Source organism: Rhinoraja longicauda, chromosome 30, assembly GCF_053455715.1.
Source record: "Rhinoraja longicauda isolate Sanriku21f chromosome 30, sRhiLon1.1, whole genome shotgun sequence".
Lineage (NCBI taxonomy): Eukaryota > Metazoa > Chordata > Chondrichthyes > Rajiformes > Arhynchobatidae > Rhinoraja > Rhinoraja longicauda.
The window spans coordinates 18,375,518-18,428,840 of record NC_135982.1 but is presented as its reverse complement, the minus strand read 5'-3'; the positions used below and the strand labels follow the sequence as shown (position 1 = coordinate 18,428,840).

The following is a 53,323-nucleotide window of genomic DNA, read 5'->3' as shown; positions in this document are numbered from 1 at the left end:
CCGACGACGACCCGCAGGTAGGGGCATCGATCGCCCGCATCACTAGCGCTCCCCGACAGCCTTCCCGACGGTATCCGGCTTCAGCAGCTCACCCAGCCGGCGGCGCGTCTTTTTCGCACGGCCCGCCTGCAGTTCCCCCACCCGCCACCGGAGGTCGCTGGTGGTCGGACCCGGGGGCCGCGCGCAGCCTGCCGGCAGTTCCTCCATACGCCACCGGAGGTCGCTGGTGGTCGCATCGGCCCGCACAGCTGCCCGTTTTCACGGACGCCAGCAGAGGGGGCTGGTGCTACTTCCATCGGCTGTGGAGCCCTTCGGCCCGTCAATGCCGGCAGCCCTGTTCGTTCCCGGGAAACGCAGGGGCCGGCCGTCAGTGATTGCTTCGGCGGCCGGCCAGATTCATCGTGTGTTTGCGTGGGACCGCCGCTCCGGGGCTCGTTTCCTTGTGGACACCGGGGCGGAGGTGAGCGTTGTTCCCCCTTCGCGTGCTGACCTCTATTAGAATCTGGTGATGGGGAGGATAAAACCTTTTACTGCTTGTTCACCACATAATCTACCACTGCTCATTTACAGATTTTTGCTCTTTTGTTGCTATTGTTTGTACCACATGGTGATATTAATTAGTCTGAATTAGTATTTTACTTTATACTCTTTATTATAATTGTGGTGGAAAGGACAAGCCCCAATACAAATACTTGGATAAAGCAATTAATTACATTGTATTAATATGTATATTCCAATTCCAATTCTCTCCTCATTTTAATCAATTTTATACTAATATTAAGAGGCTACTTCATACTCCATTTGATTTAACTTTTTAAAATAATATCCTGCGTTGAACAGTACTGAGATGTATTCTGGAGTTCATCTAAATATTTTCATATCTATTTTCAACTAGTTTTGTTAAATGCGACTATGGTAACTTCTGAGTAATTCACATTTGTTTGGTTGCTTCTTCAATGTCAATATTACATTCTATTAACAATTACACAGACAGGCCATCTCTATTTTCTTTCTTAATAAAATAGCACTTGATTGTTGGAATTTCTTCTCTTCTTAATATCCATAGGAGGAAACCAACAGGTCCTGAATATTTATTTCTAGTTTTGCAATTTTCTCTTCTGACATTTTCCATATTATAATAATCCTGTAAATTTGTATGCTTTCCTCATAGTTCTTGTACTTCATCTTTTTCTGTAGTGATGATAAATAAGTATATAATAAATCTGGCTTTTCCTTAATTCCAAATACTTTATATGCATTGAAACATTTGATATTCTTAGCCAAAGATAAACACCAAATGCTGGAGGAACTCAGCAGGACAGGCAGCATCTCTGGAGAGAAGGAATGGGTGACGTTTCGGGTCGAGACCCTTCGGTCTGAAGAAAGGTCTCATAAGGTCAAGTGATAAGAGTAGAATTAGGCCATTTGGGCCCATCAAGTCTACTCCACCATTCAATCATGGCTGATCTATGTCTCCCTCCTAACCCAATTCTCCTACCTTCTCCCCATAACCTCTGACACCTGTACTAATCAGGAATCTATCTCTGCCTTAAAAAAATCCACTGACTTGGCCTCCACAGCCTTCTGTGACTGAATTCCACAGATTTGCCACCCTCTGATTAAATAAATTTCTCTTCATGGCCTTCCTAAAAGAATGTCCTTTAATTTTGAGGCTATGACCTCTAGTCCTAGACTCTCCCACAAGTGGAAACATCCTCCCCACATCCACTATCTAAGCCGTTCACTATTCTGTATGTTTCAATGAGGCCCCCCCCTCATTCTTCTAAATTCCAGCGAGTGCAGGCCCAATGCCATCAAACGCTCATCACAGGTTAACCTGCCCAGTCCTGGGATCATTCTTGTAAACCTCTTCTGGACTCTCTCCAGAGGCAGTCTCGACCCAAAACGGAGCTTGAAGAAGGATCTCGCAACGAAGTGTCACCAATTCCTTCTCTCCAGAGATGCTGCCTGTCCCGCTGAGATCCTCCAGCATTTTATAGACAATAGACAATAGACAATAGGTGCAGGAGTAGGCCATTCAGCCCTTCGAGCCAGCACCGTCATTCAATGCGATCATGGCTGATCACTCTCAATCAGTACCCCGTTCCTGCCTTCTCCCCATACCCCCTCACTCCGCTATCCTTAAGAGCTCTATCCAGCTCTCTCTTGAAAGCATCCAACGAACTGGCCTCCACTGCCTTCTGAGGCAGAGAATTCCACACCTTCACCACTCTCTGACTGAAAAAGTTCTTCCTCATCTCCGTTCTAAATGGCCTACCTCTTATTCTTAAACTGTGGCCCCTCGTTCTGGACTCCCCCAACATCGGGAACATGTTTCCTGCCTCTAACGTGTCCAATCCCCTAATTATCCTATATGTTTCAATAAGATCCCCACTCATCCTTCTAAATTCCAGTGTATACAAGCCTAATTGCTCCAGCCTTTCAACATACGATAGTCCCGCCATTCCGGGACTGTATCTTCAGTTTAAACCAGCATCCTCAGTTCCTTCCTACACGATATTCTTAGCCATCGTTTTTTAAACAATCGTTCACATTTTATTTCTCCTTCATATCTCTTGCAAGAGTTTTCTAGTATTTCTATTTTGCAATACCAGTTGGTCTGTTCGAATTCACTTGCTTGCGTTGCATTCCTCCCGATTTCTTGGATTTCCAACAATTTTTACCTTTGGTATAAGCTCGTTTCTACATTTTCAGTTCTTTGATTAACTGTGCTTGTTTAGCTAAGTAATGCGTTTGCTTTATAGATTGTGGCAGCGATCTGCATTGATTTAAACACCATTTTGAATTCCCTCTATAATTCTGTATTTTAAATTAGCAGTTGGGTTGAGTATAATGTTATTGATTCTTGCCTTATTTTTTTCAAAGTCAGCCTTGCTTAACTTGTAAAGCCTGGCTGATGACTCGCCCTTAAACCTAATATTGAATTTATCATTAACTCTCATGTTTAAAGTTCTATCAAATTGTACATTAATAGGATATGAGTCAGAAATTACCTTTTATTCCATGATGTGACTGACTGATTTACTTCAACGGTGCTCATTTGCATGATTATAGAAATATGTAACAGACGCAGAATTAAACTTCGCTAACAGCAGGCGAAAGAAACAAATCTCTGACTATTTAGGGGTCTAATTCCACTCACATGACAAATCTCTGGAAGCCAGAAAATATAACTGAAGATAAAATATGCCTTCTGGTATCAATCTCAAAATATTTACACAAAGTCTGCAAATAGAATTTGAATTTTTGTAATTGAAAGGAAGAAAAGACTTGTTTTCAGAGCCAACCTCTTTCTGATTAATTATTTAAACTTGTCACAAAATTATTTTTTGGCAAGCTGGTAAAATATATTCAGCTGAAGGTCTGCAGAGACCTTGTCAATCATTATTTCTTTACTCAAAACTTCCTGCTCACAATGTCCATCCTTACAAATCCGTACATTGGCCTTCGTCAGTCAAGAGTATTGAGTATAGAAGTTGGGGTGTTATGTTATAGTTGTACAAGATGTTGGTTAGGCCACATTTAACGTATTGAGTTCAGTTTTGCTCACAAATGTTGTTAAGCTGGAAGGAGTGCACAGACGATTTACAAGGATGATACCAGGACTCGAGGGACTGGGCTATTGTGAGGTTGTGCAGCCGAGGACTTAATTTCCTTGAGCGCAGAAGGCTGTATGGTGATCTTATAGAGCTGTATAAAATCACAAGTGGAATATACGAATGCACAAATTCATTTAACCAGAGTAAGGCAATCCAGAACCACAGGATATAGGTTTAAGGTGAGAGGGGAAATTTTGAATTGGAATCTGAGAAGCAACACTTTCACACAGGGTGATGGATAATGGAACAAGCTGCCAGAGAAGGCAGCTGAGGTAGATGCAATAACAACATTAAAAAGACATTTGGCAGGTACATGGATAGGAAAGGTTTTGAACGATATGGGCCAAATGTAGGCGTGCGTGTAGGATATGAGGGCATCTTGGTCAGCATAGGCAAGTTGGGCCAGAGGGGCTATTTCCGTGCTCTTTGACTAAATATCTTTGCATCTATTTGCTGTGTGTTTCTTATGCTTAGGTGTGCCAACTGCTCCTCCAGCATCGTGATTGGTCTTTGGCAGCTAAGTCTATGCATGTCCACTTTCGTTGATTCTCTGTTACGCCAGTTATTGTTCTGTTAAGCTACATTGTGCTCCTCCTTCATTATTCCCTATATTATCTTGTCTGCAGATCCTATCAGCTTTCATTTATGCCGTAGGGGGCTTTTTTCTATTAAAAATTTGGTGTAGTTCCAAGTGACATTCAGTATCCTGAGCTCACCTGCTTCGTTCAAGATTTCTAATGTCGACGAGGGCTGCTTCCACTGAAGGGGAGAGGGTGTCACTGAGTGAGCCCTGGACCAAAGCCTCTCCTGTATTGGTGTAGCACCCTCAACACCCCCACTCACTCACCTTTCACTAATGCGCTCCCCCCCCCCCCCCGGACCTTTCACTAATGCGCTCCCCCCCCCCCCCCCTCCGGACCTTTCACTAATGCAACACCCACCCCCCCCCGGACCTTTCACTAATGCGCTCTCCCCCCCCCCCCCCCCCCCCCGGACCTTTCACTAATGCGCTCCCCCCCCCCACGGACCTTTCACTAATGCGCTCCCCCCCCCCCCCCCGGACCTTTCACTAATGCGCTCCCCCCCCCGGACCTTTCACTAATGCGCCCCCCCCCCTGGACCTTTCACTAATGCGCTCTCCCCCCCCCCCCCCCCCCCCCCCCGGACCTTTCACTAATGCGCTCCCCCCCCCCCCCCCCCCGGACCTTTCACTAATGCGCTCCCCCGTCCCCCCGCCCGGGTGAGGGGAGGAGGGGGGATGGACTGGGGGAGGGGGTGGAGCAATGGGACCCGCACAATTGTCCCACGTGAGAGGAGCGCCACCGCCGCTCTTATTTGTACGACAGGGCGTGTCCCGCTGCTGCTGAACTGTCTGGTTCGTGCTGAGACGTCGAGCTTTGGCTGCTGCTGTGCAATATAAGGTAAGCTTCATTTCCATTGATATTTTGTTTAAAGCAAATCGCTTTGTTTAAACATGAAGTTCATTTCATTTTACCTTATTTACATTGGTTTCTTTTTAGTTTTTACCTCGGGGAGGCTTTCTTTAGTTAGGGAGGTTTGCCGTTTTGTGCTCTAAAAAAAGATTTGTCTTTTTAACATTACTTGCATTTCATTTTTGCTCATTTCCGATTGTTTTATTTCTATTTCATACTTCGGGGAGGGTTTTTTAGTGAGTGAAGGTTGCCTTTTTCTGTTCTGCTCCCACTTCGCACTCGACGCCCCATTGGTCGGTGTACCACGTGAGGGAGTAAAATAAAACATCGCCTTCATTTATATTCCTTTCATTTTCAAAGAAAAACGCTTCATTTCAAAAAGCATTGATTTATTTTTTGTCAAAAAAAGAACGTTTTCATAACATTTTTCAATTAAAAAAAAAAAGATTTTAAGAAAAAACGCATTGTTTTTAAAACATAAAATTAATTTCATTTTTCCTCATTTAGATTTGTTTCATTTTAAAGAACACTCACCCTATCTATTCCCCTAACCCCCCCTTCTGAATTCACCCAATTCATCCCCCCAACTCCATTTAAAACTCTCCCAAACCTCCACCACATTGGTCTAACACCCTCCCCTTACTCAGCCACTCCACTCATGCACACCATTCCCACCTCCCCTCCCCTTCCCTCGCGCTCTCCATTCCCACCTCAACCCCCCCCTTAAAACTGCTGCAAACATCCCTGCATTAAGTGAAATTGTGTTTTTTGGATTTTTTTCAGAGCCCCACTCACGCACCATTCCCCTTCAATCCGCCTTAAAACTCCTCCAAACCTTTGTTGCAGTCATTTAAGTTGGTTTCAGTTTTTTTTAAGAGCCCCACTCCTTCCTCCCGCCATCAACCCCACTTATCCCCCCACGTGAGAGGAGCGCCGCCGCCGCTCTTATTTGGACGACAGGGCGTGTCCCGCTGAAAGCTCCTGCTGCTGCTGAACTGTCTGGTTCGTGCTGAGACGTCGAGCTTTGGCTGCTGCTGTGCAATATAAGATAAGCTTCATTTCCACAAATATTTTATTAAAGAAATTGCTCTGTTTAAACATAAAGTTCATTTCATTTTACCTTATTTACATTGGTTTCTTTTTAGTTTTTACCTCGGGGAGGCTTTCTTTAGTTAGGGAGGTTTGCCGTTTTGTGCTCTAAAAAACGATTTGTCTTTTTAACATTACTTGCATTTCATTTTTCCTCATTTCCGATTGTTTTATTTCTATTTCATACTTCGGGGAGGGTTTTTTAGTGAGTGAAGGTTGCCTTTTTCTGTTCAGCTCCCACTTCGCACTCGACGCCCCATTGGTCGGTGTACCACGTGAGGGAGTAAAATAAAACGTCGCCTTCATTTATATTCCTTTCATTTTCAAAGAAAAACGCTTCATTTCAAAAAGCATTGATTTCTTTTTTGTCAAAAAAGTACGTTTTCATAGGATTGTTTCACTTTAAAAAAACGATTTAAAGAAAAAAACACTGTTTTTTAAACATAAAATTAATTTCATTTTTCCTCATTTAGATTTGTTTCATTTGAGAACTCCACTCACTCTCTCGATTCCCCTAATCCCCCCTCCACCACCCCCCATTCATCCCCCCTGAACCCCCTTTAAAACTCCCAGAAAAACCTCTACTGCATTGGTCTAAAACCCTCCACACACTCAGCCACTCCATCCCCACTCACGCACTCCATTCCCACCTCAATCCTCCGTTAACACTCCCCCAAACCTCTCCTGCATTAACTGAAATTTTGTTTATGATTTTTTCAGAGCCCCATTCTTGCACTCCATTCCCCCATCAATCCCCCTTAAAACTCCCCCAAGCCTGTGCTGCATTAACTTAAATTGGTTTCAAGTTTTTGTAAGAGACCCACTCCATTCACACCCCCTCAACCCCACTTATCATCCCACAACCCACCTCAACCTGCCTTATCATCCCCTCACCCACTCCAACCTCCTCAGCCCCCTTATCCCCCCCTCCTCCACTCACCCAATTCATCCCCCCTGAGCCCCCTTTAAAACTCCCCCAAACCTTCACTGCATAGGTCTAACACCCTCTTACTCAGCCACTCCATTCCCACCTCAACCCCCCTCACACAGGCACTCCATTCCCACCTAAACCTTCCCCCCCCCCCTTAAAACTCCCCCAAACCTCTCCTACATTAACTGAAATTGTGTTTAGGATTTTTTTCAGAGCCCCACTCACCTACTCCATCCATACTCCCTCAACCCCACTAATCATCCCCCCTGCAACCCACCTCAACCCTCTTATCCTCCCCTCACCCACTCTATCCCCCTTATCCTCTCTCCATCTCCCATTCGCCCAATTCATCCCCCCTGAACCCCCTTTAAAACTCCCCAAACCTCGATTGCATTGGTCTAACACCCTCCCCTTACGCAGCCACCCCATCCCCCTCACTCAGGCACTCAATTCCCACCTCAAACCCCCCCCGCTTAAAACTCCCCCAAACCTTTCCTGCATTAACTGAAATTGCGTTTAGGATTTTTCTTCAGAGCCCCACTCACGCACTCCATTCCCCCTTCAATCCCCCTTAAAACCCCCAAACCTGTGCTGCATTAACTTAAATTGGTTTCAGGTTTTTTGTAAGAGCCCCACTCACCCACTCCATCCACACACCCCTCAACCCCACTTATCATCCCCTCCATAACCCACCTCAGCCCCCTTATCCTCTTCTCACCCACTCCAGCCCCCTTAACCCCCCCTCTCTTCCACACTCCATTCACCCATTTCATCGCTGCTGAACTCCCTTTGAAACCCCCAAACCGCTACTGCATTGGTCTAACACAGCCACTCCATCCCACCCCCACTCACGCACTCCATTCCCACCTGAAACCCCCTTAACTCCCCCAAACCTCTCCTGCATTAACTGAAATTGTGTTTAGGGTTTTTTTGAGAGCCCCACTCAGGCACTCCATACCCTCTTCAATCCCCCTTAAAACTCCCCCAAACCTGTGCTGCATTAACTTAAATTGGTTTCAGTTTGGTTTTTTTAAGAGCCTCACTCACCCACTCCATCCACACCCCCTCAACTCCTTATCATCTCCCCCACAACCCACCCCCTTATCCTCTTCTCACCCACTCCATCCCCTAGCCCCATTATCCCCCCCTCACTTCCACCCTCCATTCACCCAATTCATCCCCCCTGAACCCCTTTGAAACTCCCCCAAACCTCTACTGCATTGGTCTAACACTCAGCCACTCCATCCTCCCACGTTCCCGGGTGGGGGCAGGGGAGGGGCAAGTGGGGGTGGCTAGTGGGAATGGAGTGGGTTAGTAGGGGGAGGAGGGGGGGGATAAGGGGGGATTGAGTGGGGGGTTGAGGGTGCTACAATACAAGAGAGGCTTTGGGTCCAGGCCTCACTCAATCATACCCTCTCCCCTTCCCTGTCCCCCCTCTTCGAGGAATGGGCCCAACGGGTCCACTTGGTCTAGTCCATATTAAATATTGGAAGCACAGTGAAAAATGCCAACATTTGAAAAATCACCATCTCAAAAATTCTCATGAATCTCTGGACTCGGCATGTGAATATTTCCTTAAATTTTAAGCTAGATCATTGGTCACAAAATCAGATTTGGTCAAAAATGCTAAGAGTGAAAATTGAAAAAGAATTGTCAGCTCTGCTGCCTAAATTTCTATATCACACGGTCCCATTAAGCCTTATTTAGCTGATTTTAAATTTAAATTGTCAGAACAATCTTCAGCATGTGAAAGTTGCATAAAATCTTGGTTATCCAGTCTGAAGAAGGGTCTCGACCTGAAACGTCACCCATCCCTTCCCTCCCGAGATGCTGCCTGATCCGCTGAGTTACTCCAGCATTTTGTGTCTACCTTCGATTTTAAACCAGCATCTGCAGTTTTTTCCCCTAAAATCTTGGTTAATCTGATTTCAGAGTATTTAAGAAAATTGTGCAAACTATTGTTGGAGTTGAACTTATTAAAAATTATAATATTAATGCTTAATCACTGTGGTTCAGCAGCTGGAGGAATTGAACTAATTTGTCCCCGATTCTATTGATGTATTTATCTTGATCAAAAAATATTGAATGTATATTTTAGAGATGCAGCTGTATATATGTCAAAAATGTCTAGTTTTGTATTTATTACACTTTCCTGTAATTATATTTAATCCATTTTCATTACTTCAAATTGGATTTTATTCAACCCTTCAAATGGTTTACACAGCTTTTTTTAAAAATAATAATAATAATATTCATTTATTGTCATTGCAACGAGTACAACGAAATTAAAAAATAGCCAATCCTGACGGTGCGTACAAACATATATGCAATAAATGCAAAAACAAATAAATACATAAATACAATTAAATACAATTATATTAAGTACAAGATTTTTTAACGGTGTTGCCTAGTGCAAAGGTAGTGTTCAGTTCTCGTATGGCCCTGGGGTAAAAACTATTCTTAAGTCTGTTTGTTCGGGATTTGATCGACCTGAAACGTCGACCAGAGGGCAGATGAACAAACAGACGGTGGCCGGGGTGGGATGGATCTTTTATTATTTTGCCTGCTCTACTGAGGCAGCGTAGGCTGAACAGGTGCTCCAGGGAGGGCAGTGAGCAGCCGATGATCTTCTGGGCCGTCGTGATGACCCTCTGAAGGGCCTTCCTGTCCTTTTCTGAGCAGCTGGCATACCATGTGGTTATACAGTATGCCAGCACACTCTCGATGGAGCAGCGATAGAAGGACAACATGAGCTTCTCCTGCAGGTTGGTTTTCCTGAGGATCCTCAGGAAGTGGAGTCTCTGCTGTGCCTTCTTTACTGTGGTGATGGTGTTGGTAGACCAGGTAAGATCCTCTGCGATGTGCGTACCCAGGAACCTGAAAGCTGGTACCCTTTCCACACAGACCCCATTGATGTAGAGTGGGTCGTAATCTACACTGGTTTTTCTAAAGTCAATTATAAGTTCCTTTGTTTTGGAGGAGTTCAGGACCAGATTGTTCACTGAACACCATGCTGCCAGCCTTTGGATTTCATCCCTATAGGCTGTCTCATCTCCTTCTGAGATGAGTCCAACCACAGTCGTGTCATCCGCGAACTTGATGATGGTGTTGGTGGGATGGGTGGGGGCGCAGTCGTGAGTGTAGAGGGAGTAAAGGATGGGGCTCAACACACAGCCCTGTGGTGAGCCGGTGCTCAGTGTAATGGTGGAGGAGAGGTGAGGGCCTATTTTGACGGTCTGGGGGCGGTTGGTCAGGAAGTCCTTGATCCATTGGCAGATGGTTTGGGAAAATCCAAGGTCGGAAAGTTTGGTGACCAGTCTGCTCGGGATGACCGTGTAAACACACTGCAGATGATGTGAAAAAGCTTTTTCTTTATTTTTCTTTGTAATTCTCTCACATGGGTGCTTGTCACTGTCTAGTACCGATTTCTCATGTCTGCCTGTGGTAAGTATTCGCAAGCTATTTCCAAGAGGACAAATATCAAAACCAATCTTAATCCTGTCATCAATCATTTTCCATGTCTATACTTCCAGTAATGATTCCTAGCCAATACTTAGAGTTGTCTGCCTGACTCATTTATCACTCTTAATGAGGAAAGATGAGGCCAATTGTAGAATTCCTGCTCAACAAAGATGATTATTTTTGCAGGACTTCAGCAGTTTGATCACTGGATAAACCGCGGAAATCAACTTCCAGGCCTAAAACCATTCTACTGTCTCCAAAATGGGTAATGCACAATGCAGCATAACCTCTTGATTTCTCCTCCCATTACTGATGAAAGGATCTGCCTGTGAGAATGTCTAACTGAGATTCCAAATACACAACATCCGTAGCTTACTATTGTATGGAAATTTGCAATTGAAAGAAAATTTACATCCAGCAAGGTAAAAAAAAAACATAACTTTGCACTTGAGTTGCATAGAATGAATGTCCACCTGTTTGAGTCACGGTAGTTGGAGAAGCTGAATTCATTCGCCGCAAGCAAAGTTTGCATGAATAATTTTCTTCCCCATCAAATGCTGAATCTCTGCCAGATATGTAACAACAATTCAGGAATATGATTAAAACAAAATTTAACTGAACTCTGTAAACAAATATTAAAGTGGGTCTTCATCCTGAAGCATTAACATTGTTTCTCTTTCCATAGATACTGCTTAATCTGCTGATGGTTTCCAGTGTTTTCTGTTTTTGTTTCGTATGTTAGGGCAGATGGCCAAAGGCTTGGTCAAGTAAGTATGTTTTAAGGAATGTTATTAAGGCTGGATGCCATCAGAGGGTCATTCATGCCAGAATAGGCTAATCAGCACACATTTCATGCATGAATAGAGCCTGATACACGCCAGCGCACAAGTGGAAATGTTTTCAATTACCTTGTTTAGAATGCTATGGGTGGCAACTTGAAATACATTTGAATCGTCAGCTCATAAGATAATAAAGGCCAGGGATTGATGCAGATGTGGGCAATATTGGAGCAGGAAATGGTGAGTTAATATTTGAAACTCATCTTGCCACCAAGATCATGACTAGTTTCAGACAGTTACCAAGGAGTGGAATTAAGTTGATGGATGAGATGTGCTTTTAATTGGTTTGTATGGCACTTTTTTTTACAGCTATGTGATTGAAAATTGAGTTAACAGAGTAAATCAAAACAGTAATCACTTTTGGATGAAATCGCAGTAGTGGAGAAGTCAAGTCATACAGTATAGCATGAAAGCAAACCAATGCCTCAGCTTCCTCGGAAGACACTGGAAATTTGGCATATTACTAATGCCTCTTACCAATTTTCACAAGGGTGCCATAGAAAGCATCCTATAGGGATGCATCGCAGCTTGGTATGGGGATATGGGGGGAAAAGCAGGAACGGGGTACTGATTTTAGATGATCAGCCATGATCTTATTGAATGGCGGTGCTGGCTCGAATTTTCTATGTACGGCAATTGTTCTGCCCAAGAATTGTGAATATGGCTTAGTCCTTTGCATGACCAGCTTCCCCTCCCACCATAACCCCTCCCCCCCCCCCCCCCCCACCTCCCTCCTCTATTAATTCTATCTATTCCTGACTGCCTTGGGAAATCAGTCAACAATCAAGCATCACTCGCATATCAGGCAGAAGATACAAAAGCTTAAACACATCAGATTCAAAGGAAACTGCTTTCCTACTGTTACCAGATTAATGGATCTCATACACGAAGGGTGAATTCTTGATCTTCCAACCTACCTTGTTGTGGCTCTTGCATTAATTTTTATTTGCACTTTCTGTGCAATGGAGCACAATATTCTGCACTCTGTTTCTGTTTTGCATTATTATACTCATGAATGGTATAATTATCCTTATGTCTGATATGAATGAGTTGCCCGGTTTGTGCACAAAGCAATATTTTTTCATTGTATCTCAGTACACATCATAATAATAAAACAATACCTAATTATAGAGCTTCTGGGCAGCATAATCATATTTAATTATCATTGCACCAACTGTATATAATCTCCAGTTAAGGAATTGGTCTACACTGTCAAATCTGGTCTTTTCATTCAATGTATTCAATGATAGCATGTGAACATAATGCATCATAGTCGATAGACAGAATTAAATTGACCTTACTGCCTTGTCACATCCTTCAGCTCAACAAGTTGGGGAGAATTTATGAACAATAATCAACTGGAGATTAGTGCATCCATTGACTGAATTACATGACGGGTATGGATTTAACTATTTTTACATTACATAATTACGTTATGTATTGTAGAGTAGTGAGGCACTCCTTAGTTGTAAAGCAGCTTTACCAACTTTAAAGTATCTTAAACTTTGTTTATAATTCAAGTAAAAAATAAAAAAAATTGTATAAAAATACCAGCAGAAATGCTTAACCATGTTTTCTCAATTAAACCATAAATATACTGCTGTCCCCTGGTGATCACTTTGTAGGTGGGCTTCAAATGCCTAGCAGCTCATCGCAGTATTTCCTCTTGTGGATCACTTTAGCGAGACAATATCTAGACAACAACAAATCCTGTTAGACTCCCATATATTGACTATAGCACCGTCTTCAACATCATAATCCCATCCAAACGCCTAGATCTAGGAATCAGCACCCTCCTCTGCCATTGGATCCTCCACTTCAGATATAACTCAAGACTCCTGCCACCTGCAGACGTTTTCAGATGATTGCAATTGTGGGCTGCATCCGTGAGGGAAGGGAAGCTGAATACAGAGAGGTAGTCAACGACTTTGAGGGTGAGGGCTGAATCACCTGCAGCTCAACACCGACAAGACTAAGGATGTAGGTGGTGGACTTTAGGAGGAGAGAAGAATACCCCTGCCTCCATCAATGGTGTGGATGTGCAGTTTACCAAGGAGGACAAATACCTTGGAGTGTACTTGGGCAGTAAACTGGACAGGTCCAGAAATGCTGAGGCCCTGTGCAGGAAGGGACAGCCCGCTGTACTTTTTGAAAAGGCTCCGCTCCTTCAACAGCTGCAGTAAAGTACTGCAGATGTTCTACCAATCGATGGTACCTAGTGCCATCTTCAACGTCATGGGCTGGGGCAGCAGGGCGAAGGCCGCGACCGTCAACAAGATTAACTGACTTGTCAGGAAGGCTGGCCCCTTCCTGGGGGCGGAGTTGGATTCATGGGAGATGGTCTTGGATGGGAGGATGTTCCTCAAACGGCAGAGCATCTTGCACAATACAGCTCACCCCCTCCGTGACACACCAGTCAATCTGAGGAATACCTTCAACACAGACTGGTTCCACCAAGATGCAGTACAGAATGCCACAGGAGATCCCTCTTCCCTGTGGCTATCAAACTACAACTCATCCCCCTTCTGTCGAGGGGTAGACTGACTCGCCCCCTCCCCAAATCTGCACACCCCAAACCTTTCCACTCGTCACTTTAATTTCATGTATCTTGTGTTTTATGACAGTTGGCGGATCAATTTCCCTCCTGGGATAAATAAAGTTCTATCGTATCGTGCTTTCTGTCCCACTGACCACAATCAGTGAAGATAGATGGTAATATCTCTGCGATAATTCTCACCACCAATGTCCTGCAAGGACGTGTCCTTAATCCTCTACTATTCTCCTCATGCGCTCACAACTGTACAGTCAAATTCGGCTCTGACTCTACAAGTTTGAAGATGACATCACCATGGTGCACCGGATCATGAGCTAGTATGAGATGGAGCATAGGAAGGCAATAGAGAACTTGGTAATATGGTGTATCTCTCTCAATGTTATTGAGAACAAGGAGATAGTTATCGACTTCAGGAAGCATGGTAGAGTTCATATCCCAATCAGCATCAATGGTGCTGAAGTGGAAATGATTGAGAGATTGAAATTTCTTGGTGATAATATTACAAATGATCTGTTGTGGACCAGCCCCAATGATGCAACAGCCAAGAAGACATGCCAGTGCCTTTAAAAGTAAAGGTTTAAAAGTTTTAAGTTTATTTTGAACAGGGAGAAGGCTGGACCTAACAAGAATGTACTAAATTGGAGTAAGACAAATTGCAATGTTATTAGGCAGGAGCTCGGAAGGGTGCACTGAGAGTAATTGTTCTTGGGTAAGTCGACATGTCATAGTCGTTTAAAGGCCAGTTGATTAAACTACCGGATCTACACATTCCGTTCAGTGACCAAAGAATTTCTAAATGTGGTCAAAAAAAAGGAAGTGCATGCAAATTTTTAGTAGATGGATTGGCAGGCCTTTGAGGAATATAAAGAAAGGAGGAATAACTCCATGGGCAATTGGAAAGGCTAAAATGGGCCCGGAATTGGCTTTAGCAGGTTGGATTAAGGAAAACCCAAAGCTTTCTGTAGGGACATTTAAAAAAAAAATTATCTGGGGAGAAGGTAGGACTGCTGAAGGATAAAGGAGAAAATTTGTGCTTTGAGTCTGAATTTAGATGAGGTACTATTGGAGTACTTTTCATTTGTTTTCACCAAGGAGAAGGAGAAGGACATGGGGGATAGTGAGGTTAGTGTGGAGAATACTAATATTCAAGGGCAGTTTGAGATTAAGAAGGAGGAGGTGTGTGAGCTCATGTAATATACCCAAGCTGTCAGCCCCTTGGATCTTTCAGACAGAGTCATGGGTAAGGGAAACAAGAGATATAGACAATGATGTAGAGAGATATAGAACAAATGAATGAAAGTTGGGAAGGGGAATTAAAGTGTTTAGCAACCGGGAGATCGGGTAGGTCCAGGCTACCTTCGCACAGTCCGCCTGGACCTACCCGATCTCCCGGTTGCCAAACAGTTTAATTCCACTTCCCATCTTTCTTTCATTTGTTCTATATCTCTCTTCATCGACCTGAAAGGTCACCTATTCCTTTTCTCCAGAGATGCTGTCTGACCTGCTGAGTTACTCCAGCTTTTTGTATCTTCAGTTTAAACCAGCATCTGCAGTTCCTTCCTGCATACTTCATTAGTGGCCTGAGGCCTGTTGCTCCTTGCTTCCCTATCCCACGGATACAGTTTTGTCTGGATACTGCATAGAAAGGTTGTAGCAGCGGTTAAATGTCATCTCCAATACCCTAATGGAGGTTTTTAGATAAGCACATGGAAATGCAAGGAATAGAGGCATATGGACCAGGTACAGGCAGATGAGATCAGTTTAACTTGGAATCATGTTTGGCACAAGCATTGTGGGATGAAGAGCCCATTCCTGTACTGTAATGTTCTATGTATCTAGGTTCAGCGGAATTGATAAGTTTCAAACAGAAATATCAAATGCATTTTATATTAAATAATCTAATTTATTACTTAGAAGCAATTTATCATTAATACAGTCACTTATGCCCACTCTGCTCATTGGAGATTCCTGGGTTCAATGACTGGCGTGATAATCCCTCTTCCTTGGCACTGGTCGCAACACCAGGTGCAACTCCCTCGACTGTTGGTATACCAATGTGTACGTGCAAGCCAGCAGGCAAAGCAAGATCAGCAGATGTTTCATTAGCCTATTGTTCTTCTGCATGCAATATAAATCTTGCCATATCCTCTTCACTGCACTCTAAATCACTGAGTCATTGTCAATGCCATACTCGTTATCGTTATGGCATGAATGCTCATGAATCATCAGTTAACCTTTCCTTACAAGGTCGTAGTGGAAGGACAATATTCAGGCTGAAGGGCTGTGATCATTGGAGTTCCACAGGGTTCTGGTCTGGGACTTGTTTATGATATCTATAAATTGTTAGTAAGCTAGGCTGGGGCATAGGAGGCAGAGCAATGATTTTATAGGGATATTTAAAATCATGAGGGGCATAGCTAAAGTGAATGGTCGGTCTTTTCCTCGGGGTGAGGGAGTCTAAAACTAAAGGGCATAGATTTAAGGTGAGTAGAGAGATTTAAAAGGATTCTGAGGACCATCTTTTTCACGCAGAAGTTGGTGTTTGCATGGAACGAGCTGCCAAAGGAAGTGGTAGAGGCGGATAAAATGACAACTTTAAAAAGACAAAAGAACACAAAGTGCTGGAGTAACTCAGGAGATCAGGCAACATCCCTGGAGAACATGGATAGGTGACGTTTCGGGTTGAGACCCTTCTTGTGACTGTTTAACTGTTTTAACAAAAAAAGACACTTCGAAAGGTACAATGTATAAGAAAGGTTTGGAGGAATAAGGACCAAGGATCGGGCAAGTGGAACTAGCTTGGTTTTCAACTTAGTCGATATGAACAATTTGGGCTGCAGGGTATAACTGTGTAGAGCAATGATTTAGCCTTTATTAACCAAGTACCTCCTTTCTTAACCAAATACCTCCTTTCTTAACCAAGTACCTCCTTTCCTAACCAAGTACTTATCTAAATGTCTTTTAAACATTGTAATTTTAATTGCCACGACAATCAAAATCGGGTCTTCACGTAAATGTGAACTATGACTCTTCAAGATACTGGTGTTACAAATTCTTTATTAATATGCATACTGTAAGAGAACATGTGAATTGCCATAAAATCAGGCCACAAAACACTTGAGTAAAACACAAGGTGCCGGGGCAACAGTAAATCAAGCAGCATCCGGCAGCACTGTGGAGGGAATAGCTGGGTAATGTTTTGGGTCGGGTCCCTTCTTCAGTCCGAATGTAGTTAATAATATAATAATATATTCATTTATTCGTCCCACACCGGGGAAATTTACAGTGTTACAGCAGCAAAGTGGATAGCAAGAGAGCAAGGGGAAAGTTGTGGGGATAAGCTCCACCTTTCATTTGTCAAGCCTTGTCATCCCCCATCTCATTACTAGCTCTCTTTCCCTACTACAATCAGTTTGCAAAAGAGTCCTGATCCAAAACGCCGTCTGTTCATTGCATGTTGCCTGATCTGCTGAGTTACTCCTGCACTTTGTGTTTTACTCAAGATTCCAGCATTCCTTGCGTCTACAAAATCTTGAAGGTTTTTCAATCTGGTCAAGTTTTTGATTAATTCTTGAACAATATTCCATTGATGGCAAGACCATCATTTGTTACCAATTTCACTTAAAAAAAGATAATGTTGAGTGGTTTCCTTGAACCACTGCTATCTGTGTCATATTGGTATTCCCACATTGATTAAAAATAGCGAGTTCCTGGATTTTAATTTATTGGTGAAACAACAATGATTTTCGCACCCACTGAGCCTTATGTGTGACTCGATTGCTGTTTTGGGTAATGAGTGAAGAATATATAATGTATATATTCCGTGAAGAATATATAATGTATGGACAACCTAGGTTGACACTCCAGTATGATAAGAGGTGTGGTATGATTCTTTGGATGAGATGCCTGATATTCTGCTGAGGTTACCTTGTGGGTCGCCATGTCTGGTTTCTTCTTCTGAAGTCATTTGGGTGAGTCATGAGAGAGCTGCTGGTGAGTGTGAAATCATCCCCTGACTCCAGTGACCAAGCACCACTGGGGGGTGAAGAGTCGGTCATAGGCCCAAGCTGAGACAGCTATGTTGTTTTATTAATGTTGTTTTATAATTTAAACATAACAAATCTATGATACATGACAATAGTGAAAAATTGCCATGGCAATTAAAAAAACAAATAAATAACACTCATAAGGCTTTTGTTGTTAGAACAGGTAATTAATAACCATACAGGTCAAAATGAACAACAAAAATGAGAACAAAGTGGAGAAGTAATTTAGAAGCAAAATTCCTGCCATGGCTTGCCAGTAAAGCAATGATCTGGAGATAGACATTGGTATGTGTTGTACAATTATCACCTTAAAAGAACAGGTAGTATAAGAAAATAACTGCAGATGCTGGTACAAATCGAAGGTATTTATTCGCAAAATGCTGGAGTAACTCAGCAGGTCAGGCAGCATCTCAGGAGAGAAGGAATGGGTGATGTTTCGGGTCAAGACCCTTCTTCAGACTGATGTCAGGTGGGCGGGACAAAGGAAGGATATAGGTGGAGACAGGAAGATAGAGGGAGATCTGGGAGGGGAAGAGAGGGACAGAGGAACTATCTAAAGTTGGAGAAGTCGATGTTCATACCACTGGGCTGCAAGCTGCCCAGGCGAAATATTAGGTGCTGTTCCTCCAATTTCCGGTGGGCCTCACTAAGGCACTAGAGGAGGCCCATGACAGAAAGGTCAGACTGGGAATGGGAGGGGGAGTTGAAGTGCTCGGCCACCGGGAGATCAGTTTGGCCAACGCGGACCGAGCGCAAGTGTTGAGCGAAGCGATCGCCAAGCCTGCGTTTGGTTTTGCCGATGTAAATAAGTTGACATCTGGAGCAGCGGATGCAATAGACGAGGTTGGAGGAGGTGCAGGTGAACCTCTGTCTCACCTGGAAAGACTGTTTGGGTCCTTGGATGGAGTTGAGGGGGGAGGTAAAGGGACAGGTGTTGCATCTCGTGCGGTTGCAGGGGAAAGTGCCCAGGGATGGGGTGGTTTGGGTAGGAAGGGAGGAGTGGACCAGGGAGTTACGGAGGGAACGGTCTCTGCAGAACGCAGAAAGGGGAGGGGATGGGAAGATATGGCCAGTGGTGGGGTCCCGTTGTAGGTGACGGAAATGTTGGCGGATGATTTGTTGGATACGCTGGCTGGTGGGGTGGAACAGAATCATTTTGTTTTGCCCTGAGTCTAATGCATTATTCTTCTCTCTTTATTCTAATACATTATTTAGTCTAATGCGTTATTCTTGTCTCATTATTCTTACCCTATTAATGTATTGTAAGGTTTCTGTTTTTTGGATTAACTTGATTTCAGTTTCCTAGAGATATTTTGGAAGAGACAGTAAGTCTACAAGTAGGTCAACCTGACAAGTAAAACTACATGTCATCTCGTGGATGTAAAAAATTCCATGATGTTATTTTGCAAAGGAGTTGTCTCCTGTGGCATGGCCAATAATTATTCAATGAAGCAGATTATCACATTGCTAATATGGCATCTTGTGTACAGGAGACTGCCAGAATTTGAACATTATAATAGATACTACAATGATGATATATCTAATTGGCTCTAAAATGTTCCACGCTGTTTGGTTTATGACAGGTTCTATATAAATACAATATTTTACTCTTCACTAATATGAATTTAGTCATGTGGCTTGAGTGGTGATTAATACAGCTAACTGGGAACATAGTGCACATCTGGATGGTGACCTTCACAGCTGTCTAAACTAAGCAACAGAGGGCTTGGTACACAAGATTGGTCCCAAGACAGCAGGGCCAGACTTGCAGATGGTAGAAAATACTACAATGGACATCTGTGTGAAGAGTTTAAAAACATCTGGATGTTTCAACACTCCCAGAATGTTTTGACTGCATCAACCCCACTTTTTTCATTCGTAGGGGAGAGATATCTTACAGCTGCCAACAGTTCAGAGGAGAACTGATGAGGTGGTCTTCCTGGGTCAGACTTTCACATCTGCGACTTGCAAAATGGGCGTCATCATCTGGAGAATCCAACTTCCCATTCCACTTCTGGATTCAACACTTATTCCAAGGGTTTAAGCTGAGCTAAGGTCCATGACACAACTTGTGTCAGGCCATTTAACAGAGATATTTAAGCCTGGTGGAAAAGCTGTGAGAGAATGTTTTTATACGTTAATTTTATTTCAATTTAATGAGTTCTTAAATGTATTATTTATTTTTATTTATTTAAATTTATGAAATATTTAAATCTACTTTGTTTTCAAATGTCTGATGTGGCATGGCATTGTAAGCTGTCAATAGGCTGCCTGAATATTCAAGAGGAGAGGTCTCAGGAACCATCTCATGAGTGCCTGGTCACATTTACCTGCCAGTTTATGCTTTCCAGGGTGGCGTTGGCAGCGGCTTTGGAGATTTATTTATCCCACGGAGCTGCAAAACGTTCATGGGGTCACAGGAATTGCAAGACAGCAGGGAACACAATGTAGGGTTTGGTGTCAACACAATCCGACCTCGTTCTGTGTGATTTCTGAGAGGAGATATGAAGTGCAGGCACTGTCATTACAAGGCTACTATGGAGGTGGTAGTCTTCTTGCACCAACCGCATCGTTTGCTGTTTGATTTATTCATTTTTCAGGATCTGGTTCCTGGTTCCCAATTGCGGGTGGTGTATTAGGAGAGTGCTATTGAGGTGGGAGTCATAATTTATCTAGATTTAGCATTGTGACGGAAAAGGATGAAGATGAAATTAAAGATTTTAAGTTAGAGGGGAAAGACCCATTTTACTGGGATGCAGAAGAGACTTAATTAAAGTGGACTGGAAACAGCTACTTGAAAGTTTGTCCAACCACTCCTTATAGCTAATATCCTTTAATTCAGGCAGCATTCCGGTAAACCTCTTCTACACCATCTCCAAAGCCTCCACATCCTTTCCGTAATTGGTGACCAGAACTGTACACAATACCCCAAATGTGACCTAACCAAAGGTTCAGTTTAGTTTATTGTCACGTGTCCCGAGGTACAGTGAAAAGCTTTTGTTGCGTGCCAACTAGTCAGCGGAAAAAACATTTACAGTGTATAGATACATGATAAAGAAATAATATTTAGTGCAAGGTAAAACCAGTAAAGTCTGATCAAAGATAGTCTGAGGGTCACCGATGAGATAGATAGTAGTTCAGGACTGGTAACCAAGCTTCTGCCCTGCTCAGATATACACAGTATTTATGTGGCTGGAGCAGTTGAGTTACCGCTTAGTGGTGACATCCAGAATGTGGTTATGTCAAGTCTAGTTGGTTTGGAGAGCAGTTGAAGAAGCTTCATGTTAACTTCTGATTAATGAGGCCCGTGTAATGTAAGTGCATATTTTTCACTTCACTGGAACCATGAATTCTCTTGTCACACACAAAGACCATGCCAATTTGATCCCATCCTTACTCCCAACAGGTTAATAAAAAATTAGTGTCAGAGATATCTGTGCACTGTATTCCTTCACTGATAGTCTGTGGTTCATGCAGAAACTTGTCCAACTCTCAGTTGAGTGATTTGGCATCTGCTGCACAGGACCGCTCATCGGTCATGAGGAGAACTTCCTCCTGGGATGTGCCCTAGATCTGGGCTTAAGTCGCATGAAAAGGGATAGGTGCGAGTTGCAGGCAAATCAAGAGGGTAAGGAAGGGAGGAAAGGGTCAAGAGAGAAGTGGGTGTGAAGGGAGAGGAAGATGAGAGAGAGTGATCCAAAGAATGGATGAAAAAAAAGAGACATCTTGGGGGAGAGGAATAAGAGGCGGGAAATGAAACAATGAGCATACCGAGGAAGGAGGAGTTGGGCAGTCAAGGAAGAGGATGTGTGTGTAGCATGCAGCAGATTTTGGTTTCCAATTTCCATGGCGCTCCTTGCCTTTGGACCAAGAGTTTGTGTTGTCAAATCCATGTGCTTCCATCCATGTTAAAATAATTCATGCACAGGCATCTCAGAACTGGAGTGGAAAGTCATCCTCAGAACTGGAGTAGAAACAAGTCATCCTCAATCCCGAGGGACTACCTAAAGAAGAAGATGGAAGACAGTCATCAATGCACAAGATTCAAAAGGTGTATAAATAATCTGGTAACTTGATATTATTTGGGGTATTCAGAAATGAATGTTGTGTGGCAGATCAGAACTTACTGCTCATTTTTGAAGTGTGATTGGGATATCAGATATTCTGTGACAAAGTAAAATCAGGACTTAGTTCATCTGAAAAACAAATCTGACAATGTACAAGTGCCTCAGAATTGAGTTTCGATTTAATTTTAAAAGTCCACATTGGATTGAGTTCCCACATCCTTTTGAATGGGAGAATACTCGAACTGAACCGAATGGCAATTTGGTTTATAAAATTTTGCATTTATCCATCTAGTTGACTGAGCCAGTCAGTATTAATGTCAAGAATTAAACATTAAGATCGATGATCAAAAATCTCAGTCAAGGAAGTTGATTTTAGAAAGGTATATTTAAGGTGACAGAGGCAAAGCGATAGAAAGATAACTTAAACAAACAAAGCTCAAGATTACAGCTGTCAAGTAGTTAAGTGCCAAAGTGGTGATAGGATGTGCACAGAACTCAAATGGCGGGAGGAAGCCACAGAATAGGGGGGGTTATGCATGAGGATAATAAATTTAACACCAAGATGTTGGTGGACTGGGAGCTCTGTAGGTAAGTGAGCAAAGTGATGATGGCCAAATTGGAATTCACATGAGCCTGTGGATTACTTTGATGAGTTTAAATTTATGAAAATAGATTGGAAATTAGAATAAGGATGGAAAGATTATAGAAATTGAAACGGTGAAAAATCTAATGTAAAACAAAATGCAGGTCGGGCAAAATCTGAGAGAGAAGAGAAGGAGTTAGCATTTAGGGTCTCCTGGGTTATCTATGATTGGTGGTTTCCCCCAACCCATCAGACAGCCCATGCCTCTCTCTTTAGGCATGCTTGATCTCACATTTCTTGTAAAAGGCCATCAGCCTGAAATATTAACCGCACCTTTCTCCACTTGCTGAGTGTCCCCATGTTGTTTTTATTTTAGAAATGTTTACATTTGTTTTTTCTTCCAAGAATTTCTGAGAATGTGTGTGAAATTTATCATGCTGTCTTGAGTTGATTGTTCTGTCACTGTGATGAGAGCTTTAAAGCTGTTAGTGTTTTTCAAGATGGTAATATCCCTTTAAGACCTAATTGTGTTTACCTTTCTGTCATTTAAACCAACAAGCCATGAGACCATTGACGCTACTGTTTACAAATGAGTTCAGATGGAGAGGAAGCTGACTGAAAAACAACTAACCGGAGGAAACAGTGGGGGTTATGATTGCGACTCTGGGACCTTGAAGTCAAATTGGCTGAGTGTTAATGCACAAAATCATAAAACACACTCCTATTCAATTGTCCATCCACTTTATATCAACATAAACAGACCCAGATTTCACTGCCAAATTGGAGTGAACACAATGACGTTAATGTTTAGTGCACACATAATGGAACACCACAGGAGTTCCTTCTTCCCTGTGGCTATCCAACTGTACAACTCCTCCCCCTTCTGTCATAGGGTATACTGAGACTGACTCCCCATCACCCCCCCACCCCCCAATCTTTGCACATCCCCAATCCTTTCCACTCGTCACTTTAATTTCATGTATCTTGTGTTTTTATGACCGTTGGCAGATCAATTTCCCTCCTGGGATAAATAAAGTTATATCGTATCATCTCGTATGTGGTGCGGAAGGGATACTGTAAGCCTCTGGATATATTTTGTGAAGTTGTTGAATTGAATTTACTGCAGAAAATCCAACTTGGATCATAACTACTTGAGTTTCACTGTTAGTTCTGTCTATTGTCTAAAAGTTACCGGCGTCTCCAATTCTGACTGGCTGTTGTCATATTGCTTTGCGATTCTTGGTGCTGGTCTTGCCTGGAACCCAAAAACGAATAGCCTTGCAAATTGGCTGCTGTGTTTCTTACATAACTAGCTTCACTTCAAAAGTAAGTCAATGGCCGAGGTAGTTTAAGGTGCTTTGGGGAAACTAAAACTTGCACAAGGGAGAATGAAGTTTCTGTGTTGGAGAAAATTAAATTTGGAGTAGGAAACAAAACAATAAGTTGGTGTGCTATTCGTTTTTGGGTTCCAGGCAAGACCAGCATTTAAAACACATCCCTATTTACCCCTGCTTATTGAGTTAAAACCACTGGAGGCTGTGTAACAAGTCAAGGATCAGCACTTTTTGTTAATTCTGCACTTTGGAGGGGGACTCCAAGGCCAGCGATGGAGAACAGGTCAAACTCTCTTCAATATCCTTCCTTTGTTTACTTTCCAGATGGTCTGACAAATGAAATACATCTGTGCTACTTCAGTCTCAGAGGAAATGTTTAAAACCAAACAGCCAAGCATGTTGTTTTTCTTTTTTTAAATTGTTTCTCCTTAATTTGACTGGGATTCTGCCTGTGCTGCTTAACTTTAGATAGTTCCTCTGTCCCTCCCGTCCCCTCCTCCTTCCCAGATCTCCCTCTATCTTCCTGTCTCCACCTATCTCCTTCCTTTGTCCCGCCCCCCTGACATCAGTCTGAAGAAGGGTCTCGACCCGAAACGTCACCCATTCCTTCTCTCCCGAGATGCTGCCTGACCTGCTGAGTTACTCCAGCATTTTGTGAATAAATACCTTCGATTTGTACCAGCATCTGCAGTTATTTTCTTATACTGTTTAATGCTAAATTCCACAAGTCACAGTAGCAGAAAAACCTGATCCATTTAATACCCATTCTGCCCACAGCATTCAGACCAAAGATACTAGAGGAACAAGATAGACCACTCGACCCTAAAAATGACACCATTTTAGTAGGCAGAAACTTGCAGAAACATTTTAAAAGAAAAATAACAAAAATCTGTGAATTGATAGATGAGATATATTCTGCATTTTAATGGTATCATCACCCATACTGTTCCCCCAAAACACTGATTACACTGCGAGAGGCATAGCAAACGGTGGATTTTGCTTACTAAAATGGCTCCTTTGCGTCCTACACTTCATTATAGACGATTTCAACGGAGTGGTCCATCTTGTTCCTCTAGTATCTTTGATTCAGACCTACTTACATTTGGGACACCTCCCATATCTTCCACCATTCTGATAACGTCCGATTCCCTAGTCCCAACTGGGGACTTTTTTTTACTGTGAATGTCTTTATACATCTCCATTTCTCCATCGGGAAGGTCATAGAACTGTTCATTCTTTCTTGAACAAAGGCCCAGCCTGTTCCCCTTCACTAACACTTGACAGAACTATCCTTTCTCATTATTTTTCTGTTTGCCTCTCCTTCAAAATATTGAATTGCGTTGAATATTCAACCTCTGTCCTCACTCACTCTCCAGTTATGACTCCTTGGTATTAAATACATCTTGCACAAATGGATCAAATTGTTTTAAAATTCATCTGCCTTTTACAAATGCTTTACACATTCAAATATAACACCCTGTTGAAAATTCCTGTTTGCATACTCTATTCTCTATAAATTTATTATCCTTACTCTGATCATTTTTCTGAACTGCTTTGTCTTTAGCACTCTCCATTTTTTTGTCTTTAGCACTCTCAATTTTTCTTCGTTAAGCCATTCTTTGCAAGTTCTCAGCAACAGCCTCATCCATCTTCTCTTGTTATCTAATTCACTGGAGGTCTGGTTTCAGCATGATTCAGACTGGAGGGTGGGGAAAGGACAAGTGTTATCAACAGATTAAACACACTGGCAGAGGAGGGAGTGGTGTTACTGGCAGAAGCTGGAAAACAGATTGGAACCACATTCCGGGCAAATTATTTCAAATGTGATGCAGGAGAACATAATTGGAGAGCACTGTTTTCAGAGCTGTAGGGCAGAAGGCAGTTATATATTTATATGGTGGCGTGGTGATTAACTGGACCAACAGCCAAAGCTCTAAACCATTCTGTACAGGAAAGAGAGTTTAAAATCTCATCAGGTAGCTGGGAAATACAAGTTAAATAATTATTCGTAATTATTATAAAGAATAACAAATAAATTTAAATAAATAAATAAATTTAAATATATTTTAAATAAATCGTCTCAGGAAAGGTAACCATGCAACTACCAGACCGCTGTATAAACCACACCTGGTTCCTTTAAACAGGAAATCTAATCTCATTATCCTGAAGATAGACACAAAATGCTGGAGTAACTCTGGGACAGGCAGCAGCTCTGGAGAGAAGGAATGGGTGACGTTTCGGGTCGAAACCCTCTTCAGAATGGGAGTCATGGGAGGGGGAAATACAGAGATAAGGAAGTGTAAGGTGTGCAAACAAGACATCATTATCCTGTCTGGTCTGTTTGTGACTCCAGTCCCACCTATGTTGTTGGCTCTTAATGGCCTCTTCAGTTCGGGGGCGGCTTGGGATGGACAATAAATGGTGGCAATGTCGATAACGTCTTCTCCCTTTGGCCACAGAGTTTTGGAGGAGCCCAAGTTTAAGGAAGCAACCAAATAAACCAGAGTGCCCTCACAGGTGAAAGGAAATACTGAACGATACACTTCACCAGAACCGGGAGGATCTGGACAGCTTTTCACATTCCCATTGACGTGCCAACAGTTGGTAAATGTGTTCGTGATTTTCATTCAACCATTCTGCTCTGGCTGGCATCGATAACCAAGAGTCTCTTCACTTTATCGCAAAAAGCTTGGAACCAAAATAGGACTAGGTTTTATGAGGTGCAAACTCCATGAACCATACTAAAGTAGATTGTTAAAAAGCAAAATTGTTCTGTCATTCCTTGGTGCTAAATTCCATGGTGAGACCACTTATAAACTGGCACGCCCATTAAGATACTGTTTGGTAGTTGGTTTGATGTACATCCCGCAAAATAGGGCAGATTCAGATTGTTATGAAGTGATGTTTGGTTTGGAATTTCACAGCTGTTTCTTATTGGTGTGTAACATCTGTGAATTTTCTGACCCCAGAGTAAAGTTTGATAAGGTATATATTTTACTATATCACAGAAAGACCTGCGAAGGGAGAATGAGCAGATACAGGAAGAATGGCCGCCAGCCGGCCGGCCTCACTAGCTCGGAGAATGAGTGAGTGAGTCTGCTCAGTGCTCCCAGCTCTGCTAGTCTCCACCCAGCCTGGGTGTTGCAGCTTATTCGTATGTCCGGTTCACCAATAGTCAGGCATTCGTAACCCAGGGCAGCGGCCCATCTTATCCATGCCAACAGTGGCCCCTATTTATATAAAGCCCATTTGCCTGCTTTAGGCCCATGTTCCTCCACACTTTTCCTATCCAAATACCAGTACAAATGCCTCTTAAATATTGCAATTGTATTTCCCTCTCACCACCTTCTCCAGTTATCTATTCCAGGTAACCACCACCTCTGTGTAAAAAACATATATCACAGCTCTCTTTTAAATTTCTCCTCTCTCACCTTAAAAATGTACCCTCTAATTCTAGACTCTGCTGCCATGCAAAAAGAATCCTGACTATCTAGTCCATCTTTGCCCCTATTTTGTTCACCTCTATAAGATCACCCCTCAGCCTCCTACATTCTACTGAGAATAAGAACAGCCTATTTAAGCACTCCTTTTAACATTCCAGCAACATCCAAGTGTGGTTTAACCAATGTTCTATACAGCTGCAACCTGCCCTACCAACTATTATGCTCAATGTCTCAACTATGAAGGCAAGCAATCCAAATGCAGAAATCAGTGTCCATTTTAGGAGTCCAGTGCAATTGGCATGGTCTAGCCAATGGAGTTGACTAAGTGTAATTAGGGACACTACGCTGTGATTGATGAACTGGGAGAGGATGCCAACATTCGTTTGCTTATCCTTCTGGAGAATTTAGCAAAGGCAGCATTTATGATATCCATCCTGTTCCTTGACGTGCCTGCTACAGCAACACCTAATCTCAGAATACAGAAGAGCAGGGATCACAGCTGTCTAGTTACCCATGAGTTTTGTGTCAGGATTGAAGTCATGTTCTTCAAACTATTTCCCTCAGTGAAACAAAGACTATGCAGGTGCAGTGAAAGTAATGAAGAATTTCATCATTGACATCTGCCTTTACTGAAAGGCCACCTCAGAAATTATAGAAAGCATTCCCCAATTCTTGCCATGATCCTTTGTTATTGAAGAGTGTTGTTGGTAAAGTACCTTTTTTTTCTTGTGGATGTTGAATGCAATGCCCAACCTCTCGATTGCTTAAACAATTGAATTGACAATGCCGTGGAGTTCGACTCTGAGTGCGCGCATATTCAAGCACCATCTGCACATTGCAGGTCCACCGCTTAGATTGGGTGACCTTGGTTCTGGATTAGATTCTGTGGACATGTTCCACTCTGGTGGGAAGCTTGCTGGGGATTATGCGCTGCATTATGGAGAATAAGCCTGAACAAAGTGTTGGGGGGATTGATCTGCACTGAGATTGGATCTGCTGTTGAGCCATTAGTTTGGATCATGACTTGTATGAAGTAAATGTAAGGTGGAGACAAATTACTTCAGGTAGGAAGTGTGCTCCACTGCCCTTCCTAGTTGACAGACTAAAAGAGTTTAGTGAGGTCAAAAAAGGTCACATATCATGTTCACTGTTGCTTCTTGCTTTTCTCTTGGAGTTGGCGTGCAGTGAAGATCAATTTGTTTTGCCACTTGATGGATGGAAGTCATTGCAATTGGGCGTAGTTCTTCCGCCACAACAAGGAGGTGTTTGAGGAGGACCCTGGCAATGACTTTCCATGTGGAAGATGGCAGGATGATTCCTTTGTCATTACTGCTGTTGGGTCTGTCCACATTTTTGAGGTAGGTCATGGTTGTTGTATCTCTGAGGTCCCCTTGTATATCTTTCTCTTCCCATTTTGTGGACCCGTAACTCTAAGCTTGTCCAGGTGTGATGTACTGATGAAGAGGAGTTTGCCGTGAAGTGCCATTAAGTGGTTTGGTTATGGCGGGCTTGAAGTGACAACGGTCCAGATGGGGATGAATATAGGGAAATGTAACCGGCTGCTCTGGATACAGGACATGCAATTTCTTTGAAACAATAAGCAGCAAGTACCAGGTGTAGTGGGGAATGGGGCCAAGTGTGCGGTCAGTGTTCAGTTGAAAGGTGTGTGATAAGAGCACAGTGGAGAAATGAGGCCTGAGGTCAGATTGTGGTTGAGAGCTTTGACTTTCATCTTTACATCAAGAATTCACAACATCCCACAGCCTGAGAAAAGGGCAAGGATTCTCAGCACCCAATCTTGGACCAAAACGAGGAAAGTGGCATTGCTCACAAACAGTCCACTTGATCCAGCCACACAACCTCTCATTGTTCTCTTACAAGCCAAGGTAATTAGTGTAATGACATTGGATTTTCCAAAATAATTTTACCTCGGTGGCTCATTTAAGCCTGGACTTATTCCAGATAGAGCTCCAGGGGCTAGCGGAATCAAGGGATGTGGGGAGAAGGCAGGCACGGGTTACTGATTGTGGATGATCAGCCATGATCACAATGAATGGCGGTGCTGGCTAGAAGGGCCAAATGGCCGCCTCCTGCACCTAGTTTCTATGTTTAACATAGCTGTAGACCAGTGGAGCCAGCACTTGACAGCTGCAGGACCAGTTTCTGCTCCCAAACATTACTACAAGTAATGATGGCAGGGAAACCAACTCACAGATTTCTCATCCAGGACTGAGACCTCCATGTGTAGGAAGGAACTGCAGATGCTGGTTTACACCAAAGATAGACACAAAATGCTGGAGTAACTCAGCGGGACAGGCAGCATCTCTAGAGAGAAGGAATGGGTGACGTTTCGGGTACGAAGAAGGGTCTTGACATGAAACGTCACCCATTCCTTCTCTCCAGAGATGCTGCCTGTCCTGCTGAGTTACTGAGACCTCCATCATGGATGAGAATGGACTGAGTCCTGCATCTCTACTTGAGGACAAGAACAAGAACATAAGATCAAAGGAGGTAGGAATAGGTCACCTTGTCCAACTCCCACCCATAGCAATGATACTAGTTGGAGGTTGGATTTTTGGATCGCAATACTCTCAACAGTATGTAAATGCCAGTATCTGAGCTGATGGCTGTGAATGTAAGATTGAGTAATGGCCTGTTTTCACCTTGACTTTTTTCTGACTCAGCCGGCATGCCAAATGGGAGTTCTTAGCTACAAAATTAATGTTTATTATAAGTTCGCACGTATAGTTCATGTTTCATGATCTAATATGTATTACATTGATTGGTCCAGATTGCCTTATAAGCAACTCAAATTATACTGTCTTTGTCATTTTTCTAAGCACGATTATGTTTATTCTAGGGGGCGTGACTGCGTTCTGCAGCTGCGGCTCACCGGCAGTCTCTCTGTCTTTTTTTTGTTTTTTTGGTCTATTATCGTTTAAATGTATGTTTTGATTTATTATTTTTAACTCTGTATATGTGGGGGGGGGGGGGGGGGGGGGAAACCTTTTTTTCCAATCTCCTCCTCAACGGAGATGCGACCTTTACCGTGTCGTATCTCCGTTCGCACTACGGCCTAACACCATGGAGTCGGCGGCCTCCAGCTGGGATCGACCTTGAAGACTCCGGTCGCAGGGCCTGGACTTACCATCTCGGAGGCTTCGGCCGTGGGCCCTGCAGACTGCAACATCGGGAGTTCGCAGGTCCCTGGCTGGCGACTGGCTTTCGGGAGCTCCAGCCGTAACAGCTTCGACCGCCCCGAAGCGCGAGGTTTGATTGACCCGCTCGCAGGCCCCTCATCGCCCTGCGTGGCCTGGCCGCGGCACTTTCCATCGCCCAGTGGGGGCTCAGGACCTTCATCGGCCTGCTCGGCTCGGCCCTGGGACTTTCCATCGCCCGGTGGGGCCTTCAAAAGTCGGGAGCCTCGATCGCCTCGTGGCACCACGGGAGAAGAATGAGGAGGAGATAAGACTTTTCTTTGCCTTCCATCACAGTGAGGGTGTGCCTGGAGCAATCACTGTGATGGCTGTTTGTGTTAAAATTGTAATTGTGTGTCTTGTGTTCTTTATTGTCTACTGCCGGACCCTGACGTGAGAGGACGCTGGCGCTATTTGTTCGCCGCTTCTCCGTCAGGACAGTTCGTTTGTTTGTTTTTATGTCTTGACTGTATTGTAAAGCGTCTTTGAGCATTTGGAAAAGCGCTAGACAAAATAAATGTTTATTATTATTATTATTATTATTATTATTATTATTATTATTATTATGTTGGTCTGTATGTGCTGGCAATGTTTTGCTGCTCCAGGAGGAGCCTATGTCTTGCACAGCACTTTCATGCAAAATATCAGTTCTGCTCAAGGATCATTATGAATGTGTCAATGGGAATTATTCACTCTTTCTCATGTCTGCCAAACGGGCCCAAACCCACACTGGAGGAATTATCCCGACCGGATTTCCTTCCTTGGTCTAAGAAATCTAACGTGGCAGACAAGAAATATCACATCCATAAACATGCCAGCTGAAGAAAAGTAGTCTGACGCAACGAGTAGCAAAATATAATTGAACAGTCTCCATTGGGGATTAAGTTACTGTATAATGTAACCACATAACGTAATTGCAATCCTCCTGCTGGTGCTGAAACCTGCTCCCAAAAGAGATGAGTTCAGACGTCCTAGTCAACGAGAACTTTTCCATGATTCACCGGAGTTTGGCAACCACCCTGCCAGCATTGACGAACAACTGTGCCCACAGATGTTTTGTTGGGGATGGATTTAATACACACGTTGGAGGACAAAATAGAGGAGGATTTTGCTGTAAGTATGACTAATTATGACTTAAGCGAAACATGTTTGCTGCCAGTGCCAATAAAATGCTTCAGTTTTATGATTTACTTTAAATAATCACAACAGAAATTATCACGACCACCCACTTCTTCATGCTCAGCTGCGTAGAAACAGGTTGTACACCTAACGTTCCGTAACAAAACAATTGTTCGTGCATTTAACATTCCAGATTGAGGCAGATATAGTTTCTACAATTTTATTTGTACATTAAATTTTATTGACTAATTCCCAAGTTTCAATAAAATCCCTTTTTCGGAATATAAGTTTTAAATTTGATTTTCTGGGTGAATGATTTAACACAGCTAAAGTTGTTGTGAATGTAATTTTATTTTAAGAACAAGTTTACAGATGCGATCTCACAGCGTTCTTTACACTCAACACTTATTTTGGTTGAAGGTATTTATTCACAAAATGCTGGAGTAACTCAGCAGGTCAGGCAGCATCTCGGGAGAGAAGGAATGGGTGATGTTTCGGGTCGAGACCTTATTTTGGTTGATTAGGAATGGCCACAAAAGAACATTCCCCAATAATGCATTTTATATTTTATCCTGTGTGAGAGTTCCACATTTCAGTTCATTTCTAAATGTCGTAGTTCCACATAGAAAGATCACTACTGCCTACCTGAACCTGTTGGAAGGCCAGCTCAATAGTTAAAGGCCAGAAGCATCTTTCTAAACTTCCCACAGGACTACAAATGGCTTGCGGTGATGTGGGAACACAGTGCAAGATGACAAACATTGTAAACTGCAGAAAACTAAACAATGAGAAGCAGTAAAAGTTAGGCAACTTATCTTCTGATCTAAATTGGAAATCTCAGTGTGCATTTTGGATATGTTAGTTTTGAGCACCTATCCTGTTCATTTGGGAGATATGATTTGTCTCATTATTCCAAATTAGGGAAGGGAAACTAAACGAACCTTAACTGATCGTGTAGGAAGGAACCGCAGATGCCAGTTTACACCAAAGATTGACACGAAAAGCAGACGTAACTCAGCGGGTCAGGCAGATTCTCTGGAGAAAAGGAATAGGTGACATTTCAGTTCGAGACCCTTCTCCAGACTGAGAGTCAGGGGAGACGGAACGAGAGATATCAAAAGGCACATAGAAAAAACGAATGAAAGGTATGCAAAAGGAGAAATCAAAGCCAACAACGATGATCTTGGAAAGATGAAGCCCACAATGGTCCATTGTTAGCTGTGGAGAAGGTGATAACATGTGATACAATGAAATTCAGCAGGACGACAGTGAAACTAGTACGATGACTAGGGTGGGGGAGGGACGGAGAGAGAGGGGATACAAGGATTACTTGAAGTTAAAGAAATCATTATTCATGCCACTGGGTTGTAAGCTGCCCAAGCAAAATATGATGTGCTGTTCCTCCAATGTGTTTGGCTTCACTCTGACAGTTGAGGCCCAGGACAGAAAGATCAGTATGGGAATGGGGTGGGAACTGCTTTACGTCCTCGTTGTCCACCCTGGGCAGTTCTATGGAACTGGCAAAATTTGCAGCAAAGCGTCAACTACGGTTCTCTGAAGCACCAATTGCCACTTTTGATTGTTGTGGTTGACATACGAAAGAAGAATTATGGGAATGGGAAACACATTATTGCTTTGCTTGCTGACCTTCTGTTTGCCCCGTTTTTAATGCACATCAATCATAAAATTATTTCTTGCTTCTAACTTTCTCGATGACCTTGCCCTTCCCTGTAATTTCCTCTGACCGTTCAACCAACCAAAGTTATCCTTCAACAGGGAGGGGAGGGAGGCTGGTTTGTTTGATGGACTGAGCTACATCCAGAAATCTCTGCAATTTTCCATGGTCTTGGGCATGGCAGTTGCATCCTGATAGAATGCTTTCCATGGTGCCTTTCGAATTTGAAAAGAGTAATTTGAGATGTGCAAAATAAACTAAACGGAACTGATGGTTCCACAGGAAACATCTTTCTTGCATGTAAGGGCACCTCTAATTTCCAGGTCTTATGCATTGAAATGCCACAGTTCAGTGAACCAGAGATTGGTTACCTTGTGTCTGACTTCTTGCTCCACTGTTGCATTCTCCACTGATTTAAGATATGTAACACAGAGGACTGAGGTCAGGGACTAGTTGTGCTTCACATTGCTCCTCACCTTTATGCTATTCAAGGCTCCTGAAAGTAGCACAGCCGATTCTTTTGAATGGAATCAACAACATTCAATAGAAAGATGTTTCTTTATTTGACCTTTTATGCATATAATTTCCAGTCATTTATATATTTTTTAGTTTAGCTTATCACGTGTACTGAGGTACAATGAAAAGCTTTTTGTTGCACGCTATCCAGTCAGTGGAAGGATTATACATGATTACAATCAATCCGTCCACAGTGTATAGATACAGGATAAAAGTTTAGCACAAGATAAAGTTTGGTAAGGTCCAATTAAAAATAGTCTTAAATGAGGTAGATGGTAGGTCAGGACCACTCTCTAGTTGGTGATAGGATGATTTAGTTGCCTGATAACAGCTGGGAAGAAACTTCCTGAATCTGGAGGTATGCATTTTGCACACTTTTGGGAGAGGAGAGAGGAGGGAGTGTCCGGGGTACGTCTTGTCCTTGATTATGCTGGTGGCCTTGCCAAGGCAATGTGAAGCGTATACCTGAACTGTTTCTAAATGTTTAATTACCAAATATGGAAACCATTAAAAAGCCTTACGTCATTGTAGTTGGGCATTCTATGGGGCATCCAGATCTACTGGCTGAGGTCTAGGCACCAGTTATGATCAACTCCAACCATTCCAGGCTGGTTATCACATGCCACATAACATTCATATGGTGTAATGTGAATGCAATTGTGTTTGAAATAACCTAATTAATTTCAGTTATATTGGTAGACACAAAATGCTGGAGTAACTCAGCGGGACTGGCGACATCTCTGGAGAGAAGGAATGGGTGACGTTTCAGAATCCTTCTTCAGACGTCACCTGAAACGTCACCCATTACTTCTCTCCAGTGATGCTGCCTCTCACGCTGAGTTACTCCAGCATTTTGTGTCTATCTTTGGTGTAAACCAGCATCTGCAGCTCCTTCCTACACACTTAATTATATTGGTATTGGAATAAATATTGGTGAAGAAACTGGGATAATTTCATTGCTTTTCTCAAAATTTTATCTGAATGAGCCCAGATTTTGGGTTCAAACCCACAATCTGACTCAAAACAGGAGAACTTTCAACATTCAAAAGTCATCAAATATTATCCTCAATTCCCTAAGTGGTTTGATGAAGATCCACGCCTCTCTGCTCTTCAAGATTTCTCTGAACTGTGTTACAATGGTTATCAAATTAGGTATGATTTATAGAGGCATTGACATTTTCTAACTTTTCAATACATTGGGGTGGCACGGTGGCACAGCTGGTAGAGTTGCTGCCTCACAGAGACTCAGGTTCGATCCTTACTCCGGGGACTGTGTGGAATTAGCATGTTCTACCTGTGGCCGTGTGGGCTTTCTCCATGTACTCCAGTTTCCTCCCACATCTCAAAGGTGTATGGGTTTGTATTGGCTGCTGTAAATTCCACCGAGTGTGTATAGTTTAGCTTGGTTTGGAGATATAGCGTGGAAACAGGCCTTTCGGCCCACTGAGTCCGCGCCAGCCACTATCATCTGTTCTATCCTATGCACCAGAGACAAGTTATGGAAAAACTTACAAATCTGTATGTCTTTGGAATGTGGGAGGAAATGGAGCACCTGGAGAAAGCCTACAGTCATAGAGAAAATGTACAAACTACGTACAGACAGCACCCATAGTCAGGATTGAATCTGGGGCTCTGGTACTGTAAGGCAGCAGCTCTACCCGCTGTGCCGTGTAGTGAGTGGTAGAAAAAATGAGATAACATGGAACTGGTGCATATGGACGATCGATCGTCAGCGTGTACATGGTAGATTGAAGGGCCTGTTTCAATGCTGTATCTCATAGTAAATCAGTCACAATATGTACATTTGCAAAAAAAAAGGGTGTATTTTATGTTTTGATTTGCTAAACAGGAAATACCCTGAAATACTGCATTATTTCCACACTGCATTTCATGAATTCCTGCTGATCAAGTCCCATGTGATAAAGCATTGGGCTTGCCTTATGGTTTGCCCATTTAATGCATGTAATTATCTTTTTACCATTAAAAAAAAAAGGTTTTGGGATTGGCCCAAAATGCATGAATAAGCCTCTTTCTCCCTACTGAGCCTAGCAATTATCCCAAAGGATGTGGATGTGTGTGTGTAGAGAGAGAGAGACCTGTGTGGAAGCTTGTAAGAGCTGTTTCTTAAACTTTCACCTGGGAAGGAGGTTTTCTAGAGCATGTGAGTGAACAGAACACCAACAACTGTTAGTGAGGATTTTGTAAATCTAATTAGCATTATAACTTATGGCATTTTACTTTTCATTGGATATTTCAAAATCAGTCAGACCAAAAAAAAGGGTGGCACAGTGACGCAGTGGTAGAGTTGCTGCCTGACAGTGCCAGAGACCCGGTTCGATCCTGATTACGGGTGCTGACTGTACAGAGTTTGTACGTTCTCCCTGTGACTGTGTGGGTTTTCTCAGGGTCCTCCGGTTTCCTCCCACACCCCAAATATGTACAGGTTTGTCGGTTAATTGGCTTTAATAATATTGTAAATTGTCCCTAGTGTGTAGGATAGCGTTAGTGTATGGGGTGATCGCTGGTCAGCACAGACTCAGCGAGCCAAAGGGACTGTTTCCGCACTATCTCTAAAGTAAAGTCTAATTTGGTTATCAATTCTTTACATTTCCTGACAGATTATGAACTGCAAAATGTACTTCCTTTAGCATCAGTCATTAGAAACTGAAGTGTGCAATCCTGTGAAGAATGGAATCAATTTATACAATTTTGTTTGTAATTGATGAAAAGTTTATTTTTCCTCAATTGCAGTAGTTAGATAATATCTTATCTTCATTGAACATAGAACATACAATAATACAGCACAAGAACGGGCCCTTTGGCCCACAACGTGCAGTTCTGGTCACTGAGATATAGGATGTCATTCAGTGGGAAAGGGTGCAGAAGAAATACACAAAGATGTTATTGGGACTGTTGGCCTTGAATTATAGGGAGAGGCTGGAATAGACTGGAACTTTCCAGCCTTCTCTAGAGCATAGGAGGCTGAGGGATGACCGTGTAAAATTATGAGCGGCTCATATATGGTGAATGCTCCCAGGGTAGGCGAGTTTAAAATTAGAGGGCATCGGTTTAAGGTGAGAAGCGAACAATTTTAAAAGGAACTTGAGTAGTCGTCATGGGTACAAGTTAAAAGACATTTGGATAAGTGTACAGTTGGGAACGGTTTTGGAGAAAGTGGGTCACATGCAGGCACATGGGACTAACTCAAATAGACAACTTGATTGGACTGGGTGAGTTGGGTCATCAGCCCTGTTTCCATGCTATATAACTCTGGCTCTGATATCATGTGTGATAGGTTTTTATTCACAAAATGCTGGAGTAACTCAGCAGGTCAGGCAGCATCTCGGGAGAGAAGGAATGGGTGACGTTTCGGGTCGAGACCCTTCTTCAGACTGATGTCAGGGGGGCGGGACAAAGGAAGGATATAGGTGAAGACAGGAAGATAGAGGGAGATCTGGGAAGGAGGAGGGGACGGGAGGGACAGAGGAACTATCTAAAGTTGGAGAAGTCAATGTTCATACCACTGGGCTGCAAACTGCCCAGGCGAAATATGAGGTGCTGTTCCTTCAATTTCCAGTGGACCTCACTATGGTTAAGACACTGGTGGAACTTGGTCAGTAATAATTACTAAGTATAGAGTGCTTCCCAGCATCGGAGACCCATGTTTAATCCAGACCTTGGATGCTGTCTTGAGGAGTTTGCATGTTCTTCCTGTAACTGTGTGGGTTTCCACCTCTATTCTAAATATATGCAGGTTAGTGGATTGATTGGCTACTATAAATTGTCTCTTAGTGTTTCGCTGCGGGTTTGATGAAAAGTGGGGATAATAAGAGGAGGGATTGTTGTAGGATTAGTGCAAATGAGCCATTTTTGGTTGTCATGAGTTGATGGGGCAAGGGCCTTATTTCCATGCTGTATGCCCCTGAGGGTTTGTGACTTTGTCGTTGTGCCCTAATTATAATGGTAGCTTTGCCAATTGAATTATTAAAACTTACTGGATCAACATATTAAGGCTATGATAAATATTTGAAATTGATATAGATGATAGAGTTTATTATTTTAAAAACTCAGCCTGTTGCAAAGAAGATTAATGTGAATGAACAAAATGACAGACTGCACCTTGTGCCAAAAAGTTCAAGGTTATGCAGCTTCTAAATATTTATAAAAAGTGCACCAGCAATTTTATTCTAAAGATATATCCAGTACTATGGAAGATTAGAAAGAATTAAGAGTTGTATATGACATTAAATCTACCACATTGAGTTAATAAATTTAAGCAGATAAAATCTTTGCTTATGTGATGATACGAAATAAAAATGTTGTGTGCCGAGAGCAGTCATTGGTTTAACTACCCAAGGAAGTTTTGTAGAGTACACAATTCAAAGTCAAAAGGTTAAAGTATAAGGAAATATACTTTTACTTATAAGGAAATAAGAAGTTCAAGATTTTGAAAATTGGGCCTTTATTCACTGAAATGATTCAAGGTTTGGGGCAATGCAAAAAGTTCTTAACATAGAAAATAGATGCAGGAGTAGGCCATTCAGCCCTTAGAGCCAGCTGATCATCCAAAATCAGTACCCCATTCCGGCTTTTTATCCCATTTCCCTTGATTCTGTTAGCCCCAAGAGCTAAATCTAACTCTCTCTTGAAAACATTCAGTGAATTGGCCTCCACTGCCTTCTGGGGCTGAGAATTCCACAGATTCACAACTCTCTGGGTGAAAAAGATTTTCCTCAAAAGATTTTCCTCATCCCAGTCCTAAATGGCCTACCCCTTATTCTTAAACTGTGACCCCTGGTTCTGGGCTCCCCCAACATCGGAACATTTTTCCTGCATCAAATCCCTTAAGAATTTGACATGTTTCTATAAGATCTCCTCTCATCCTAAATTCCAGTGAATATAAGCCCAGTCAATCCATTTGTTAAATAATGGAATTCACCCAATAGAAGCAGATTTTCAGCAACTGGAAGAGGATTAAATGAGATTTACAACAGAAAACGGGAGAAAGGTATATTCACTTTTCAGTTCTCATTTGAGATCAAGATTATGCCAATATTGACCTTCTCTGTTGTGCTGTGGTAATTACTGCTCACTCACTAAAGTCATAGGCGTCACCGCAGGGAGGATAAACACTAACACATTCATTTTGGCAGTTGGTCATATTTCTAGAACATTTTTCACCAATTTATATTTCCATAAAAAATTAAGGAGGTCCTGTTTTGCTGGGTCTCATGTAGTTAGAACGGAAAGTACTGCTGTTACTCAGCAGATAGTTACTCCTGCCATCCGTAAGAAGGTATGGGAGCCTGAAAACTGTCTCCAGATTTAGGAGGAGCTTCTTCCATACTATTATCAGACTATTACATCCTCCAAATAAACTCCAACTGCATAGACAGGGGCATTGTTTTTATCTTTGCACTGTAGGGGCACAGGGATTGGTCCAGACCATCGAACCCTCTGATTGGTAGAAGAGGTGAGGTGGTGCGCAGGTAAAGGTACAGGGCAGTCTGGTTTAGAACTCCGAGAGAGACAGTAAGATTTATGGTTGTCTGTCGTTTGGTGCGTTGGTTGTCACGGTTGTTAATCTTACAATAAACGTCTACCTCAACGCGCATCGCCTACGACTCGCCATAGTGGTGACCCCGACGTGATCACAGATAACCAAGATGTCCCTTCGGGTGGCATCGACGCCGAACGCAGTCAGCGTTCATCTGCCCCCGTTCTGGGCCCACCAACCACGCCTGTGGTTCGCCCAAGCGGAGGCACAGTTCCACCTCCGGGGAGTACAGGAGGACGAGACCAGGTTCTACCATCTATTGAGCGTCCTGCCGTCGGAGACGTCCGCACGGGTCGCACAGTACGTCACCGACCCGCCAGAAACGGGCAAGTATGCGGGCCTCAAGTCGCTGCTGCTGAAAACCTTCGGCCGCAGCCAACAACAGCGGGCCAGCACACTCCTGCACTTACCTGAGCTCGGGGACTGACCGCCGTCGGTCCTCATGACGGAGATGATGACTCTAGCGGGAGAGCACACCAAATGCCTCATGTTCGAGGAGGCATTCCGCGAGAAGCTGCCAGAGGACGTCCGCGTAGTCCTAGCAGACGTTACTTTCGGGGACCCGATGGATTTCGCAGAAAAGGCGGACGCACTGGTCGCGGCAAAGGCGAGGCGCCCCGGCTCAGTAAATCGGGTTTCCACACCGGTGAGCGCCCATCTGCCCGCCAAGCTGCTACGTCGACGGCGGCCATTTTGAAACAGGCCCGCGACATAGAAACACACCAGCGCGGCTGGTGTTTCTTTCATAGACGGTGGGGAGCAGCGGCACGCAACTGTAGAAGCCCCTGCACATTCTCGGGAAATGCCTCGGCCGATCAAATGTAGAGGCAATCTCGATCGGCCAGAACCATCGCCTCTACCTGGCGGAGCAACATACAGGTACCGTTTTCCTCGTGGACACCGGGGCGATCGTCAGCATTGTGCCTCCATCCTGCCAGGAAGCGCGATCAGGTAAGACCGGCCCCCCACTTATTGCGGTGAACGGCAGCCCTGTCCGTACCTACGGAACACGGGACATGTCCCTGTCCTTTGGTTCCAGGACCTACAACTGGACATTCATCATCGCAGATGTAGGCCAGGCAATCCTGGGAGCGGATTTCCTTTGGGCTTTTTCATTGATCCCTGACGTCCGCGGGAAGAGCCTGCAGCCGTCGTCCAGTAGCGTTGACCCCCCCCCCCCCCCGCTCCTTCGGTTTCCGTGTCATCCAGCCCGACCATCCAGGCCGTCACCACGACCTCCGACCCGTTTGCTGCGATACTCGCTGAATTCCCGTTGCTCCTAGTCCAGCGTTTCGACACACCTGCCGCCAAGCACGGAGTCGTGCACTTCATCCCTACGGAGGGACCGCCTGTTTCCGCCCGAGCCCGACGCCTACCCCCTGATAAGCTGGCAGTCGCTCGCGAAGAGTTCCTCACTTTGGAACGGCTGGGGATCATACGCCCGTCAGACAGCCCGTGGGCCTCACCGTTACACATGGTCCCAAAAGCATCTGGGGGGTGGAGACCATGTGGCGATTACCGACGTCTGAACGCCATCACCACGGCTGACCGATACCCGATCCCGCATATTCAGGATTTTTCTGCCAGCCTAGAGGGTGCCACGGTATTCTCAAAACTGGACAGTCCGAGGGTATCACCAGATCCCGGTTCGCCCTGCAGACATCCCTAAGACCGCCACAATCACCCCGTTCGGGCTTTTTGAGTGGCTGCGGATGCCTTTCGGCCTCAAAAACGCCGCCCAGGCGTTTCAACGCCTTATGGATCATGTGGGTCGGGGTATGCCTTTTGTGTTCATATATCTGGACGATATTCTCGTGGCAAGTCGGTCGGCTCACGAACACCGGTCCCACCTGCGCTCCATATTCCAAAGGTTGCAGGACCACGGTCTGATCCTACACCCGTCCAAATGCCAATTCGTACTATCCTCAGTCGATTTCCTGGGTCATCGGATCACACAGGCCGGTGCCGTTCCCTTGCCCGAGAAGGTGGCTGCTATCCGCTCCTTCCCCCGCCCCGACACTATCAAAGGGTTACAAGAATTTGTAGGCATGGTGAATTTTTACCACCGATTCGTCCCGGCGGCAGCCCGGATCATGCGCCCCCTTTTCCAATGCCTCGCGGGTAACCCCACCGAGCTCGTGTGGTCCCCTGCTGCCGACGCGGCTTTCGCGGCGGCCAAGCTGGCCCTCGCGAACACCACCATGCTCGTCCACCCGCGCTCCTCTGCCCCCACCGCCCTCACCGTCGATGCCTCCGGCGTGGCGGTGGGGGCATCTTAGAACAGCAGGTTAACGGCCTCTGGCACCCTTTGGCGTTTTTCAGACGCCAGCTCACTCGCCCCGAAATAGCTTACAGTGCCTTTGATCGGGAACTCCTGGCCCTCTACCTGGCGATCCGTCATTTTCGCTATTTTTTAGAGGGTCACTTTTTCGTGGCTTTCACTGACCACAAGCCACTGACGTTTGCTTTTTTGAAGGTTTCCGATCCGTGGTCGGCCCGCCAGCAGAGACACCTCACTTTCGTTTCGGAATTTACCACCGACATTCGGCACATTGCGGGAAAACTAAACGCCGTGGCGGATGCCCTGTCCAGACCGGCGGTTTCCCCGGTTGCCGAGGTAAGATCCGGGGTGGATTTCCAGGAGCTCGCGGAGGCTCAGCACCTGGAAGACACCCCCTCTCTGTACCCCCACACCACCTCGGGGTTGCGGTTGGCACAGGTAGCCTGTGGTCCCACGCATACCAAACTCTGGTGCGATGTTTCTCTGCCGCGCGCCCGCCCGGTAGTGCCCACTTCCATTCGGCGCCAGGTTTTCGATACTATTCACGGCCTGGCACATCCGTCCATCCGGGCCACGTCGGCTCTGGTTGCGGCTCGATTTGCCTGGCACGGGCTGCGGAGGCAGGTGGCCGCCTGGTCCCGCTCCTGCATTCCGTGCCACACCTCCAAGGTACACCGGCACACTCGGCCCCCCGTCCAGCAGTTCACGGTCCCCGCAGTCCGATTCCTCCACATCCATGTGGATCTCGTCGGCCCGTTACCCCACTCCAGGGGCTACACCCACCTCCTCACGGTAGTCGAGCGGTTCACCCGGTGGCCAGAGGCGCTCCCGTTGTCCGACATCTCAGCAGCCTCCTGCGCGCGGGCTCTGGCACTAAATTGGATTGCCCGTTTCGGCGTCCCGGACGTCATCACTACCGACCGGGGCGCCCAATTCACCTCTTCCCTGTGGGTGGCTCTGACTCAGCTGTGCGGGTCCCGATTACAGCAAACCACCGCCTACCACCGCCTATCACCCCCAGGCCAACGGGATGGTGGAGCGGTTCCACAGGCAGCTTAAAGCGTCCCTCACTGCCCGCCTGTCCGGCCCCGACTGGGCCGACCAGCTCCCATGGGTTCTCCTGGGTATCCACACGGCTCCGAAGCACGATCTCGGAGCTTCCTCGGCAGACCTGGTCTATGGCTCGCCCCTGCGGGTACCAGGCGACGTTCTCCCTCAATGTTCTACCCCCCCTCCCTCCATGCCAGCACGCTTAGCTTCACTCCGAGCGCGGGTGGGGTCCCTGGCCCAGGTTCCTGCTTCTCGTCACGGGGATCCCCCTTCACATGTCCCGCCGGCCTTGGGCGACTGCGAGTTTGTGTTCCGGCGCGTCGATGCCCACCGTCCCCCGTTCCGGCCGGTTTACCAGGGTCCGTTCAGGGTAGTGAAGAAAGGCACAGTCACCTTCACGTTAGAAGTGGGTACACGACAAGAGGTCGTCTCGGTGTCCCGCCTCAAGCCTGCCTATTTGGACCCAGACCAGCCCGTCACAGCGGCTCAACCTCCTCGCCGGGGCCAACCTCGGCTCCCGTACAGCAGCTTTCCCCCTCGCTGCCCCCGTTCGGGACTCCTCTTCCCCCGGTCGCCTTGCCGCTGCCGCCTCCGGCTCCGTCAGTTCCCCCTCCTCCCGCGGTGCCGGCTTCCCCGTCCCCACCCCCGGTGGGGCCTCCCTTTCCTCTCCGCACCCGCTCCGGTCGGGTGGTCCGGGCACCTGCCCGGTACCGCGCCGAGGGTTCTGGGGGGGGGTCATGTAGGGGCACAGGGATTGGTCCAGACCATCGAACCCTCTGATTGGTAGAAGAGGTGAGGTGGTGCGCAGGTAAAGGTACAGGGCAGTCTGGTTTAGAACTCCGAGAGAGACAGTAAGATTTATGGTTGTCTGTCGTTTGGTGCGTTGGTTGTCACGGTTGTTAATCTTACAATAAACATCTACCTCAACGCGCATCGCCTACGACTCGCCCTAGCACTATTATTGTTTGATTTTTAAAATATATACAGACCTTTGTTTTGTTTATTATGGTGTTTACAGAGTACAGTAAACAATCATTATAATGGACCATACAGGAGAATAATAGTCATTATTGATAATTGTCCATTATAACCAAGTAAGGTATTATATTTGTATGTAGTTGAAGCAAAGGATTTGTCTGTAGTTGAAACAAAGGATAGAAAATTGGTTTCATGGAAGGAAGCAGAGGTGGAAGTTTGCTTCTCAGTCTGTAGGCCTGTGACTAGTGGGCACACCACTATCTATATCATATGTGTCAAATTCAAGGCCCGCGGGCCGAATCCGGCCCGCCACGTCATTTTATGTGGCCCGTGAGAGCTTAATTATCATTGGTCGAATATCTTTTAAGTTATAGACATTTTAAACTTTAAACGTTTCATTTCTAAACACATTTTTTTAAAGGCCTCTCCTCACTCACTCACACAAACAAGATGGACGCCGTTAGCGGAGCCGCCCGCCCGCAATCACCACCCTCACTCCCCTCACTCTCCCACACCCGGGGGACACTCCCGAGCAGGAGGGAGATGGTCGGACTGATGGACCGCTCATCCGTCCCTTCAACCCACGCCACGGCGTCCTCGAGTCCCCCCTCCCGCCCGGGCCCAGCACCGTTACCGCACACAAGCCGCAGCGCAGCGGGCAGCTTCTTCACCTCCTCCTTCAGCAGCCGCTTCCACCGATGGCGGCGTCGACGAGGGCCGCTGCCACCGACGGCCCCGTCGCGACTTCAGAGAGATGGCGGCCTCCTCATGCTCCGCCATCTTGTGCGCGCCTCCCGCCGCGCCTCTCTCCTCTCTCCCCACGCTTCTCTCCCCGCGCCTCTCTCCCCGGCCCGCCTCGAGTAGTCCCACCTCCGCCGCCCGCCTCGAGTAGTCGCACCTCCGCCGCCCGACTCGAGTAGTCCGGAGCTCCCTCCTCCACCCCGCACGCTCGGTAAGTGCCTTTCGCCGCCAACGGCTCCACGGAGGGGAGTGGACGTGGGGGCCGAGTGGGTGGAGGGAAGGAGGGGGGTGAGGGTGGGGGGAGGAGAGAATGGGGGGTTGGGGGGAGGAGAGAGTGGGGGAAGGGGGTGGTGGGGAAAGGGGGGGGAGTGAGAGTGGGTGAGGAGAGAGTAGGGGGAGAGTGGGACTGGGGAAGGGGACAGCAGGGTTGGGGAAGAGAGAGTGGGGGTGGGGGGAAGGGGAACAGTGGGGGTCAGAAGTGGGGGTCAGAAGAGGGGGGAGTGGGGGGAAGGGGGAGGGTGGGAGGAGCAGAGAGTGCGGATGGGAGGGAGAATGGGACTGGGGAAGGGGTGGTGGTGGTGGGGGGAAGGAGACAGTGGGGGTCAGGGAAGAGTGGGGGGAGGAAAGGGGGAGAAGGTGGGTGGGGGAAGGGGACAGTGAGAGTGAAAGGGGGAGGAGAGAGGGTGTGGGGGGAAGGAGGGTGGTGGTTGGGGAAGAGAGTGGGGGTGGGGGGAAGGGGGACAGTGGGGGTGTGGAAGAGGGGACAGTGGGGGTGGGGAGGGGCAGTGAGAATGGGGGTGTGGGGGGAAGGGGGGTGGTGGTTGGGGGAAGAGAGTGGAGGTGGGGGGAAAGGGGACAGTGGGGGTGGGGAAGAGGGGACAGTGGGGGTGGGGAGGGGCAGTGAGAATGGGCGTGGGGCGAGTGTGTGGAGGGGAGGGTGGGGTAGGAGGGGGGTGAGGGTGGGGGGAGGAGAGGAGTGGGGCTGCGGAGGAGGGCAGAGTGCGGGTGGGGACAGCAGGGGAGGGGGGTGGTGATGGGGGGTTGAGAGAGTGGAGGAGGGGGGAAGGGGACAGGGGGTCATGGAAGAAGGGAGAGTGGGGCGAGGGATGAAAAGGTGGGTGAGGGGGAAGGGGACAGCGAGAGTGAAAGGAGGGTGAGGGTGAGGGTGGGGGGAGGAGAGAGGGAGTGTGGGGGGAAGGGGGTGGTGGTGGGGGGAAGATAGTGGGGGGGTGGGGGGAGGGGGACGGTGAGAGTGAAAGGGGGAGGAGGGGGTGGGGGAGGAGAGAGGGGGTGTGGGGGAGAGAGGGGGGGTGGGGGGAAGGGGGACAGTGGGGGTGGGGAAGAGGGGACAGTGGGGATGGGGAGGGGCAGTGAGAATGGGGGTGGGGCGAGTGTGTGGAGGGATGGGTGGGGGGTAGGAGGGGGGTGAGAGTGGGGGGAGGAGAGGAGTGGGAGAGAGAGAGAGTGGGGCTGGGGGAGGAGAGAATGATGGGGTGGGGGGAGGAGGGGGTGGGGGGGAAAGAGGGGTGAGGGAGAGTGCGAGTGCGGGTGGGAGGGAGAGTGGGACTGGGGAGGAGGGCAGAGTGCGGGTGGGGAGGAGGAGGGGTGGGGGACGGGGACAGCGGGGGAGGGGGGAAGGGGGACAGTGGGGGTCAGAGAAGAGGGGAGAGTGGGGGGAGGGAGGAAAAGGTGGGTGAGGGGGAAGGGGACAGCGAGAGTGAAAGGAGGGCGAGGGTGGGGGGAGGAGAGAGGAAGTGTGGGGGGAAGGGGGGTGGTGGTGGGGGGAAGATAGTGGGGGGTAGGGGGAGAGTGGGAGGGAGGGGGACGGTGAGAATGCAGGTGGGGCGGGTGGGTGGAGGAGAGGGTAGGGGTGGGAGAGGGGTGAGGGGACGAGAGAGTGGGGGAGGCGAGTGTGGGTGAGGAGGGGTGGAGGAGAGTGTGGGGCTGGGGGAGAGTGAGAGTGGGGTTGGGGGAGGAGAGAATGTGGGGGGTGGAGGGGGGGGAGGAGAGAGTGGGGGAAAAGGGGGGCCAGTTACAACCGGCCCTTTGAGGGCAACCATAATGCTGATGTGGCCCGGGGTGAAAATGAGTTTGACACCCCTGATCTATATCAATGATTTGGATGAGAACATACACGGCAAGATTACAAGTTTGCAGATGATACAAAAGTGGGTAGTTTTGCAGATAGTGAAGGTGGTTGTGAAAAATTGCAACAGGATCTTGATCAATTGGCCAAGTGGACTGAAGAATGGTTGATAGAATTTAATGCAGAAAAATGTGAGGTGTTACATTTTGGGAAGTCTAACATGGACAGGACCTACACAGTGAATGGTAGGGGTCTGGGCAGTGTTGTAGACCAGAGGGATCTAGGAGTGCAGGTGCATAGTTCCCTGAAGGTGGAGTCGCAGGTAGATCGAATGGTCATAAAGGCTTTTGGCACATTGCCCTTCTTCAGATAGTATTGAGTATAGAAGTTGGGAGGTCATGTTACAGTTGTACAAGATGTTGGTGAAGCCACATTTAGATTATTGTGTTCGGTTCTGGGCACCGTGTTATAGGAAAGATGTTATCAAGCTGGAACGATATAGAGAAGATTTACAAGGATGTTGCCAGGACTGGAGGGTCCAAACCATAAGCAGAGGTTGAGAAGGCTGGGGCTCTATTCCTTGGAGAGCAGGAGGATGAGGTGTGATCTTATAGAGAAGTAAGATCATGAGAGGATTAGATCGGGTAGATGCTTACAGTGTCTTGCCCAGAGTAGGTGAATGGAGCACCAGAAGACATAGGTTTAAGATGAAGGGGAGAAGATTTAACAGGAATCTGAGGGGTAACTTTTTCCACACAAAGGGCGGTGGGTTGTATGGAACAAGCTGCCAGAGGAGTTAGTTGAGGCAGGGACTATCCCAACATTAAAGAAGTAGTTAGACAGGCACATGAGTGGGACAGGTTTGGAGGGCTATGGACCAAATGCTGGCAGGTGGGACTAGTGTAGCTGGAGCATGTTGGCCGGTGTGGGCAAGTTGAGCCGAAGGGACACAAATGGGACACAAAGTTCTTGATAACTCATGGGGTCAGGCAGCAGACTTTGGGACCCTTCTTCAGACTGACTCAGTCTGTTAAGTTACTCCAGCATTTTGTGTCGTTTCACCTTAAAACTAGATGCCGATGCCACTGATCTGCACCAATGAGTCCTTCTTCACCGGTTCACGCAGCTGTTGTTAAGGCTCACGTTGTAGACCCTGGGGATAGCGCTTTCTTCAGGCCACTGCCAATGACAAGACACACTCGGTCACCATGGGCTCCTTCCCTTCTCATCTACTGCCATTTCCCAGGTGGAGTATGTTGGTGACTGCAGGAGAGAAGGAGGAGGCGGCAGTGGAGGGATGGGGGGGGGGGGGGCAGCGAGGGGGGGAAAAAAGAGGCAGGGTGGACAGTGTGCGGAGGAGTGGCAATGATCGAGCGGGGAGCGGACAAACCATAGGGCAGCAAGTGCGAGGGGAGGGAGCTCGACCGTGACCAGGCTTGTCCTTTTGGATGACAGTGGCCTGAAGAATTCTGACTCTGCAGATGATGCAGGGGCTGCAAGGTGAGCCACACCAGCCACTTCAACTGGACCCTGAAGGAGTGTAGTGGGTGAAGAAGGCTTGCTGGTGCACCTTGTGAGTTGGGGGTCCTAGGATGTCTGCTCCAAGCAGCCGGGAAGGCGGTAGAAGTCAGGGGGCCATCTGCTTTAACCAAAATCCATTATAAAGGAATCCATTAAAATGAGGGTTTACTGTACTGTGTTTACTACCTGTTGTGCTTCTGCAAGTAAGAATTTTATGTTCCGTTTCGGGACATAAAACGATAAAGCACTCTTGACAGTATCTCTGGAGGACATAGACAGGTGACATTTCAGGGCAAGACCCCTCTTCAGAATGATTGATTGTAGTTTTGGTGAGGGGGGAGACAGCGAGAAAAGAGGTGGGTGGGGGACAAAGCTTGACAAGAGACAAGGGAGAGGGGTTTTTATAGGTAGATGGATAGACAAAGGCTAGAGATAAAAAGGAGAGGAGAGAAATGTGAAGGCATAGGTAGGGATAAGGGTAGAAGAGTATAATGGGGAAGGATAGTGGGAAAGATTGGTGGGGGCGCGTGGGCACATGAAAGAGAGAGGGGGGGGTAACATGGTGGAAAAATTGGAGAATTCAATGTCCATACCATTGGGTTGTAAGCCACTCAATTTCTTCAATTATTTAGATTGTAATTAGTTTCATTCTATCTTGCACTGTCATCTTGCATTAGTCACTTATGGTACAAGTGTTTTATTCTCCTTCCAAAATCACTCTACCATGAACCTTGCACCAGGAAACATCAAGGCTGATTGAACAAGTTTGACGTATAAATTCCAGCAACTGAATTAATCATAAATCATACAATGGAAAGATAGTCACGTCACAAGAGGAAAATAAAAATCTCAGACTTGCAGGTATCTGTTGGCCATGTAGAACAAGTGTCACCACTAAGGATAGCTATGTTTACAGAACCCAGGATTGCACACGAATCTGAACCAGCAATTCACCAAAAGATGGCAAACCATATTTTTTGGAGAGTCTTCCCTTGAGTTGAGACAACAAAAACAAATAGCCCATGCTACAGTTCCCAATATTCTACACTCTAAATCCTAAGCTTAAACCTGCTTCCTTACAGTTGGCTTGATTGGATATCAGCCAATGATCTGACAACGCACATAATCTGGAGACTTGCCATTCCCCACGGCTGTCTGTTTCTTGGTAGTCCCCACCTTTCTGCAGCTCAAATTCTGCTGGCTACGGTCGTCTGCGTTGACAACTTCTTCTTACTTGATCACCTAAACGTTACATGATCTCACCATTTCCATTAACCAAGTACTGAAAGTTTTGATTAACAAATCTCCAGACAACCTGGACTTGAGTACGTGAGAAATTAGCTCAATGTGATCCGTTTGTCCCTCTTGTCAGCCCGACATTTGTCTTTCAGTAGATTGCGGCTGTGCAATTAAGATACGATAAAACTACCGACAGTTAACGCACAAGGTACACAAAGACTTGAAATTAAACGTGAAAAGAAAAAAAGACAAGCGACTGTTGGCTGGCTGCCATGTGCACAGCGCCTTCACCAGAACAAATGAACAAACAAACACAGACTTATCCCCCTGGGCAAAGGACTCTAAACTAGAGTGCCCCCAGACCGGGTCCCCCTTCATTCTCCCACTGTCCCTCACGACGGTCACTCTACGCCGCGTCCCCCATTGTTCTTCATGGCGGTCCACCCAGGCCGGGTCCCCATTGTCTTCCCCTCGCGCTCATCGACCGCGAGGCCCCATCGGCACACTCTGTTGTAAAAGGCATGCATGGTTTTCTGCACAAATCAGATTTTGCTTCTGCCCACCTTTAATTATGGAATGCTTCATAAAGGCACAGTTTCATTTGTTGGGAATGGATGCCAGGGAATGACAAAAGAGAAGAATATCAAATACTGTACACCTCAGCAATTCCATAGCCTCTTCATCAGGACCAAATTTGTGTTATTTATTTGTCTAAATCCATGGATTTATGCAATGTTTTTTCTGTTATAAGATTTGAACAGCATCTTAAGTTAGGCAGAAATTATTGGCCCTGACCAAACAAGCAGAACATTTTATACAGTACTATACCATCAAAAACCTCAGACCTATTATTCAATATATTAATCTGAACCAAATTCAAAACATTTCCAATGATCACAATTTCCAGAAAGTTTAAACACTGAAATTTGAATTTGATTTGCTGGCAAACAGATCAAAAACTGGTCATTAAATGCACACATTTTTCACATTAAACATTTTTCTCTTTCTCTTTTCACCATTTTTAGAGATACATCACGGAAACAGGCACTACAGCCGACGAATTGCAGGCCAGAAATGTCAGAAAGAGCCTGTTGGCAATGATTATTAATATCAGTGTTGTACCCGACACTACTGTTTCCACCTGTTCTTAAAAGATTAAGGCGTGTCAATTAGACAACCACTAGCCACTTTTGTCATTGTATATTCATAGTTTCACCACCAGTTTTGACAAGTTTTGTTTTCAAATGGAAGCATGACCTATGTCATTCTCAAATGCAAGTTGCTTACCAGCATGGTTTGCAGCATCAAACTTTTTAGTTGAAATAGCCAGCTTTGAAATGAAGCAAAGAGCCCCACCAAATTCCTTGCTCCTCCTACTGGAACTAGATAACCTGGAAATGGCACTAGCGCCAATCATCTCATGTTTAAAGTCAGGTTGAAACCGTGATTTATTTCAATTCAGGATTAAAGGTGCAGTCTATTTCACAGCAGATTGGCAAACCTAGCCCTGTCTTGCCACATTTCCTGTGGAGAGGCAAACTCTCAGAAATGTGAGAACTGCTGTTCATCAACTGCCAAGAGCACCTCAAAAGCAAATCTTGGTTTAGAGCAAGAGAGGAGGAAGGTGAACATTTGAACGAGTATTTGATGGGGGAAAAAAAAGCTGCAACTTTGTTGGAGCTGATCACAGAAGTGGCTTAATCAAATGTCTGCCTCTCCTGTTTTCATGGTAGCACTGTTTAGTTTTTGCGGGGTGATTTGTTTGCTTTTTGGTTTTAAGCATGCATGTTTAAACGATCCCTTTTCTAAACAGTGACAGAGAAATCACAATTTCTCAAACTTCAATTTATTTTTGTTACAAACGATATACCTAAGTCGCGAGTGCTATCCATTGTCGGCAGCTGAATCCCATTTAACCGCTCTCTAAAGCCGTTGCTTCCGTTTACACAATTGTGACCCAAGGCAGGGAGGGGGAATTTCGCTTTCCTTTTAAAAAAATAAATCATTACCAAACTGCTGTCAAAACTGGGTGCCGATTGGCAACTTGTTTGGGGCAGTTACAAGAGTAATATTATTATTTTTCAAATACATTATTCTACGTTTTTAAGTACCTTTATTCTGCTTATCCAGACAAAGCTGAATAGCCGAATAAGAGTTCTCACCATTACGCCAGGGTTCACTCCCAACGCACGCCCAAGTACCTACACTTCTAAATGCACACAGGAAGGTTTAGAGCGTCATTTAATTGTTTAAAGTTATAAAAACCTTCTTGGCACAGATGAGGGTTCGGTTGTGGACGGTGTCCCACATCTGCAGCAAGCCCTCGGGGCTGAGCTTGTGGATGACCAGCAGGTTCTTGTAGAAGCAAGGATCGTTGTTCATCGGGCTGACCCGCCGCTTGACGATGCCAAACGTCCTGAAGGCATAGTGCAGCTGCGGCTTGACGCCCACCTTCTGCAGGCACATGCCCAGGTAGACGTCGTCGATGGGGTAGAGTTGGATGTCCTCGGAGGCCGCCACCAGCTGCCTGGCCAGGGGGGCGGCCATGAGGAAACCGCCGCCGCCGGCATATGGCGGGTAGTGCTTGTCGTGCAGCTGCTTGGGGATGAAGTACTTGCTCTGGAGGTTCCTGATGGGCAGAGCCATGGAGATGATGTCGCCCACGAAGAGGTTGTCGCGGTGGGGGCCTTCGCTCTGAGAGGCCAGGAACTCCATCAGGTTCTCGGTGTTGACGAAGACGTCGTCGTCACCCTTGAAGATGAAGCTGGTGCCGCGGCAGTAGAGGTCGAACCACTTGAGGAAATTCACCTCCTTCAGGGTCAGGTTGAAGAAGGTGTCCGTGAAGTCCCACTGCAGGATGTCGCCGTACAGCCGGTCCTCGTATTCCAGAAGCTTCTGCAGGTTGCGCTGGTCTTTGTCGGCGGGCGGTGTGCCCAGCAAGAAGAGCGTCCGCACGGCGAGGCCGCCGAAGCTGCGCTCCCGGCCCCACGTGTGGCGGACGGCGGCCCTCCGGTCGTGCTGCTCGATCACCGACTTGACGACGATGAGGAGGTGAGTGGGCGCCGCGCATTTCTCGGGGTGGTTGAGCAGCATGGGGAAATAGCGGCAATGGCGGTACAGCACGTACTGTTGGAAGCGGGAATCGAGCGCCGAGAACCACTTCAGGCCTCGCACCGTCTCGTTCTGGCTGCAGTTGATCACGGTCACTCCCCAGGCCCGCGGGCCGCTGCTGACATTAGCCGGGGTCCCGGTCCCAGCCCCGGGCCCCTGCTCCGCCTCTGCCTCGGGTCCGTGGGGGCGAGTTGCCCTCGGCATCTTGCCAGGCCAGGGTTAACTTGGCGCCCGAGGCCGTCGCCTCCCGGAGTCTCACATCCAACACGTCCCCCAACTTGAGCTTATGGACTAAGGCCACGGTGGCGAAGAGCAGCGACAAGCTCAACAGCGTCTTCAGCAGCTTCCTTTTGCGGAACATGTAGTCCATGGGCCGGGCGGCGGAAACCCCAACTCCCGGCCTATCTGAGGCAGGATGAGGGGGCTTCAGAGCGGCTGGGGCGCCGACAGACAGTGCCTTTGTTGTGCCGAGTCTTATCCAGGGGAGTTGGAGTTGGAGCGGGAGCACATGGCCCTTCCCGCGGCTGGGAGATGCAGCGGAGGGAGACAGGTCCTGGCTGGGCGAGCCTGCCTGCCTGCCGGCGGGGAGGGAGAATGGGCGAGCGCTGACCCGGCGAGACAGACCCTCCTTGTCGCTGGGTAGCGGGAGCTGCTCACTCGGGGATGCCGGCCATCGGACTGAAGCGGCTGCCAGAAGAGGTGGAGAGAGAACTCCTCGCAGCCTGGCGAGGAGATGCGGTGCCAGCAGCTCCCATTAACCCCCTCCCTCTTTGGCAACGTGCTCGTCCTTTCCTCCTCCCACCTTTGGACTCGGGAATTTCGAGCAGTTTCAACTGTCTCGATGGAAATGT

At 46.1% G+C, this 53,323-nt stretch overlaps 1 pseudogene across 1 annotated transcript; it reads right to left on the bottom strand.

Annotated features, from left to right (window-relative positions):
• Window positions 1-16,999: 16,999 nt before the first annotated feature.
• On the bottom strand, window positions 17,000-52,981 carry LOC144608113 (UDP-GlcNAc:betaGal beta-1,3-N-acetylglucosaminyltransferase 7 pseudogene; annotated as a pseudogene). Its single transcript, XR_013549167.1, has 2 exons — window positions 50,649-52,981; window positions 17,000-21,978 (listed from the first exon to the last, which is right to left on the bottom strand). The product of XR_013549167.1 is annotated as a UDP-GlcNAc:betaGal beta-1,3-N-acetylglucosaminyltransferase 7 pseudogene (transcript).
• Window positions 52,982-53,323: the final 342 nt, after the last annotated feature.